Here is a 72,089-nt window from a genome sequence, read left to right on the forward strand (position 1 = left end):
CTTGCTCACACCCGCCTCTTGACAGCGACTGTCCGGGCCAATTGAGTGCGGTGTGTTCATGTTTGCTTGTGCACGCTGGCACCACGTTTGGTAATTCACTTAGCGAATGACTCCATGTTCATTAAGCCAAAGTAACCACTATCGTTACTTCGTAGATGCTCTCTGCTAATTTGTTATCGCAATCGATGCTTCCCCTTTCGGGCGAAACTGCCACTTTTTCTGGAATACTCGTATTGATTGACTTTTTGTGCTCACTTTATTTAGTGCATCTTTGAGGGCAAGAAAGTTCTGTTCACGTACCTCGTGGCGCCTGAGGTAAACCGCATGTTCTACATCTACTGCCTGGCCGTGGAAAGTGGCACTGGCTAATACTTCCACGGGGTTATTTCTAATAGTCAGACATAAATTCCCTCGAATATGGGTGGTAAAGCGGTGCCGCGGTAGCCTAAAATTAAAAAGGGGGGCAGGAGCAAGGAGAGAAGCAGAAGGCAGGGAGGTTAACCAGCCTAAAGAGTAAAAGCATAGTAAGGGTAATGCACTGACTTCGGCGCATATCTCACGTTCCGCCAGTACTTCTTCCATCCACTTTCATTTGCATATATATATCATTTGTGAATTTCAATGACACATTTTAGTTTTTTCTAGCTATGCTGACACAGCATGCGCTTTAGGCTCAAGAAATTTAACCATCATGAAAACGACTATCAGGCGGAAAAGGGCAATGATCAATTTTAGAATGTCCTTCCCTTCACTCCTCACCTCCCAAAAAGATATAAAAAGCCACATCTTTGAGAATAAAACCATGCGTGGGGTGAACAAACGTGCATCTGCTGGCCCACAACGCTTTCAGGTAAAAATATTTCTTCCCTTGCCTATGTTTTGCTTTTAACGCGCAAAAAACGGGACAAAATACTATGTTCCCTTAGGGATTTGTGTGGAGCGGCACCAAAGTGCTAAATAATTGATCCGGGAAAGGGTATGGGTCGTACGTGGGGGGTGCTACAGAATCGCTTAGTATGAAGTAAGTTTTCATAAAAGGGTCTGTTTTATAATATTTACGTGGCACCAATCTCGAACTTCTGTTTTTTGAGTGAAGGCACCAAAGCTCTGAAATGAATATATGATATACCTAACACTGAGTTTAGACGAGATATAATTTATCCTATTTTTCCCAATCATTGGTGATTGTCGAAAATGTATTTTGTCACTAGATTTTACTCATACTTTCATAATAATTAGGCACGTCAACCAGCACGCCCAACATATTCACACGTCTTACAGATTGAAATTCATTAGGCATATTCTTTCACGAAATCACCTATCGCTCTCACTAAGCAGCAGATTTCTTTCCTAGTTTAGGCCTATCAGCACGTCACCTATGCGACAGCTGATTTTGCCAGACATCGCTTAACGCAAGCTTCTTGCGCGGTTTTCGTGACGTGGTGTATTTATTCGATATCTTTTCCCCATAACTTTCCAGTCGAGTGACTGGAAATTTGGAAAAGTTCAATGGCGCATATTCCAAATTCTTAGGTCTTGGGCAACATTGGGTACTTCCGTCATCATGGTTACGGCGCAAATGCGACGTCAGCGATCTTCTTTCAGACTAGGCGATGATCGCCCTGTGGTGATTGGGGACTGTACTGTCGCCTTCTTCCAGCAATTTAGGACCACCGAACATACCAGTGCTTCCAGGAGTCAACCAACCAACCAACCTAATCTATATCCGTCCGCGCGACATTTACAAAAAATGTACTGCTTTGAAAAAGGAAACGTATACGACGAGCCTCTTTTTTTTTCAGTTACCTAAGCCTCTCACGTAAACTGAGTGCCCTGAAAAAATTCCTCATTCGTAGCGAATTTTTCGCGCCATGCCTGTAAAATAATCTAGTATTGCAAAACAATGCCCAAGATTCAATGCATTTTCAATGCATTCTGAATTATTGCGCGGTGCTATTTGTGTCTTGTTCTCTTCATGATTTTTGGTACTTCGGGAAAAATAAAAGTGCATTTGCAATGAGGACCGCATTTGCCTTATCATTAATTTGCCTGCATGCCTGCGTTGCTGCCCTTTTTGCACTTGTGCAGCATCTGTTTTCCGTGACACATGGCCTCCGTGACGACGCGCGCGGACGACATGCGTGGTTATGCGTGGAAAAACTAATATGCAGGTATTCGCGCCGAAAATATTTCAATATGATTAAGAACTGACTTCACAAAAAGACAGATTTTGGCTACTTTAGGGCTACCCAAAAGTTTCGCTTTTGGCAACATTTGGACTACTGCGGAGGCCAATTAGGCTACCTGTAGTTGGAGCGATCTGGCAACCCTGCACGGCATCAGTAACTGTCAGCGTGGCCGCAGAAGACGACTACTGAAGATGGGTGAACGCGTGCGCATTTCACGGGGCTATCGTCCTCAATATTTCCAGCGATGTGGCTTCAGGTGTGGAGGTATCTTGTTTCTTCTAAGCTACGAAGTAAATAAACATTTCAGCGATCCACAACAGCCTTCTACACTGCCGTGAACGAAACTTTGCATCTTTGTTTATGAGCAGGTACGCAATAGAATAAAGAAAGCGGTTACGAAAATTTGCGGCATGACAACATTTGTGAAGACGACACATGCTAATGCTCGATAGCCGATGCGCAAGCTTTTACATGTATTTGGGTTTTGGAGGGCATTTGAAGTTTGTTCTTTGACCTTATGCATGTTCGGGTATGTTTTGAGTAATCCCTGTCCTTCGCTGCGTTCACTTTGCATCTGCAAAACCTTACTAGGGCTAGCATTGATTTTAAATTGAAATGCTCTGTGGTGCTAACACACACGCACACACACACACACACACATATATATATATATATATATATATATATATATATATATATATATATATATATATATATATATATATATATATATCTGTGTGTGTGTGTTTGTGTGTGTAACGCAAGCACGTCGTCCATCTTCCCGTTCGCCGCAGCCACGTCGCCTTTTGGCCCCTGTGGCATTTCGCCGCACCCATTCGCAAAACTATGAAATGCAGCCCTCGGAGGTGGTGCTGCATTACCTACAGCAAAGCCTTTGTCTGTGCCCACAGGGAAACGCGTAATAGATTTTGAAATAGAAGGCATACTTGTCGAAGAATTCATCGACACTTGAGCCCACGTATTTGTTATGTGTGCAAGCCCACGTAGACGTTGAAAGAAGGTCCTCACCCCAGCAGCTGATCGAGCGCTTCGGGTGGCCCACGGCGGCATGCTGGTTGTTCTTGGAATGCGTACTGCGCGTTTAATTATAGCCGACCGCCCTACTTCTTCTCTCTTTGCTGGGATCGACAACTGCCCTCACGACGTTATTCTTGGATTGGACTTTTTATCGTTTCATTGTGCTCTCATCGCCTGCGCGACCGACGTTCTTCTGTTAGAACTGCCTCAACTAAGCGATGCTCCAAGTACCGCCCCACCGCACTTGTTCTCGCTTCACGATGTGAGTCTGTCACCCGAGGCAGTTCTTACGTCGCTTTGACCGCCCAGCCACAGGTTCCTGAAGGTGAATATGTGCTTCGCCCCATCATCGACGAGTTTTTGAACCAGAACGTTGCTGTTCCGCGTACGTTGGTAATGCTTACTAATAATGACGCCGTTCTAGCGTATCTGAATTTCAGCCTGTGCCCTCAAGTGGTTCCGGCCGGCATGTTCTTGGACAGCGTTTCTAGAGTTATTAGTAAGGTTTGCACAACAGCAATATGTTACGCCTAATGAATACCTTCTTCCGCAAACCGGATACCCAAAACTGGACGTGGAGGAGACTGAATGGCGAGGCTAGAAATGAAATAGACTTTTTCTCTGCGTTAAGCGTTGTATCACACAATATGTGGACGTGCTCGGCAAGGAAGGATTGAAGGAAGGAAAAGGTGGAGAAGGAAAGGCAGGGAGGGTAATCAGTTTAGCTCAACCGGTTTGCTACCCTAGACATGGGAGCGGGATGGGGAGATTAAAGATGGGGAAGAGAGAGAGAGAGTGCACATAGCACAACACACACATCGTCAGTTACAGTTCGTCACTCTTGCGTGGTACCTGACAGCACTGTCATAGCCGCCTGTTCAAGCCCGTCTCTTTCGAAAACCGAAGTAGTCTCTTCGTCGCCTTCACCTGCGATGTCTTCTGTCGGCGACAGGTGAAAATCGTTTCAACATACAGTGGTCGATGGTTAAGGTGTGCTAGAGCGTACGCCAGGCACTGTCTCTGACCATTATATTCAGGACAGCCGCACATAATGTGTTTCAGCGTCTCCTCGCAAAGGCAGTCATTGCAGAGAGTGTTGTCGGACATTCAAAAGCGAAATGAGTAAGATTTGGTGAATGTCACCCATAGACATAAGCGATAAAGCAGACTGGCCTCTCTTCGGTGGTGTCCAGCTGGCATACAGAGATGCATCAAAAAGGGCAGTTGGAATTGACGATTAGAACCTTAGAATCTAGTGACTGTTGGTTTTAAATTTTTGAGTTAAGTCGTCAATTTTTTATTAAAAGTTGGCAAAAATAGAAAATTTTCAAAAAACAAAACTATCAAGTTTACAACTCTGTAACTCAACAACTAAAGATGATTACGCACTTCTGTGAATTATATCTAATAGTATATCTAAAGCGGACAAAACTGATATGTTACACATGAATATGAAAAAAATTCATAATAGGGAAATACAACTTTTGCAAAACCCTTGTAATCAACGTAACAAATTCACGTAAGATGTAAAATTACATGTTGAATTTGTCCGCTTTAAATGGTCTAATGGATGCCGTTTACACAACGGCGATATCAGTATCTCGATGCAGAGCTATGAATTTGTAAACTTTGTGCTTTTATTTTTTTTCAAACGGTCAAATATTTGAAAATCGTTTTAAGAATATTCAAGCCGTAAATAGAAATTCCGCTTCCAACAGTCACTAGAATTTAATCTTCTCTTTGAAATGCAGCATATTTCATTAAAATCGGTCCAGGGGTTATCTCATCAAAACGTTTTTCCGTTTTACATGTATTTGAATAGGCCGCGCCGGAGTTGGGCTCGAGCTAAAGCTTCCTCTTGAAGCTTCAAGCTTGGGCAGAGCATAATGACATTTTGGGAGCACTTGAGCATGGCTTCAGAATAGGTAGGCGTTTAGATGATAAGTTCTTTATTCTGAGTGTATTGAAATATCAAAAGTAGAAAGCAGACCGTTATATGTGGCCTTTTTAGACATTACATGAGCCTGTGACAACGTAGACCGCCACATTTTGTGGGATATTCTGAAAGGGGAAGGCTTAGGTGACGATTGTGTACAGCTTTTGAAAGAGAATTACCTGGAAAATACCGCTTGCGTTGAATGAGAAGGTATGAGGAGCGAGGAGAAAGTTCATATCAACAAGGGACTGAGGCAGCGGTGCCCTTTATCCCCGCTGCTGTTTATGATGTAAATGGTGAGGATGGAGAGGGCGCTAAAAGTAAGTAACATGTGGTTTAATCTCATACAAACATGCGGGTACAGTTGTAGAGCAGCAGCTCCCAGGTTTATTTTATGCGGATGACAGTGTTGCTAGCTAACCACCAAAGTGATTTGCAACGTCTGGCTAATATCTGTGGAGAGGAAGGCAATTGAGGGTTTAAATTTAGTGTTAGAAAATCAGGTGTTTTGTTATTCAAGAAAAACAGTGAACAGACAGTGGAGATACAGGGCCAGGAAATACCTCGGGTAACAGAATATAAATACCTAGGTATATGGATACACGAGGGCAATAGATATATGGAAACACAGGAAAAAAACAATAACAGTGAAGCGGAAGAGAAATGCAGCCACAATGAAGCACAGAGCGCTATGGCGATACAATAGGTACGAGGTCCTCCGAGGTATGTGGAAAGTTGTAATGGTTCCAGGACTTACTTTTGGAAGTGCGGTTTTTTGCTTTAAATCTGGGGTACAATCAGGACTCGACGGGAACCAAAGGTCTGTGGGTCGCCTCGCATCGGGCGCTCACGGGAAGACTACAAATAAAGCTGTGCAGGGTGATATGGGCTGGACTAGTTTTGAACTGAGTGAGGCTCAGAGTAAAATTGAGAATGAACAACGGCTGAGGAATATGGAAGAAAGTGACTGAGCTGAGAGAGTGTTGAGGTATCTGTAGAGAAAAAACATTGATTCACAGTGGAGGAAATAACTAGGAAGCTTACCAGCAAGTATGCGACCTGTAGGGTGGGCAACAAAGCAACAAAGAAGGTCACGCGGAAAGAGAATCTTATGGGTGGAGGCCACGTAAACGAAACCTGCCATGAGTAACTACTTAAGAGGAAAAAACGAAATCAGGAAAGAACTCAAAGAGAAGCTCATTACTTCTCGAAGCGAGATCAGGATGCCTTAGAACACGCACCTATAATGCGAGGTATAAGATGGAAGAAGAAGCATGTGCTTGCTGCGGTAAAGCTAGGGAGACTATAGAGCATGTTTTATTATGCTGTGAAGACGTCTACCCAGCGCTCCATTTAGGTGCCACTGGCCTTCTTGAAGCGCTTGGGTTCAGAGAGAGTAGTGGAAAAGTAAACATGTCCGCAATAGGCATTAGTACCATTAGTAAGAGGCGATTAGAGGATTGGTGGAAGAAAAGTAAGGAAATGGCAAAAAATGGAGACGTACAAAAGGACAGGTTGAAATAAGGTATGGGAAAATTAGGGTGGGGTAGTTCATAGTGTTTTTTTTTTCTTTTTTATTGTTTAAACTAGGTAGGACATTAGGCAGTATAATAGCAAGAGTTTGGTGGCGCAACCCACCGCCCCGCGTTCCAAAGGGGACGCTCATAATATCAATTCGTTCATCCATCCGTGGCCCCACTGAGATCGGACCGATCAGAGGTAACGCCAGAACGGAACAAGCGGACCATACAGAGCGCCAGCCGGAGGAGGGCGTATAGGAGCAGGCGTATCGACGACACGCGCCCTTTGGACCAGTGGATTCCAGTCGGTGCGAGTGGCAACGGGAGCTCGCATGAGCTGAAGCAGGGTATGAGGCCTGGTTAGTTGGTATTCCATGCTGAAGTCACTACTGCTGAAGTGATTGCGCTTGTCCTTGTCGGCCTTTTTAGTCTCCCATGTCCAATTCGATCGCTAGTCACCTAAGCTCGCATGAGAGCGGCAGTGCCGACGTCGCGCAAATCCCGAGCTTCGAGAGCAAGAAGCGCAAGCCAAGCGTCAGTGGTAGAAAGCCAACCCCCAACTTCGACATAGTAAGCCGAGCAGAGACATCGACGCAGAAAGATTCCTCTCACTGAGGCTCCCGATGTACGGCTCAAGAGAGAATTCGTCTACCGTGAGTACGGCCACAGCACACTTTTCAGTTCCGTGAGATTGTGATTTCATCACAATCTCACGCAACTGAAAAGTGTGCGCAGTCCGAACCAAAGCTCGAATCTCGAAAATCACAACAACAAGACAAAAGACGTGCATAGAAGTCGCGCTAAAGACGAGCTAAAGCTTTTTTGTCTAAACGGCACGAAGCGCCCCGAAAACAATGCTGAACGCTCGTAGTGACCTTTCTGAGGTAGAAATACGCGGAGAAATAGAAAATTTGAGCATTACAATCAATATTAAACTGTTAATGTAAGATTGTAGCACACCTTGTCCACTTCCAGGAAGTGTAGCATATTTGCATGTTGGAGCTCACTCAGAAGTGGACTTCTATGTTTCTTGGCTTTTACGGCTAAAATTGTATACTGCTACATTATACGTGCATAATACATGCACACTTCATACATACATACATACATACATACATACATACATACATACATACATACATACATACATACATACATACATACATACATACATACATACATACATACATACATACATACATACATACATACATACATACATACTTTTGTATATTTTGAGGGATATATGCTGTGTAGATTCCGTAGCTGCTGTTTGCATATCCTAATAAGAGGGGTCGTGTGCTGGTTAACGCGGTAGGGTTAACGCCCTATTGTCACAGAAAATCCAGTGTCGACGTCAGGCGCCGGCCCCTAGTGAGCGACAATTACCACATATATTTAATTATATATGTATATGTTACGCCTTTCTACGCGACGTGCGGTATATGCAGGTTATTTTGCCACACTATTCCATCACTAAAGTTTCTCGCATCATGTCCTACATTCTTGACAAAGTTATTCTTAGGAATTTTTAGAATGACAGCCCACAAACAAATGTTATTAAACGAAACACCCGCTGGGCAAGGCTTTCATGTGAAGTATTCTCAGACAGAAATATTAAAAGTGCGGAGCATTAACACAAATTTGAATATGATGTCATTGTGTTGGCGACGCTGTGGACAACCTCCGGGATCGGCCCATGCAAGAGACAAAGTTTCAATCAGAAAGCATCTCCTTTGTGCATAGCGTTTTCCGCAAGCCGTTCCCGTTAAAAATTACGGTTACATGAGCTGCAGCTGCCGAGAAGCGTCAGAAGCAGTCAATAATCTTTGAATGCTAGCGCGTTCCACTCTTAAAGGCAAAGGTTAAGCGTCCTCCGACTTTTCTTTTTTTTGATGTCACCACCGCGTCGGCATTCCTACATTTCAATATTGCAACGTGTTCAGTAACTTCAACAGCACAAAAACATCTGAGGCTTTCGCGTTCTGACGCTTGCGTAATCTCCCCGTTCAACTGCCGACAAAAAATGTTATGTGATTGGGCTGATATACATATTTTTCTTGTCTTTTCTGCTTTCCGCATCCATTTTATTCAACTGCCTGAAATAAAGCACTTAGCTATTAGTCAGTGCTGTGTCCTCCTGCTTTCTGTGTTCAGCGTCGCCTTTTTGAAAGTGTGTTCCTTAATAAGAATAAACGTCCCGGGCATCTGTGCACGTGCTTGAGTTAACTTCTATCGGCAACAGCAGCAGGGCATTCGAATTCATACGAGATCCTTTTTCGTCTATTAAAAGTTTCTATAAACACAATTCATTGTAATTAATATAACGTACATAGCAGACACCATATCAAAGCCGTTTAAAGCAATAAATATCTATATCGTCCGAACAGGAGAGCCAAATATGAACAAGACATCAAAAAAAAAAAAAAAGAAGCAAAGGAGAAGAATACCCAACGCAAAAGCTCGCGATCCGGCCAGATAGAGAGGCAGCTAGGATCTGTGTAAATCCATAATAAAGCCCTGCCAAGGCCTGCTTCAGATTTATTTTTTTATTTTTCTTTACAGCATACTGAAGACCCTAAATGGGTCCTAGCAGGAGGGTCAAAACAAAAAGAGAATGAAAATAACAATTGAAAAAGCACAGCAAATTACATTGCACTAAAGACAATACATTTATTTATTTATTTATTGAAGATACCTTACATACCCCTTGAGTGGGCATTGAGTAAGGGGGGTAATAAAAGTGTAAAGTAACTGGTCAGTGCACAATGATAGGATACAGAATAACACGTAGCAGGAACATAAAACAAGAACTCTGCAACTGTCAATAAGTAATTTCGTCAAATACATCAATACCGGTTACTGGATCAGTCGGGAGTAAATTCCATTGAGTTATTGTGTGCGGAAAGAAAGAGTATTTAAAAACATTGACTCTGGCGTTATACTGTGTTAGGGATTCCGCCTCAAGGTTTCTTGTTAATCGTGTTGCGGTGGACTTAATAAATGGACCAGGACTCATGGAGATTTAATTTTTGTATAAGAGAAGTAGCTTCAATCTTTGAATTTTTCGTCGTATTTCCAGTGTCTATGTTATGTTGTGCCATGATAGTGGTGGGGCAGTCAGTAGAGCGGTACTTGTTAAAGATAAATCGAACAGATTTCCGCTGGATCATTTCCAATGCCTCAATGTTATTTTTTGTGTAAGGGTTCCAGACGGTGCATGGCTATTCGAGTTTAGGTCGGATGATTGAGGCGTAGGCTGAGAGCTTTGCGCTTGTAGGGGCAGCTTTTCATTTTTGCCTGAGGAAGCACAATTTCTTGAGAGCTGACGTGCATATGTTTGAGACAAGTTTATTCCAACTAAGATTATTGGTTATAGCAACACGTCGGTAAGTGTATTCATTAACTTCCTCGAGTGGGTGAGATGGAAGGTTATATGAAAATGATAGGCTATAGGCTACTCTTTTTATTGGTAACTGTCATGAAGACTGTTTTGTCATTGTTAAGCTTCATGTCCGACCGCTTGCACCAAGAATGAATGTTTCGAAGATTAGAATAAGAATGACTTGATATTCAGAAGACCTAATATCATTGAACTATACACAGTCATCGGCAAAATCATCATCTGCATTGGGTCACTAATCATATCAACAATGTCATTTATGTTTATTAAGAAGGGTATTGGTTCCAGAACACTTCCCTGCGGTACGCCAGAAGTGACTGCAAGGTTGCTAGAACAACGAGAGTCGATACTGACGAACTGTGTGCGGTTAGAAAGGTAAGTAGATACCGAGTTAATTATGAAAGAAGGAAGCCCAGTCGATTGAAGCTTACATATTAGTTTGTCATGTGCAACAAGGTCAAACGCTTTCTTAAAAATCTGGAAAGATAACGTCAATCTGCGCGGACCCATTTAGTGTATAATCAGCAAAGCTATGAACTACAGATGGTAGTTGGGTGAATCTTGAAAGTCCCTTTCTAAACCCGTCTTGAAATGGAGATAGAATCTCTCTGTCACTTAGAAAGGTAGCTATATAAGTGGCTATAATGTGCTAAAGAAGTTGACAAGAAGAAGATGCGGTACCTTTCTTAAGTATTGGCCCAATCCACGCAACTCTTCAATCCGAAGGAACGCTGCTAGTTGATAGGCTTGCACGGAAAATTATAACAGGAAATTTGGATATAATTTCACTATAACGCTGCAAGAACATATTTTGAATCCCGTCAGGACGAGGAGACACTTCTGTTTTCAAATTTAACAACATGAATAACACGCCTGCAGAAGGTACAATGCTTGGTTCGGGACGACATGATGGAGCTGTTTATCGTATTTGGTTGTTGGATTTCAAAAAAGACTGTAAAAATATGTAATGAAATGTTCAGCAATGCTTGCTTTATTGGTGAGAAGAACGTCAGTGTGCATAACTTTGTCGATAGGCTTGTTTTTCCTTGATAAGTGTCTCCAAAACTTCTGCGGAACGTTTTGAATAAAGCTCGGCAGCGTATGTTCAAAGTAATGACGTTTTGATAAGCTCACAGCTTGACGCAGTGCAAGTCGTGTAGCTGCTATAGCGTTTCAGCAGACACGTGTATGTTTTAATCGCTTTAGTTTTCGTTTTAAATGCAAGAGCGTACGCGTGATTCAGAAATTCCTTTTGTGCGTTTTCTTTATGCTATGGGGAATAAAATGTTTTATGTGGTACGTGCAGATTTCTTTAAACTTATCCCATAGTATACGCACATCATTTCCTTTAATATCGCTCAGGCATAGATCAAGGTAATTAAGCACGCTTTTGTCCCTGGCACGCGAAAAGTCTCTTACACACACAGGCTTTGCAGGTGAAGGGTTGGTGCCTCAGTGGAGGTGCCTCAGAAAACACCAAAATTGCTTCTACAGTTTCCACAGATGAGCTGAATAGTTTATTTTGGTGACCGACATGACATACAAATGTGACATACATCTAAATGTGTACATACTTGTAAAAAATAAGCAAATGAAGTTTTTTTTTTCTTTTGTTTGTCACTGACCTATTCAGTTTTACTCAGGCCCTACATAGGCAGTTCATTGTGACAAATATTTTCTGTTCTGCGAATGACAAGCGGCGTTTCAAAGGTGTTTTTTTCCGGCTAGTGGGAGTCCCAAACCGCAATATATTTACGAGGAATGCGGTATCTCCAGCAGAAAGGTAGTACCTGTAGTTCGCTTTAAAAAAAAAAAAACGTGATACGTAACCAGCAGTTGTAGCGGGAGAGTGACAGAGTGTATAATATAATATCGATAATTGGAGGCATACTTATGCGAATAGCAAACGCGAAGTGTGCGTGGTTTACTTGCAGCTAAGTCTCGATGGTTAGCATAGGAAGCTCCATATTGAGCTAAGTGTCTCACGTTAGCTTGTGGTCAGATCCAGTCCTCGAATAACGTCCCCTACTTAGGCAGGTACTTTTCCCGGAATGGCATTAGTCCTTCGCATATTATAGGAAATGATGAAAACTTCAGAAGAACTCCAGTTTGGCGTAGTTTGTGTTTACTGCATATCTTATTGACCGAAAATAAGGACGGAAACAGCGGTAGTAAACAAAAAATGATCCGGGCTATATACCGCCAGTGTCGTTTTTGTGTTCTCTTCCGCTGTCCCTATCTTTATTTGCGATCGATATGATATGCAATAAAAACTTCGAGTCACTGCGCTTGAACAAGGATGGCGTTTCGTTTGCGTATATAGACATGCGGACACATTAACCATTAATATGTTCAGATGCAAAATGAAACATATCGCTGACAGGACTTTGACGCAATGGCCCATTCTGAACAATCATCATCATCATCATCATCATGAATATGGCTGGCCACGGCATCAGCGACAGTCCGCGTGGCCGCACCAGACGACTGCTGAAGATGGGTAAACGCACGCGCATTTCTCTCAAGTGGTAACGGGGCTATCGTCCTCAATACTTCCAGCGATGTGGCTTCAGGAGTGGAGGTATCTTGTTTCTTCTAAGCTACGAGGTAAACATTTCAGCGATCCACGACAGCCTTCTACACTGCCGTGAAGGAAACTTTGCATCTTTGTTTGTGAGCAGGTAGGCAACGAAAAAAAAAAGCGGTTACGAATATTTACGGCATGACAACACTTGTGAAGACGGCACATTCTAATGCTCGATAGGCGAGGCGTAAGCAAATACATTTATTTAGGTTCTGGCAGGCATGTTGATATTGTGTCTTTGATGCATAACCGGGTAGTTTTTGAGTAATCCCTCCCCTTCGCTGCGTTAAGTTTGCATTTGAAAAATCCTACTATTGCTACCATTGGTGTTAAATGCTCTGTGGTGCAAACATATATATATATATATATATATATATATATATATATATATATATATATATATATATATATATATTGACACGTGTACTTATCGCCACCTAACAAATATAATCGCACAGCGCGGGACGCGCCTGCATTTATCCGTCGTTTCTGGAAAGTTATCGATGCTTCTACCCCGCTGTCTGTTGTCGCCGAACGTTGTGTTATCTGATTTCATCGCGTGACGCGAATGGTGTAGAACTTTGTGGAAGGCACGCGGGTCCCAACGATTAGTCTGGAATATTCGATGACTGCTGTATAAAAGCTGACGCGCTGGACCCGCTGATCAGATTTTCGACGATCGCCGACTGTGTTCGCCGCTCACTGTTGTGCTTTAAGTGTAGCCTGCTTTGTGGGCACAGGTTCGCCCAATAAAAGCTAGTTTTGCCTTTCACAGTATTGCTACTGTGTTCTTTGCCGTCACGACCACGTGACATCTGGTGGAGGTGCTTTTGGTCCATGTACCGGACGCCCCCGACAAGCCGTGATCCAAGCCCGGACCGTAAAGAGAGTCGGAAGATAAAGCGACACTGCCGGAGAGCCCTCGTAGTCACCACGCCTTGAGTGTGCTCGAAGATCAAGTGAGCATCCCGCCGCGCTCCAGCATTATTATTTCCGTCGGCACTGAAACACCCGCTGACGTAGAAGGCGTCATCGAAGGCGACCAACGTTTGCTGTTCGACCGTGAAATTTGCGTCGCAAGAGGGATCGCTCGACTGCACGGAGGAAACACGAAAGTGTTGCTGACAAACTTCAGCCAGGAGTTCAAGCACATCAACAAGGGCACGACGATCGCATACATCGAGGAAATTCAGAAAACCAGCGATGCCTTTGTCCTCTCGGATTCTGTTGCATCTACCCCGACGACCGTAGTTCCCGAGCCAGACTTCGACATAAATCCAAGTCTCCCCGTGATTAAGCAGCAACAGCTCAGAACTCTGCTTCGACGATACAAAGACTGCTTTTCGACGTCATCGAGGATTCGACAAACACCAGTCGCAAAACATCGCATAATAACCGAAGAGTGCGCTCGACCACTACGCCAGAGCCCTTACCGAGTTTCGACGCGAGAACGTGAAGCTATTAGGCAACAAGTCGACGAAATGCTGCGCGACGACATCATCCAGCCGTCGAAAAGCCCGTGGGCCTCTCCTGTAGTCCTGGTAAAGAAAAAAGACGGAACCCTACGCTTCTGCGTCGATTATCGTCGACTGAACAAGATCACGAAGAAGGATGTGTACCCCCTTCCACGGATAGACGACGCATTGGATCGGCTCTGCAACGCTAAATACTTCTCGTCGATGGACCTCAAGTCTGGCTACTGGCAAATAGAAGTCGACGAGAGAGATCGCGAAAAGACTGCCTTCATCACGCCAGACGGCCTCTACGAGTTCAAGGTCATGCCATTCGGACTGTGCTCGGCGCCTGCAACGTTTCAGCGCGTCATGGACACGGTGTTAGCCGGACTGAAGTGGCAGACGTGCCTTGTTTACCTGGATGACGTCGTTGTCTTCGCCGGAAATTTCGACGATCACCTTAGGCGGCTTGCGACAGTGTTAGAAGCCATCAAGTCATCAGGGCTCACTCTGAAGACGGAAAAGTGCCGTTTCGCTTACGATGAACTTTTGTTCCTAGGCCACGTGATCAGCAAATCAGGAGTACGCCCCGACCCACAGAAGACAGCTGCCATCGCAAAGTTCCCGCAGCCAACCGACAAGAAGACAGTGCGCAGATTCCTTGGCATGTGTGCCTACTATAGGCGCTTTGTCAAGGACTTTTCACGCATCGCTGAGCCGCTGACAAAGCTAACTAAATGTGAAGTCGAGTTCAAGTGGGAAACGCCACAGGCCGACGCATTTCAAGAACTCAAACGACGCATGCAGTCGCCGCCCGTACTTGCGCACTTCGACGAGCACGCCGATACCGAAATACACACTGACGCCAGTAGCCTAGGCCTCGGTGCCGTCCTAGTCCAGAGAAAAGATGGACATGAACACGTGATAGCTTACGCTAGCCGGTCGTTGTCAAAAGCGGAAGGCAATTATTCTACAACCGAAAAGGAATGCCTCGCCATCGTTTGGGCTACGGCGAAATTTCGCCCTTATCTCTATGGCAGGCCATTCAAAGTGGTCAGCGGCCATCACGCGTTGTGTTGGCTAGCTAACTTAAAGGACCCTTCAGGACGGCTGGCGCGGTGGAGCCTCAGACTACAAGAATACGACATCACTGTAACATACAAGTCCGGAAGAAAGCACTCAGACGCCGATTGCCTATCACGCGCCCCCATTGACCCACCGCCGCAAGATGACGAGGATGACGACGCCTTCCTTGGCATAATAAGCGCGGAAGACTTCGCCGAACAACAACGAGGGGACCCGGAGCTAAAAGGCCTCGTCGAGTATTTGGAAGGGCACACCGACGTTGTCCCTAGGGCATTTAAGCGTGGATTATCTTCGTTCACGCTTCAAAACAACCTACTCGTGAAGAAGAACTTCTCCCCAGTCCGCGCCAGCTACCTTCTTGTTGTACCGTCAGCGCTGCGTCCAGAGATACTGCACGCCCTACACGACGATCCAACCGCTGGGCACCTCGGATTCTCCCGGACGCTGTCGAGAATACAGGAAAGGTATTACTGGCCGCGTCTGACCGCCGACGTCGCCCGTTACGTCAAGACTTGCCGAGATTGTCAACGACGCAAGACACCACCGACAAGACCAGCAGGATTACTACAGCCGATCGAACCTCCTCGCCGACCATTCCAGCAGATTGGGATGGATTTGTTGGGGCCGTTTCCGATGTCAACATCCGGGAATAAGTGGATCGTCGTGGCGACGGACTATCTCACCCGCTTTGCTGAAACTAAAGCTCTACCAAAAGGCAGCGCAGCCGAAGTGGCGAAATTTTTCGTCGAAAACATCCTGCTGCGACATGGTGCCCCAGAAGTCCTCATCACCGACAGAGGAACGGCTTTTACAGCAGAGCTCACCCAAGCCATTCTGCAGTACAGCCAGACAAGCCACAGGAGGACAACTGCCTACCATCCGCAGACGAATGGTCTCACGGAGCGCCTGAACAAGACCCTCGCCGACATGCTGGCGATGTACGTCGACGTTGAGCACAAGACGTGGGACGCGGTCCTGCCGTATGTAACCTTCGCTTACAACACCGCGGTGCAAGAAACAACACAGATCACGCCATTTAAGCTGGTTTACGGCAGGAACCCGACGACGACGCTTCACGCCATGCTGCCGCACGTAACTGACGAAGAGAATGTTGACGTCGCTAGCTATCTCCAGCGCGCCGAAGAAGCCCGACAGCTCGCCCGCCTGCGAATCAAGAGCCAGCAGAGGACCGACAGCCGACACTACAACCTCCGACGACGCTTCGTCGAGTACCAGCCTGGCGACCGTGTTTGGGTCTGGACCCCGATACGCCGCCGAGGACTCAGTGAGAAACTATTGCGCCGCTATTTAGGACCCTACAAGGTCATTCGACGTATTGGCGCACTGGACTATGAGGTCGTGCCAGACGGAATTTCGCATTCACAGCGGCGCCGCGCACGATCTGAAGTGGTCCACGTGGTGCGTCTGAAACCCTTTTACGGACGCTGACGAACTTCCTTATTTTGTTGTTTTCTTTGCTACGGGTGTTTTTCTTTATTACTTTTGTTTGTATGCAGCATCGGGTCGATGCTTTCTTAAGAGGGGGGTATTGACACGTGTACTTATCGCCACCTAACAAATATAATCGCACAGCGCGGGACGCGCCTGCATTTATCCGAAGTTTCTGGAAAGTTATCGATGCTTCTACCCCGCTGTCTGTTGTCGCCGAACGTTGTGTTATCTGATTTGATCGCGTGACTCGAATGGTGTAGAACTTTGTGGAAGGCACGCGGGTCCCAACGATTAGTCTGGAATATTCGATGACTGCTGTATAAAAGCTGACGCGCTGGACCCGCTGATCAGATTTTCGACGATCGCCGACTGTGTTCGCCGCTCTCTGTTGTGCTTTAAGTGTAGCCTGCTTTGTGGGTACAGGTTCGCCCAATAAAAGCTAGTTTTGCCTTTCACAGTATTGCCACTGTGTTCTTTGCCGTCACGACCACGTGACAATATATATAATATATATATATATATATATATATATATAAACGCAAACACCTCGCCCATCTTCCCGTTCTCCGCAGCCACGTCGCCTTTCGTACCCTGTGGCGGTAGGCAGCACCCATTCGGAAAACTAAGAAATGCAGCCCTCGGAGGTGGTGCTGCATTGCCTACTACGGCAGCAAATTCTCTTTCTGTGCAAAAAAGGAGAAGCGTAATAGACGTTAAAATTGACGGTGTACCTTTAAAAGCGTTCCTCAACACTTGAGCCCACGTATCTGCGATGAGTGCTAACCTACGTAGACGTTTAAAGGAGGTCTCACCCCAGCAGCTGCCCGGGTGCTTCGGTTGGATGACGGAGGCGTGCTGGTTGTTCTTGGAATGTGTACTACGCGTTTAATTATAGCCGGCCGTCCTACTTCTATTCTCTGTGCTGGGATCAACAACTGCCCTCACGACGTTAGCCTTGGATAGGACTTTTTATCTACTCATTATGCTCTCATCGTCTGCGCGACCGGCGTTCTTCAGTTATAACTGCCTCAACTCGTAGATGCTCCGGGCACCGCCCCACTGCACTTGTGCTCGCTTCACAATGTGCGTCTGTCACCCGAGGCAGTTTGTTACGTCGCTTTGGCCCAGCTACAAGTTCCTACGGTGACTATGTGCTTCACGCCATCATCGACGTGCTTTTGAACCGCAACGTTGCTTTCCGCATACGTTGGTAATGGTTACTACGGTGGCATTCAACCGCTTCTGTATTTCAGCCATTGCCCTCAAGTGATTCCCGTCGGCGTGTTCTTGGCCAGCATTTCTAGTCGTTCTGAATTTGACATTGAGAGTGTGAATGCCGAGGGTTGCTTATTAGCGCCAATTGCAGCTCATAGCCCTGGTTCATTAACGGATGGCTTCGCGAAGATGATTGACCTGACCTCGCCTCTACAGAGGCCACGGACATACCTCTCCTGCTTGAATCGTACAATGATATCTTTGATTTCGGCGACAGGTCTTTTGCCCAAACATTTGTTGTTCACCATTGTATAAACACTCGAGACACGAACCCTTTTCGTCGGCGTCCTTATCGTGTATTGCATGCTGAACGTCGACTCATGCAATCAGAAGTGGACAAAATGCTCCACAAAGGGGTCATCAAGCCATCAGCCAGCCCTTGGGCTTCGCATGTCGTCCTTGTGAAAAAGAAAGTTGGTACCTGGTGTTTTTTGCGTAGATTATCGCCAATTAAACAAGATCACGCGAAAAGACGTCTACCCACTACCACGCATCGATGACGCCTTTGACTTCTTGCACGGAGCTAAATACTTCGCGTCCATCGATCGTCGATCCGGCTACTGACGGACTTCAATTGATGAAATAGAGCGCGAGAAGACGGCCTTGATCACGCCGGATGGCTTATATCAGTTCAAAGTCGTGCCCTTTGGCCTATGTAATGCTCCGGCGCCATTTGAACGTATGATGGACTCTCATCTGCGAGGCCACAGATGGACCACCTGTCATTGTTACCTTGACGAGGTTATTGTTTATTCTCCCATGTTCTACAGCCTCTTTGCCCGACTTGCTGCAATTCTTGCGGTCTTCGGAAAAACCGGCCTTCAACTGAACTCGACAAAGTGTTGATTCGGGCGCCCTGAGATTACCATGCTGGCACCATTACCATGCGCGTTGAAGCATCCGGTGTCCAACCTGATCCGGTAAAAGTTCGCGCAGTACGCCGTCTCCCTGTGCGACGTTCTGCTTAGGACGTGCGCTGCTTCATCGGCGTGTGTTCTTACTTACGCCGTTTCGTCAAAAACTTCGCCGACTTTGCTCGGCCTTTGACAGATCTTATAAAAAAGAACACGCCATTCTCATGGGGCTCGGAGCAGTTTCACGCGATTGCCGCTCTCACACAGAGACGTCCATTTCTCCCCTGGATCTCTGCAACTCCTGTGGTCCCCTATTCGTCACTTTGGCCTGTCAGAAAAACTCCTGTCTCGGTACACAGGCCCATATCGCGAGCTGCGGGTTCTGACTCTAGTTACTTACGAAATCGCCCGAGTCAGTACCAGTGCCTCATCTGCCCCAAATTCACCCGACGTAGTGCATGTCGCACGCCTCAAGCCTTATTACTCTCGTGTTATCAGCGATACTTAAACGCCCCGGTACGGTGCTTCTGCCACCGGGGGTAATGAAACATGCATATTGCGTGCTTCTTGTGGCCGAAGCACGTGGGTGCCCCGACGAAGACGACGAACGCTTTATGGCTCTCGAACTGTCGGCTGAACTGGCCAGTGCTACAGTTACCTTTTGTAGTTATATTGTAAATTGTATCCAGTCTTGATCCTTTGTTCGCGTAACAATATGCGACCATCTTCAATGAACAACAGTAAATCCAGAAACCTTAGTTTACCTACTTTCGGTGCCTCTTTTGTTATTGCTAGGTCGAGGAAACTTCGGTGAAACGCGTTGTAAATTGTTATGGAGTCATTGGTTAGTGCCCTGTTGAAGAATGGATATATCGAGCTTTGGAAGGCTCAATGTCCATGGAAAGGGAAAAATCCATGTGGAATATACGATTGTGCCTTGGTCCCGTGCTTAGTGACCTGCTCCTGTCACGGTATGACAGAGATCTCGTGACCCGCGTCCAGTCATCAAGAGTATCGGTCATTGAAATCTTAACCAGGTGCAGTGTTCCTAACGTGAAAAGTCTTTTCAGCGGGCTTGAGCACAGTCTCCTGCCCTGGTCAACAACAATATAAGCAGCACCCAGAGGTCAGCTAAGGTTTCTGCATGTACTCCGCATCTTTGAAGGAAATCACATGTGTTGTAGGTATGCCTCACGATCTCAGAAGTACAAACTTCCTGTTTCCTCGGCACATTCAAAGTTTGTAAAACGACGAATCAAGCACTGCCATAAAATGCGTCCTCCTCCAATCGTGCTCACATCAAGTAAATGTTACCTTAATGAATCAGGTGAAACGCTTGACTTCTGCAGGTTTCCCAAGTTAGCTTCTGAGCAGCTTGGTCGAGCGACTTCTCGTCAATTTTCAAGCAGCCACTACCACGAAACCGAAAGAGCACTCACGCTCTCGCATGGCCGTCATACCTTATATTCCTGGATTTATGCATTGGCTCAACAACAGCGCACGCAGCGAAGTCGCACGCGTTGTCTTTTACAGACTCATTCACCTGGCCACCCTGTGCAAGCAGATCAACGCCGAAAACGCAAGCACCTGCAGGTGCGATAAAAGGCCGCGGAACTTCTTCACAGAATGTAGGAAAAACGCTTTTTATTACACTCAATTACACTGCGGGAAAGGTTTTATTTACACTGCGGAAATTTATTTACAGGAACAACAGGTAGTAACGTGGCCAGTCATTGCAGCTCATGTGATTGTTCGTCTTTGTATGATAATATACGGGTACCTTAGAGCGGCCCTACCCAGCGTATGGGCATTAATTAAAAAGTGAATATCATGCATTATAACGGAGCAGGTTGCATTAGCACAGCATCAGATGCTCTGTTTGATACAGAGTAGATATTTCGGCCCCAAGTTTTGCTTCATGCGCCTTGGTGGCGTGTTTTGCTTTTGGATCTTTTGGTTTTGGGACAGTGACATTGTTCACACGGCTTTACAAATATTTTTTGTTGATTCCCGTTTTAGTCATTTACCCAAACTTATTGCTTATATATTTTTTGTAATCGTTTACTTTTAATGCTATTCTGAGTTTTACACCTGCAAAGACGCGTGTAGCATCAAGTGTGACTTGTTCGTTGATTTCTAATTGCCTTTTGCTGCGAACCCACCGAGGCACTTACAAAGGGCGTTCTGCCCGTTGTGTCCTCTGCTTTATATTAATATGCTGCATCGATTAAAGAACCATTTGAAGGATAATGCATTGCCGCGTCCGTTATTGAGAAGGCCCGTCGTCTGCGCTGCCATGCCATATATTACGTAAACTAACTAGCCCATCTTAGAACCCTGCTCAATCTAGCGTGAACATGTTCACTTAGAGAAGTGGCACATACGCTGTGGCACATAACTGGAGGCCCTAGTCATCGTGAAAACCGCATATATTGCATCTCGCCAACCATTCACTCAGGTTCTTCCAAAACAATATTTTGAACCTTTGTTCCTAAGCACAACAGCCCGATTCACAAGCCGTTTTACTGTGGACAGGGCAGTGACCCTAGTTAGCAGAGAAGAGGTTACCCGTAAACAGACAGGCATACCGCAAACTGAGGGAAATTTCAAATGAATGCTCAAGAAATAAATGTTTTGACAAAGGTTACAATTCCTGTTTTATGCCACCGATTGAAGTAGTCCTGCAGTCAGGTCTTTGCGCAGCTTGTGTTAAAATCACAGATCCCCACCACTCATTTGTGAAATGTGCCGTTTCCAGGCAAGGCTCTTATGACGTTATTCATTATTTGGATTTAAATGCGATTTCCATTGTTTGTCAACTTCAGTCCGTTTGCTGTCTGTGGGTCTGTCTGTCTCTGTCACTTTGTCCGTTCGTCCATGTCTAACGTTTCTTCCTCCCGTTACAGTACACGTCCTGCCTGCTCCTTTCTGTGTCCGTGTTTCACTTCGCGCTAGAAGCCAAAAATCATGTTTCTTCCTCCAACTTGGGCTACTGAATGGTTCATGGTCAATTGAGTTGAGCCCGAGCTTGCTGTTATGATATAATGAGGCTTGAAACAAAGCGTCCGGCCAACATGGCCTATTGCTTCTTTGACAGTAGTTATGTGCCGCTGGTCAGTGAACCTCTTTCACGCTAACATCATTCACTGAGTCAAGGGTACAGGCGCTCTGTTAACACTCGCCTTAAAACCCAGAGGCCTAAGGAAAAGACAAAATCCATGCGTTATGCAATTAGCTGTAAAACGGAAAAGAATAGGCGTAACACCAGAGGGCAAAAATACGGCGGTTTTCATCAGCTGGAAACAGGTGCAGCTGATTTTTCTTAGTTGAGGTTACGAATAAGACCTGCATTTGGCTGTTCCCGTCTTTGATAATAATGGCAAACGCAATATCAGTGTCGGTAAACTTACGGTTGTTTTGTCCTCTTGGTTGCTCTTAAAGAGGCACGGCTTAATAAGGGCAGCAGGAATAGACAGGCGTCATTGATGTCTCCGATGCTACTGATGCATTGCGACAGACTTGTTTTTACCGCATGGAACTAGCATGTATGAGACGCTGCACTGTTATGTTGTTGATGTGAGCAACTTCATCCATTATTGCCTTTCTTTTCAGGCTCATGTAAAAGAATGTCGTGCTCTGCGTAAAGGTGCCGCAGCATGTGTGAATTTTTGGTGATTTATATAGCGTATGGATATAATGTGTCCAGATATAATGTGGCGAAGAGTGGCGAACTTGTCATGCTATAACTTGTACTCCATGTTCTAACAAGTTGTTTCATCCAATCTCTATCAAGAAAATAGCCAGGAAACATCGAAAGACCAGTTTTCAGGTAGCCAAGCCAGAAAACACCAGCCGAAAGTGTGCCCTGCGTTTCCTCTTCGTGTTCGGTCGCATGTCTTCCCCTCTTACAGTAGACATTCGCTCAAATTTACGTTTAACTATTTTGTTGCGCACACCACCACCAAAGTACAACATTCCAGTCAAGGATACGTACAAAAAACAGCAATGGGGGACTCACAATACCGACTGCTATTAGTATTTTTTTCTGGATGTGAATATTTCCAAAAGCTTCCCCTAAACACATGTCGTACCACATCCTGCAGAAACTTGTAATGCCTGGTTTCGCAAAGGCATTTCCAAAGTATAATTATTCTGTTCTTCACTATTGGAACCTAGTGTAACTGTTTCAAGTATATTATGTATATTTTTGCGCAGTGCATTCACCTAAAATATTATCTTAGAACAGGAGGCCGAAATTCAATCTACACCTTTATTGCAACTCATCTGTTGACATCAATTGTCAAGCAGCTTCATGAAAATCATTTATCGCCTTGAAGAGAGCTGGTGTTCGTTGTTGCAGCTCCAGTTTATCCCGCTGTAAAAGTTAATTTGAATTATTTTCTGACATCAAAGGAAGGGGGCTCAAGAACACTGTTACGTTCAAACATTTCAAATCAGTGGTTTTGTACAAGGAATATACATCCTAAGTCAAATAGTATATAATAACATTTCCTGTTTCTATACGCCACTACTTACTCAGACGCAAAAGGAGTTCAGGCGTACTTACCTTATATATCTGCAGCAGTAAATCCCCTGCAAGATAGAAATTTAGGGTTACTTCTTCAAGTCAATATAGTGAAACTCCAAGGGCTTTCATCACCATCTTGTGTCGCGTAACTTACAAAAAAACGTCGAGTGTGAACAAATAAGTCTTTCCATTGCTTGAAGAAACTGTTGCGCGAAGAACGCCTACACTTATCACGTTATATTTCACTCGTAGACTTCCATTAAAATTTGTGAGATCGGTATCACTGAATTTTAGTTTAATAATTAATTGGTAGCAAAAATCTGGTTATCGCATTGTGTCTTCTGCAATACGTGTCATCGTGTCTGTAATATAGTGGAAAGAAAAAGAAGTGATAACGTCCTAATTATATTCACCTGTGGCTATGTATACGTTTCGTACTTCTCAGTCAACGAAAATGCTGTATTTAGTCAATGTTTCGTCTTGTGTGGTCAGCGTACATTTTAGAGCGCAGCTCTTAGGCACCCGTTCCGGCGGCAATGGCCGGTGTCGGCCTCCTACCTCGGAACCGAGTGAACGAGCACAGCCAAAGATGTACAGTGCACAGTGAAGAATAAAAAAATCTGCGAGAAATAGAGAGTGTGAGGAGGATAACTGAGGAGGAGAGTGTGCCGGAAGCGCGAGACGAAGAGCCTAGTGACGCGTACAAGAGGGTTTGCGGTGACGATGGCTGCGAGATGGCACCAGAGTAGCGCGCATCGTCTGTATGGAAACAAAGCGCTGCATGATCGGAAGTTTTCTGCGGGTGCTGGTATGAATCGAATTCACGCGTTACGCACGCGGTTCCTCTCCCGATCTCCCTAGTAGCGAGCCCGTAGCGTCACACTTCGTTCCGTTTTCACCGAGCAAAACCAGGTAGATTGTCGGTTCCACGCACTATATCGCGAAATAAAAAGACGTATACAGCTGCGCTCAGATTTCGCATTAGAAATATTCATCGGTGAATTTTTTCGTAGTTCTCAACATCGCTACACATGTGTGGCGTTAAACAGGAGGATTCGTCATTGTAGTCAATTATACACTTGGACTGCATAATATCAAGGTGTACTAATAAGGCCAGACAATCAAACAACGATGGCAGACCATGAATTCCTGTGTATTCAGAAGGTGAGCAAAACGTAAACAAGGTGAATGCATGAGCCAACGTTTCGACAAGTGGACTTGTCTTCTTCAAGGCGACGTACGCTTTCCTCGCCACTGTATATATAGGTGGGGTTCTTCTAAAGGGGACAGGGCGTGAGGCGGGAGGGTGCGGAAACGAGGGAAGGTGTGTTAGCGTGTCAAATTGAGAGTAAAGGAACGCGGTGCACAAGGTAGGGCCACCCCTGGCTTTGACCATGGGACATGGGATCGTTCGCCACCTGCGGCAAGTTGTTTTTTCCTCCGCTTTCCTTGCCATTATAGTCTGGTTCTTTTAATTGATTTCGCAAGTACAAGTCATTTCTCCTACGTTGTCTTTGGTGTCTTTGGTTGTTGGCTTCTAATGATATGAATAATGTATATATTACTCTACAGAAATAAACACGCTGTAGTTCGCGCACAATTCGTTTGTCAGCAGTATTTGTCGCAGTGTTTGCGTACTGCATAGTGTAACGAGGTATTAGGGGTGAAGGACGACGATACAAAGAAGACGATGGCGTGAGAACTGTAGAATACTCACGAACATATAGCGAAAGCATAATTTTTATAAAATTACGAAGGAATGCCGGCGATGGAATGACACAGACGGTTTGACGACAAAGATACAGCTTCCCCTAATCACACGCCTTTTGAGGGTATAATAAGTACTTTAGTAATAATTTATATTGCATTTGCGTTCCTAGAGTAGTTCACATACTTTCCGGGGGTAAACAATCTGTGTACACTAATATGTATCTATGATTTTATATAATCGTTTTGCCTCTGGAAAGGATCACTGCGTGGTTCGTGGCAGATGGGTAGCACATCGGACTGCGGGGCTAAGAGTACAGGTTTGAAACCCTCTGTCGGAAGAACATCGGTCACTGAGTATGCGGCAGTCTGTGTGGGTCGCTCTTCAACCAAACTATAGCATGCCAACATGGGTCAATATTGATATGAGACTGTGTAGGTACCGCTGTTCAGTGAAACTCTCACGCCACTTTAGAGCCCCAGGTACGTGCCACGCGGTGGGCGCTGGTCATTAATGAACGTCTTTGATGACTCCTTGTGTAACTACATACGTGTCACTGGTCATGTGCCGCTTTAATATGACTTATGGTTCCTTTCAATTTATATGATGCTTGGTGGAATTGAACACATGTCATAGAGGATTCTCAAAGACACCATACCAATGTTTAAGCAGGCTGGCCAACACATGCCCTGAGTATTTACTAATATTCAATTAACGTTTTTTCACGCCAACGCTTTAGTGAGCAGCGCCACGGATGCACCTCGTATGTGCCGCTCTTGAATTAACATCTCGCCAGCTTGGGCCACTGAGTGTGTACCACTTAGTTTGCCATTGGCGAGGGAACTACACTCAGCGTCCCCAGGCACTGGTAGGTCACGCTTGCTGTCTCAGTAGCCAAGGGTGGATTTTCCGGTGCACCAGACGGCGCTGAGTGTAGAGACAATAGCACAAGGGAGGAGCTGGTTGGAGAATTACACGTTCCAGACACCGGCACATGTGCATGTCAGAGGACACGGACAAGCTCTGTGCTGGCGGCGCTACATGGCGCCAAGATTTCTTAGAGAAGCGCGAAAAAAGAGTCCCCCTGCAGCATGCGCCTCATGCATAACTCCTTTCTTCGGTGTCATTGCGTTTTGTCGCTACATAATTCAATGGAGAACACATTTGTGTTGACAGACATCGTGAGTCAGTTTATGATCATTTTTACGTGTAGCCGAAGCACACGAGCAGCAACAAAACCGTTAAATAGTAACCACTAACAAGCACCGCGCTTTTCTTACATCCTAGTAGCCTTTAGCAACATTTCTATGTTTTACAAACTTGTACAAACTTTCTCCAAGCAAATACCCCTCTAAATTTTCTTTCAGCAACCAAAGCCCTTAAACTGTGGGCTCTGAGCAAGGGAAGTTATTTTTCGTAAAGTTTTATGCCACACGCTTAAAGTGCTCAAAACATCAAAATGTAAAAATTCGTCCAAAATTTCAGCAATACCCATGTCCCGATGACAGTCCACCTTAATGCATTTAGCATTGAATCAATGAAGCGACGCAACATATTGTCACCGTGGAAAACTGTTATTTATGAGGCACGTGCTGCAGCTGCAGTCCACTTTCGCGCTTCCTTGGAAACTCACATTACCATTTGTCGCGGCCGCCGGGAAGGCTGCGCATGGCCTCCGAAACCCATGACGGATAAGTGGGCGTGAATGCTTAAAAATGTGTCATGCGATAACTTGAGCACTTTTTTCGCGTCTCGATGCTGCTGCTGATGATGGTTTATTCACGGTTCCTTTAAAACGGGGCGCTAAAAAACAGTCAGCTTACCAGCTTTAGTTAATCAGGTATATTGTACACGCTTTTCGTTTTATCATTTTTTATGCGCCTCCTTACCATTTTTCTCTTCATCAAAACCTTTATGTGTACCTTGTACCGCTACGTATGCCGTTAACGGATCCTGTCGTATAAATTTCTACCCTGCTTTTCCACGAATACTCTAAACCTGTATTGCTTATCTCGACTGCTGACCGGTTGATGCGTCTTTCTCTGCATAACAGTTGAGGCACATTCAATCAAAGAGCTTCTGGAGGATGTAAACTACCTACGTGTCTCCACAGGGTGAATACCTTCGCACTGCATTAGTATCTGTTGAGTGGCTTCCAGCTTTTCTTGCAGCATAGCCATGCACAAACTTGTTACGAATATTTGCTCCAGTATTTCTTTCTGTTTAGGCAACCAACTCTAGCCTAAAATAGCAAGGCCCAGTCCTTTGTGTTATCGTACAGATATTCCTTTCTAATTTATTTCTTCTAATTTTTGTAAATCTTCATGTTCGCCTTAGTTCGCATTCTTTGCATCCAATTAGGCGTCTCTTTTTCTCACGTCTTCTTTTTACTGACTCGTGGTTGTCTGTTTAGACTTTCACGATCCTGACTATACTAACCAATATGTGCACTTGCAATGGTGCTAACGTCGTTTGTAGTGTTTTGATTCTCTAAGCAGTGCATTGAAAGGCTTGATTGGGTCAATCCTGATCAGATTATTACATTAGAGTCGCTCCCGTGTTGCGTGCAGAAATACCTTTTTTTCCCTATTTCTCTAAGTTTAGTGTCACTGCCTCATCAAGTGGACTTAGTGGTAGGGCTTTCGCACAGCTGAAGAAAAAGAAGGGAGAACGCGAAGACAGCTGCAATACATTTGAATTCAATGTCTTATCCATATTTTTGTGAAAGGTGGCTGCCCCCTTCAAGAGACAGGCAATGGGCAGTTCACAGAGTAAAGACAGAGTACATTAGAAAGACGTTACAGAAATGAATCAGATTTCTCGAACACACAACTGAGAGGCACACTTATATGAAATACCCGATTTTAATGGAATGAAAGAAATTATACAAAAATAGATACCGCGGCAATTTAATGTTAACATGAAGAAGTTCTGCAAATAAATGGACAAAACAAAAGAAGTTAGCAAGTTCTAAAATCGCGTAAAAATAAAAACGCGTGTGACAGGAACATGTCACGCACTTCATGCATTAAAATGTTGCGAAAACGACCCCATCTTGTTTTTGGAAGTTATTTAACAGCGAAGGTAACCGGTATCGAATTATTTGATATGCACAGTTTATACAAGAACGTGTTACATTACATACGATAACTCCTGATTACCAGCGTCATCTTGCACTGTGGTTCTTTTAAGATTGCCAAGACTTTGCAATGCAGGTTCTTTCTTCTTTGTGCGTAATATATTGTAGCGAGAAAGCCTACATCGGTAAAATGAAGGGAGTTTAACTGTGCGTAACTTTGGAAATAATTAAGCTGTCTGACATAAATAAGACACTGTGAAAATTAGTGTTATAATTCATTTTTGTCATACCGACACCTTCGTAATAATAACATTTGTAACTGTACCCCACGCAGAGCCCAATAATTACGATTCAGGAAATTAATGAGTTATATAGTGGTAGGCTGGGAACATTGCAAAATTCCTCTGCAAGAAGCCCATGGTGCGTGGAAGCTTGCCGATCAAGAAGTCAACATGTGCATCACATTGCAAAATTGCAGAAAAATAGATGCCGATAGTTTCTAAGGACTGAATCTCATCAAGTAAGGTTCGATTGTTCGATTGATAAATAGAGGTTACATGGGAAGCTCCTTGACGCCGATGTAAGGTTACTGCCTCAGTTTTGCTGACATTCATTTTTAGATGGTTTTGTGTATACCATAGCTGAAAAAATATCTAGAATATTGCTACACGCGTCTTGTATTTGATTGTTTGAACCAGGCGCGTGGGCGCCATCACTCGAGAAAAGCGAAGGAAGAATGCACTGGGCTCGCGCTGTGAATCTAACCGGTCAGCGCTGCATACGCTGTTGTAAATATAACCTGGAAACAGTTGCTCTACTTGCTGACTTGTCCTTCGCGTAACAATATTATTATGGTGATTTGCTAATAATCAGCGAAGCCACCAGAGAGAAAGCTTGCATCGTCAGCGTGAACGACGTACTTCACCGTCTCGTCAATGGTAAAGATATCGATGGTACACAAAAAAAAAAATGAAGCTGTCCTAAAAAACTACTATGTGTGTGTGTGTGTGCGTGTCGATTACGAAACGTAGTGAAAAATTTATGCGTGTTTTCTGTATTTCTTTTGTAAATAACGGAAAGGACAACGTTTATGAAAAGATCGTTTGTGTCACCTGTACCTTCTATTACAGTGGCTCTCGCAGTGGCTCTCGACGTAGATTCAAGATGTGTGTTCGCAAGAGTGCGGGATAATGCCTGGTTGTATGCCTGGCGTATCAACAGACTCGCCGGTATTTAGTTTGATAAAAGACGAAAATACTTCACTTGCACTAACTGAGGGAAAAAACTAGTATGGTGTGCTCATAATGAAATTTTATTGGCCGTATTACTTTATTCACAGAATTGGCATGAAAGAGAAAGGAAGAACGTAATAAATGCATTTGGCAGTTGGAAACCTTTTAAACTAGGCCCAATTCTTCAATAACTCAGCGAGCGATTCATGTATACGAAGAATTACTGATTGTAGTTCTTCTAGAATGCTTAAGATCTACCGTAAGACCGGAGCCGATTAGTGTAAAATATTTTTTTGCTAAGCGTATATCATTGTTCATATTGTTTCTAAGTGCTTCACAAGTGATCAGTTCAATGGTAGATCTTACTTGAAGAAATACTATTTGAAGCTGGTGACGTTTTTTTATTTTAATTCATCTGAGCAGCTGCTAATTTTCTGACCATATTAGCGAGGGTCAGTTTTTTGAAACACATGCGCAGTCGCACAGGTTTATATGTTCTAAATGGTGTTTGTACAATTTTATGTGACACTGAAAGATGCGTATTCACGGCTCGATTTGCCAGTTGGATTTAGATTTTATTTTCAAATGGCAAGCCTTACATTTTCTGCTTCTCAGTATCGACACGCATCTTCATGATCCTACGTGCGCTAACAAATTCATGATGTCATGTTAGCCGCGGTGCCATTGAAGCTTTGCAGGAGTGTTGCATCAACTAATTTCCACAGTGTATAGGACAAAATAATTGCAGATTGTAATACTCAGAAAGGAAGACGTTCTAGATGAATTCAAACGCTTTTCCTATAGAAGTGTCGCTTTACATAGTACGGCCACCTTCGCTATATCCATCACAGCAATTCACTACCTTCTTTTTATAAAAGCCGTCCTATCTCATGTCCTAATATTTATTTATTTATTTACTTGCTTATTCAGTTTACCCTACTGGCTCGGAAGAGCATTGGGTAGGGGGGTTACAGAAAAATTACAAATATTTAAGGCAAGAAAGGGAACTACATAGTAGGAGAAACAAGTAAGTTGGTACATTGAAAAAAAAAGGAACACTGATAAACATTGGAAGTATGCATACAAAGTCAAGGGAGTACAATACAAAACAAAGTCGAAATACGATACAAAGTCGTACAAGAAAGTCAAGCAACATGTGAAATTCCAAAAGTTCACGAAATTTGGCTGCATCTTTTAATGAAACGATATTATTTGGAAGGCTATTCCATAGTGCGATGGCGCGCGGTAATGCACAGTAATTGAATGATTTTGTGCGGCCAAAAATGCGCCTGAAACTGAGACGGTTATGAAGTCGAGTAGATGTGCGAGAATGAATTTCAAGCGACAAACGGCTGGACCATGAGTTATAGTACTATTTATTAAAGAGGCATAGAAGGGCAACAGAGCGGAGAGAATCCAAGTCCGGAAGGGGAACATCTCGTTTGATTTGGGTAATGCTAGATTGACGCTATGTTAATGCTAGATTATGTGTATTGTTTATTTATTACTACTCTTGCCTCTCGTGTGGAGTAATGAGTAATCACTAATCTGTAGTTGTTTCGGTGAAGTGTAGATTTCTTCATGAGCATAAAACAATGTGGATCGAAGTGGAGTCTGGCGTTTGTGGTAAAGTTATTCATGCCCCAGTGAGTCATTGCCAAAAAGAAATGACGATGCGCGGTAGCCTAAGTAGACGCGTGGCACTCAGCTCTTTCACAGCTCATACTGCAGACGATTTAGTGCGCTAGGATAATGATTAAAATAAAAAGAACAGAATTTCGAATAGTAGCCAGTCTAAATTTATATATTTCCGCTTCCGTTTGGAATTCATGCATTTGATTTCAGTTGCACGATACTACTATTGTACAAAAAATCATAGTAAAGCAGCTGCGCATTTCTGAACTGGTTCTAGGCCGCTAGAAAGCAATGATTGTCACTGTTTCTTGTTATTCCTTCCCTGCTTTCGAAAACTTGACGGTGTAAAGGGTAAAGGTACCAAATTTTCTCTTAAGGGTTCAGAAATTATCAAATTGAAAGCGCGATAATTTCTTAAAAATTACGGAAGTGCGCATATGCTTCATTGTCACTTTTATCTTAGTTTCGCAGTGACGCAGACAAACTACCATTTACAGGTAATCTGTAAACAAAATGAATATCACACACACCAATTCGTATTATACTCACCCGCAGTCTCTATAGCAGGATGTTCTTGTATAGAAAGAATTCTCCCCGGGAGATGGGTGAGAATTTCCGCATCTCTCGTACGGACTGCACATGCGCGACGTCATGTTGTAAAAGAATCTTTTCTTGCCTCTGGGATGTGTGCTGTTACAAGGGCTTGTGGGGCCACATGCACAATGTCGTGCTCCTTCCGCTAGAGTTGGAAAGTAAAGCGTTGAACATTTTAAATATTGTCATGACGTAGGGATGGGGAAGAAAGGAGCAAAACGGAATGGCAGAACTTGGGTTTAACTGGGCAAACCTGTGCCCTCAAAAACAAGCGACACTCAAAGAACAACGATAGCGACGAACACAGCCTACGAGTTTCGAAAATCTCATCTACGGGGCAAGCGCGTCGGTTCTTATACGCGAGCCATCAAAGGTTCCAGAAAATTGATGGTACCCCGCGTGTCTTCCGGAAAGTACTACACAATGCGCGTCGTGCATACAATCAGATTGTACAATGTTCGGTTGCAACAGACGGCGAACAGAAAAATCGGTTACATTCGAGAAACTTCCGACACATGCACGCGCGTCCTGCACTGAGAGAGAACATTTGTTACAGTGAAGCGCAGTCGCACGATAAACAAGTGCACGTGCCAATATCATCCGTAAATGGAAACATTTTCCTCGTTTTACAGTAAATTGTTTGCTTGCGAAATGCAACATTATCGAAGTGATGTAAAGTCATTATTTGTATTCTATAATTTTGCAAACGGTACAAAGATATACCGGGCATAAAAACACATTCTACGAGCTCTTAGCAATGAAAATGAATTGCTTCGAAAGAACGTTATTAGCGGATAGAACTGGGCAGTATTCATTGCGAAGTCCAAACACCACATAAAATAAAACTAAGGAAATCAAAATGAAATCATGCGCGAGACCATGTATTACACTTGAGTTATCATAATGGTAGTTGTTTTCAAGTAAAACATATCTCTTCCTTTATTGTACGTACTGCAGTCCTAAAACGGCTTTAGGAGGAGTGGGTATAATAGAGCATTTACAAAGAACGAACCCGAACGCGAATCTTAAAAAACGCTAGGTAAAAAGGCATAATAGAATCAACTGCAGAAATAAAATCGATTTGGGGAAGGGTGAGCACATTACCAGCTAACATTTTCCAAAGGTCAACTCTTCTGGGGTTGGTTTCAGATTAAGCTCGTCGTAGCTTACGGTAGAAGTATTCCTAACGAATATAAAGTGCGCACAGCTTCATAGCCCAGACGAAGAATTAATCATGTTATGCAGAAATTTTATGGAGTCCACATCACGACACACTGTGAGCGGCGTCAAGTTCAAGAAAGGAAGATCCATAGAGGATGGTAAATATCGGTCGTATCTGTGGCATATCAAGCGAAAAAAAAATTGTTTTGCACAGATTCAACTTTTCAAAGGGCACGTTGGCATGGCATGCTCATGCCGACGTCCGCAAACGTGTCGTTGTCCAAGGTCTCACCTATAGGGCATGTTTTTTAATGTGTGTGCCGTAGAGAAAAGTGCTGGCGCGAGATGTGGAGCGCTAGCTCAAACGGAGCACCACTCTCATAGACAGTCGGTGTTCCGCGAATTGTCGAATAATGCATATGGCAGCTGTGTGATCGAATTATTGATCATTTGTAGAGCTAACGCGATGAACAACACTACCAAAGCAGTAAATGTTTCTGCTTATTGAATTATCACGATGCATAATCTACGTGTCCTACGTGTGGGTTAGTTACACATGTGTGGTCGAAGATTCGAGCCAAATCACTGGTGAATGCGTACCATCCAGAGACTACCCCTTACAAAAATGGCTTTAGACTGTCTACAGAAAGTCTATAGACTTTTTATAGACGACCTTGCCTTTCTATAGATTTGGACTTGTTTTTATACAAAGTCTATAGACTGTCTATAGACGAAAGTCGATAAAGTTTCTATTCATTTTGGTCTATTCGCAGTCTATAGACGGTTTATAGAAAAACGTCGATAAGGTGTTCATTTCCTTTTTATCTACTTCCCCTCTATAGACTGCCTACAGACGAAAGTCGATGCCGCTTCTATTTATTTTTGGCTATTATTTGTCTATAGACTTTCTATAGACGAAAATCGATAGGATTTCTACTTCTTTTTGTCTATTAGCAGTCTATGACGGTCTATAGAAAAATGTCGATAAGGTGTTTGTTTCCTTTTTTGTCTACTTCCCCTCTATAGACTACCTATAGACAAAAGTCCAAACAGTCTCTATTTATTGTTCATTCTTCGTCTTCAGACTGTCTTTAGACGAACGTCGATAAGGTGTATATTTCTTGTCAATACCCACTCTACGTAGTTCGTGACACACACACGCGCGCACGCACACACACACACACACACACACACACACACACACACACACACACACACACACACACACACACACACACACACACACACACACACGCGCGCGCGCGCGCACACACACGCACACACACACACACACACACACACACACGGGCACACACACATATCTGCGCGACCGGCCGCTCGAGTCACATTGCGTATAATCGCGGGCTTCTTCACGCTCGGAAAAACACTTCTATGGAGCACGCGTTGAGCAACAGAAAGCTGTATCAGGAGTTTATACTGTTGTTCTTCAATTTGATCATTGAGAATTTACATTTATTCAATTTAATTGAGAAATCGATTACCACAAGTTATCTAATCAGGGGAATGCAAAAAAAATAATCTGAGCATCTTCAAGCGATGACAAACAGCCTTACGTTGGTTCTCTCCAGCTACGTAGCATTTCGATATGTTAAAGTCTGGCTCAAATTAGGTGAAACACACCGTCTACTTCTTTGCAATTCGAATTATTTTCCACGGTTTCCTATATCACCGCCGGTACCCGCCGCGGTTGCTCAGTGGCTATGGTGTTGGGCTTCTGAGCACGAGGTTGCGGGATTGAATCTCGGCCACGGCGGCTGCATTTCGGTGGGGGCGAAATGCGAAAACACGCGTGTACTTAGATTTCATTATCATCATCATCAGCCTAATTACGCCCACTACAGGGCAAAGGCCTCTCCCATACTTCTCCAACTACCCCGGTCATGTACTAAATGTGGCCATGTTGTCCCTGCAAACGTCTTAATGTCATCCGCCCACCTAACTTTCTGCCGCCCCCTACTACGCTTCCTTTCCCTTGGAATCCAGTCCGTAACCCTTAATGACCATCGGTTATCTTCCCTCCTCATTACATGTCCGGCCCATGCCCATTTCTTTTTCTTGATTTCAACTAAGATGTCATTTACCCGCGTTTGTTCCCTCACCCAATCTGCTCTTTTCTTATCCCTTAACGTTACACCTATCATTCTTCTTTCCATGGCGCGTTGCGTCGTCCTCAATTTCAGCAGAACCCTTTTCGTAAGTCTCCAGGTTTCTGCCCCGTAGGTGAGTACTGGTAAGACACAGCTGTTATACACTTTCCCCTTGAGGGATAGTGGAATCCTGCTGTTCATGATTTGAGAATGCCTGCCAAACGCATCCCAGCCTGTTCTTATTCTTCTGGTTATTTCAGTCTCATGATCCGGAACCGTGCTCAGTACCTGCCCTAAGTAGATGTATTCGCTTACCACTTCCAGTGCATCGCTGCCTATCGTAAACTGCTGTTCTCTTCCGAGACTGTTAAACATTACTTTAATTTTCTGCAGCCTAATTTTTAGACACACTCTTCTGCTTTGCCTCTCCAGGTCAGTGAGCATGCATTGCAATTGGTCCCCCGAGTTACTAAGCAAGTCAATATCATCAGCGAATTGCAAGTTGCTAAGGTATTCTCCATCAACTTTTATCCCCAATTCTTCCCACTCCAGGTCTCTGAATACCTCCTGTAAACATGCTGTGAATAGCATTGGAGATATCGTATCTCCCTGTCTGACGCCTTTATTTATTGGGATTTTGTTGCTTCCTTTGTGGAGGATTACGGTGGCTGTGGAACCGCTATAGATAGCTTCAAGTATCTTTACATATGGCTCATCTACACCCTGATTCCGTAGTGCCTTCATGACTGCTGAGGTTTCGACTGAATCAAATGCTTTTTCGTAATCAATGAAGGCTATATATAAGGGTTGGTTATATTCCGCACATTTCTCTATCACCTGATTGATAGTGTGAATATGGTCTATTGTTGAGTAGCCTTTACGGAATCCTGCCTGGTCCTTTGGTTGACAGAAGTCTAAGGTATTCCTCATTCTATTTGCGATTACCTTAGTAAATACTTTGTAGGCGACGAACAGTAAGCTGATCGGTCTATAATTTTTCAAGTCTTTGGCGTCCCCTTTCTTATTGGATTAGGATTATGTTAGCATTCTTCCAAGATACCGGTACGTTCGAGGTCATGAGGCATTGTGTATATAGGGCGGCCAACCTTTCTAGGACAGTGTTCCCACCATCCTTCAACAAATCTGCTGTTACCTGATCCTCCCCAGCTGCCTTCCCCCTTTGCATAGCTCCCAAGGCGTTCTTTACCTCTTCCGGTGTTACTTGTGGGATTTCAAGTTCCTCTGGACTATTCTCTCTCACCTTATCGTCGTGGGTGTTACTGGTACTGTATAAATCTCTATAAAACTCTTCAGCCACTTGAACTATCTCATCCATATTAGTAACGATATTGCCGGCTTTGTCTCTTAACGCACACATCTGATTTTTGCCTATTCCTAGTTTCTTCTTCACTGCTTTTAGGCTTCCCCCGTTCCTGAGAGCCTGTCCAATTCTATCCATATTATAGTTCCTTAAGTCGGCTGTCTTACGCTTGTTGAATAACTTAGAAAATTCTGCCAGTTCTATTCTAGCTGTAGGGTTAGAGGCTTTCATACATTGGCGTTTCTTGATCAGATTTTTCGTCTCCTGCGATAGCTTACTGGTTTCCTGTTTAACGGCGTTACCACCGACTTCTATTGCGCACTCCTTAATGATGCCCATAAGATTGTCGTTCATTGCTTCAACACTATGGTCCTCTTCCTGGGTTAAAGCCGAATACCTGTTCTGTAGCTTGATCCGGAATTCCTCTAGTTTCCCTCTTACCGCTAATCATTGATTGGTTTCTTATGTACCAGTTTCTTCCGTTCCCTCCTCAAGTCAAGGCTAATTCGAGTTCTTACCATCCTATGGTCACTGCAGTGCACCTTGCCGAGCACGTCTACATCTTGTATGATGCCAGGGTTAGCGCAGAGTATAAAGTCGATTTCATTTCTAGTCTCACCATTCGGGCTCCTCCACGTCCACTTTCGGCTAACCCGCTTGCGGAAAAAGGTATTCATTATCCGCATATTATTCTGTTCTGCAAACTCTACTAATAACTCTCCTCTGCTATTCCTAGAGCCTATGCCATATTCCCCCACTGACTTGTCTTCGGCCTACTTCTTGCCTACCCTGGCATTGAAGTCGCCCATCAGTATAGTGTGTTTTGTTTTGACTTTACCCATCGCCGATTCCACGTCTTCATAGAAGCTTTCGACTTCCTGGTCATCATTACTAGATGTAGGGGCGTAGACCTGTACAACCTTCATTTTGTACCTCTTATTAAGTTTCACAACAAGACATGCCACCCTGTCGTTAATGGCTTAGAATTCCTGTATGTCACCAGCTATGTTCTTATTAATCAGGAATCCGACTCCTAGTTCTCGTCTCTCTGCTAAGCCCCGGTAGCACAGGACGTGCCCGCTTTTTAGCACTGTATATGCTTCTTTTGGCCTCCTAACTTCACTGAGCCCTATTATATCCCATTTACTGCCCTCTAATTCCTCCAATAGCACTGCTAGACTCGCCTCACTAGATAACGTTCTAGCGTTAAACGTTGCCACGTTCATATTCCAATGGCGGCCTGTCCGGAGCCAGGGATTCTTAGCACCCTCTGCAGCGTCGCAGGTCTGACCGCCGCCGTGGTCAGTTGCTTCGCAGCTGCTGGGGACTGAGGGCCGGGGTTTGATTGTTGTGTTCATATAGGAGGTTGTGGCCAAGTACTGCACTAGGGTGGCCAATGCTGCTCTGGTGAGAGAGTGCGTTACCGGTTCTGGTCACCGGGATCAGGCCGCACTCCAGGCCTGTTTGTGCAATTTTCTCAACACACGGTTGTTTTTTTTTTCTGGTATTTTCCGGTGGAGAATTGTGCGGCCCGGGATTTGAATCACGGTCCTCTTGCACGGGAGGCGGATACTCTACCGTCCCCGCAGGAGTTAAATTTAAAAATTTAATTGTGGGATTTTACGTGACAAAACCACTTTCTGACTATGAGGCACGCCGTAGTGGAGGACTCCGGAAATTTCGACCACCTGGGGTTCTTTAACGTGCACTAAATTTAAGTACACGGGTGTTTTCGCATTTCGCCCCCATCGAAATGCGGCCGCCGTGGCCGGGATCCGATCCCGCGACCTCGTGCTCAGCAGTCTAACACCATAGCCACTGAGTAACCACGGAATACTTAGATTTAGGCGCACGTTAAAGAACCCCAGGTGGTCGAAATTTCGGGAGTCTCCCACTACGGCGTTGCTCATAATCAGGAAGTGGTTTTAGCACATAAAACCCAATATTCTAATTTATACCACCGCCAGTGAAGGCCATATGGTGGGACGTCACCAAAGGTCATGTCTACTTGTGCGAACAGCCCTTATGCCGATTATGGTAAGGCGTGAGATGAAGTAGAAAACAGCCGATAGTGTAAAATTTTCATTGATGCAGGTTTATATGCCGCCTATAGATTGGCAATAGACAAAAATCGTTAATCTGGGCTGTACGCTGTAACCAAGCGCACGTACCGGTGTATAATACGGAGCTGCGTTTGATATAAGCCACTGAAGTTGTATACTTCTGAGATTGCTGTAGAGCCTTTTGTAAACATTAGTATACACATAGTGTACACCTCCGCATTTGTTGACCACATGATATCATCTACGTAGTCGCACTCGGCAACCCCAAGACCGCCTTCACAGCTGTCATAGCATGACTTTTGCGGCAGTAGAATAAAGAAAGCAAAACGCCTATCCAATTGTGATAATAGATGTTATGAACGCCAACTTTAGCTACAAGTGGATTCCAAACAGGCATCAAGCTAACAGCACAAAGACTTGTAATGTTTGTAGCTGACAACGCGGACTTAGTGAGTGTGCGATGAACCGATGTCGCGCACGTGATGTGCGCGTTGTGTGTCGTCCGATTCTCAGATACTTTTCACATTGTCTTCATATCTCGGCTGCATCACTAACATCGGGCGGTTTTTCGTTGACTGATATCCTGCACTATGAACTCCTCAAACTGTGTCATTCACTTAAAATATGTGCCAAATTCTCTGAGCCCACCCAGTATTTCGCAGGTGGTATGCGTGCGTGGCCACGCATGTGAGTACATCATTGCTGTACTGATTGCTTTGACCTATCATCGGTTACGTGCGGCAATCACATTTGGCGGTACGCTGGAAGATATGCTAAAAATGGGCTGTATTAGTAATCGTGGCTGGCGATAATGCAAGCGCATGAAGGGCCCTGTTACGGCTTTCACATACAGCGCATTCATCCATGTGTGCGTTGCGGTCTCATACGATAGCCCACACCATTTGTAATAGAACCTGCCAGCACATTTCCTTCGTTCGTGAAAAAAGGATGAAAAACGGAAATGAAAAGCAACCCGTTCCGGCGCGCATGGAGCGCAGAGAGAGAGAGAAAGAGACAAAAAAGAAAGAAAGAGGCGCACAGACTTCTCGGAGCGCGCGCGCCCTGGCGCGCGGAGCTCCTGCGCCTGCTCAATGAGCGCCATCTGTCCGCGTCAATTTGAATTCTCAACGAATGCGCCAGGCACGTAAACGCTTGTAGCGTTGTGCGGCGTCTGCCTGAACGTTGGTGTCTGTGTATGCGTGTCTTCTTTGTGGCAGCACACGCCAACTAGACTGAACGGTAAGCTTTAGCAAAGATGTTTTGCGGCAATAGCTCATGATTAGGTGAGGGCATTTTGTAGCGCGAACAGGCTGCATGGAGCGCAGGCGACTCGGTCATAGTATTGGTTTCACCTTTTCATGATTTGATAACGCGCTCTTCTTCTCACCTCCCCCCCCCCCCCCCCCCCCCCCACTATACGGAATTTATTACGGCAAGCGATCGCTCACGCTTGTTTATTTTAGCGTCATAGTTGATGTGCGTAACAAAGGAAGTACACGATGTTTTAGTTGATACTGAGCTGCCACTAAGCGGATTGTGTGTGTTGAGCAGCCAGTGTGGCAAATCTCATTTCGTGGCACTCGATCCGGCCGCGATGAATGCTGCGTCGCATGTGCAGTGAAATTCTTATGACACCCTTTACATATATATCTCAAAATTGTATTAGCATGAATAATTTTCAAACAGAGACGTATAGTTGAATAACTGCTAGCGTACCCGGATGAAAGGGCATGTTTGCGGGGCATGCATCAGCAGTGTGTGCGCTGCCGTTGTCGAATAGTTTAAAAGTAACAGTATTTTTAAGGTGCCTGGCAACCAATCTAAATGATTTAGGGTACTTAGCGCAAACAATATACCGGACTTCAAGAAATATCTAGATTCACCCAATCTAAATATGTGCAACCACAAACGCCTTTGGAGCATAAAACCTGCGATAAGCTCAGGCACTCGCAGCTTCGCCACATAGGCGAACAGATTAGAGAACAATGAATTAGTCGCTCCGGGAAGCACCGTTTCAAACTGAAGGCATTGCGTTTGACGCTAGTTGGAAGCTTTTTTTTGGTCTCTTTCATAAACACTTTAGCAGCAGAGGTTATCTTTCGGGCTATTTGTAAAGCGTTAAGCACCTTTCGATGCTACGGCGTTATGCAGTTTACGTGCTGTTAGTCACTAGGTAGCTGCTGGCGTAGATTCGCATTGTGCCAATCCTGCATGGTATGAAGCCCTTGTCGCGCGTAAGAAGTGTTCCGGTTTTCATTACTGTTGCATTTAGTGCCGTCTTCTTGGACAGAATATATATTATGCGCTGTACAAAAAAAAAGAGCCAGATTATCCATTTGGTGGCCTTTTCTTAGCAGATAACGCGCAGGTTATTCAAATAATTGAGTGGACAATACACTTGTTCTACCCTTGTCAACACACCTAAGTGATCGTGACGTGTTTTAGTTGGTAAGTAACCTGATCAATACGCCCCCATTCATGTGCGTTCTACTGAAAGTGTGGCAAATGTATTCATATTGAAGTATGAGAAAAAAGAGATTGCAGACTGTTCTAAGCAGAAATAAATTGCAATTCTTAACGTAATTGTTCAAAACTGAAGTTACTACGCTGAGCATGTTCGTTCGGCACGGACATATTGCATTAAAACCTGAAGAATGTGCACAGTCCAGCCGGGTATCTTTGTTTCAGCAATTATTATTATAGGAATCGTTTGAGATTGTCGCATTTCTTTTATTTTTATAAGTACATTTTGTGTCACATGAACCTGCCATGAAACGAAACGCATCGTTGCTGGCAACGGCGACCATTACGGTCGTCTAACTGCTAATCATACTGTAACATAACAAAAGATCATAATGGCACTGATTCATATTGCGATGTAGTTTTTAGTCAGAGGTAAACAAAGTTAACTAGAGGCATAAGTGATAAGAGCGAATTATATAGAAAACTACTATTTAACCCTAAAAATAACTAATTGAATAATTTTCCCTCACACTGTTGGATTTGCTTTACGTGTGTGTCTCTGTGTCCTTGTCTTCCCTGGTGTACTCGTGTGGCCATCAATTACGATCTTGCCCGAACCCTCGTCAGGTTTATTAAACAAGGGATTCAAGTCAGTTGAATCTTATAGTGCATGTCAACTGACTGACGTGTTCTTCGTTTTATCTAAATATTATGGACTGGCAGTACTTGGCAAGCATTAAACCACAATATTTTTGTTGCACTTAAGATGCGGATGTAATAGACTGCCAGAAAAGTTTCATGAAAACAGCAAAAGATCGGGGAATTTTGAAATGACCACATAGGTATGCTGTCTTGTTATATGTCAAACAAAGTTTCCAGAGAATCTCTCTGTTAAAGATATTTTTAAAACGTGTCAGCTCATAAAAAGTTGAGGGAAAGTGGTCCCATTTATTGAAAAAAGAAAGTCCAGCATACTGACACAGCATTTCTTACTCAATGTTTTTTTGCGTTAACTAAAGGTCTTGAACCTCGAAGCCCTACAAAAAATTTTCAACTTTGAGAGCACCTTAAATAAGTTACTGTGATAGCATTCATTGGAACTATAGTATCAATTTTGTTTCCTAGGAGGTGCATATCTGTCGTCCCATGACAAAAAGTGCTCGCGTGGTATTTCGACTGCTCATGTGGTATCCCTAACTTGGAAACCTGTTAGCATGCCCAAGAGGCCTCATTACCTGTAAACAACTAAGTGACTATATTGTCACGTGGTGGTGACGTTCAATAACACAGTAGCAATACTGTGAACGACAAAACTAACTTTTATTGGGCGAACCTGTGCCCACAAAACAGGCTACACTTATAGCACAACGATAGTGGTGAACACGCTCGGCGATCGTCGAAAATCTGATCAGCGGGTCAAGAGCGTCGGCTTTTATAGAGCAGTCGTCGAATGTTCCAGACTAATCGTTCGGACCCGCGTGCCTTCCACAAAGTTCTACACCATTCGCGTCAGGCGATGAAATCAGATAACACAAGGTTCGGCGACAACAGAGAGCGGATAGAAGCACCGATAACTTTCCAGAAACTTCGGATACATGCAGGTGCGTCCCGCGCTGTGCGATAACATTTGTTAGGCGGCGAAACGTGGTGGCCCGATAAATATAAGTACACGTGTCAATATCAATACAATCAATCCATCTGCCTTCTGTTGATGTTATGGCCAATGACCCATTCAATTAAGAGTATGAGAAAGACATTTTAATGTGTACTAAGCAAAATAAATTACAATCTTTAGCATGATACTGTGAATACTCCAGTCACGTCTTCTGACCATATCCGTTGGCACGGGCATATTTAACTACCAGCCAGAAAATGTACAGACAATTTGGGATAAGTACATTAATGCATCATATATGTACTTGTCGTAGAAGGGAACACACTGTTGCTGGGACGAGCAGCAATTGTGACTGTTTAACTGTTCACCATACCATAAAATAAAACATTGTATAATGGTACTCATTTGTATTGACGAGCAGCCATTAGTCATGGATAAACCGCTTTAAGTATTGACTTAGATGGTTTAAGCAAATATACTAAGCTGCTTAATGAACATACAAAGAATACACACATGTTATTTTTGCCTCATATTGCTGCATCTACTTATTTGCAGCATACACCTGCACTACTTTTGGGTATAATGAAACAAAGGTCAAGGCCAGCCTGGCGACCATGCTTGCCTAGGGTAACTAGTGTAAATATTTAGTCTCTGTCCATAATAGCATAAGACATGTATTTTCAGAAATTCGTTTATTATATCGTGCAATAAGAACAGGTAATTCATTGCCGGTGCATTATTTTTTGCACTGCATGATTCAGCACTTCAATTCTTTCTGTTTATGCAACATATATGAGAGTACAGCTGGTTCAGCAGCATTATTAATCTACTAACACTAATGCATAAGTGCAGATGAAAAGCAACATGAGCACATGCATAAATACATATAAAATTGTTTGCTACCACATGTAAAGAAAAATGTAAACTAACTTGTAGATAGCAGATAGCTATGGACTTATGGCCTTATACACTCTTTGTAGACTGGTCTATAATATGTCTGTGTCTATAGAATGTCTATCGATTAATGAAAATTCATGTTTGTTGACAAATGTCTGCAGATGTCATAGAAAAAAGTGTATATGAATATATACTTCTGTTTTTGTAGACTGAAGTCTATAGAATGTCTACGAACAAATGTCTATAGGTAGTCTATAGACATTTGTTTATAGACATTTTATAGACTTCAGTCTATAAAAGCAGAACAGTACATAGTTATATTTCTGTAGACTGAACCTTATGGAATGTCTATAGACAAATGTCTATAGACTATCTATAAACATTTTTCTATAGACATCTTATAGGCAATGCATGCTCACTGACCTGGAGAGGCAAACCGAAGGGTGGGTCTAAAAGTTAATCTGCAGAAAACTAAACTAATGTTTAACAGTCTCGGAAGAGAACAGCAGTTTACGATAGCTAGTGAGGCACTGGAAGTGGTAAGGGAATACATCTACTTAGGACAGGTAGCGACTGCGGATCCGGATATTGGGACTGAAATAATCCGAAGAATAAGAATGGGCTGGGGTGCGTTTTGCAGGCGTTCTCAGATCATGAACAGCAGGTTGCCATTATCCCTCAACAGAAAAGCTTATAACAGCTGTGTCTTACCAGTACTCACGTGCGGGGCAGCAACTTGGAGGCTTACGAGAAGGGTTCTACTTAAATTGAGGACGACGCAACGAGCTATGGAAAGAAGAATGATAGGTGTAACGTTAATGGATAAGAAAAGAGCAGATTGGGTGAGGGAACAAACGCGAGTTAATGATATCTTAGTGGAAATCAAGAAAAAAGAAATGCGCATGGGCAGGACACGTAATGAGGAGGGAAGATAAGCGATGGTCATTAAGAGTTACTGAATTGATTCCAAGGGAAGGGAAGCGTAGCAGAGGGCGGCAGAACGTTAGGTGGGCGGATGAGATTAAGAAGTTTGCAGGGACAACATGGCCACAATTAGTACTTGGCCGGGGTAGTTGGAGGAGTATGGGAGAGGCATTTGCCCTGCAGTGGGCGTAACCAGGCTGATGATGATGATGATGATGATGATGATGATGATGATGATTTTATACACTTCAGTCTACAAAAGTGGAACTTATAGACTTATGGTCTTAGACTTATGACTTATAGACTTATGGCCATAAATCTATAGAATGTCTATAGACTGGTCTATAGGAATAGTCTATAGATTGTCTATAGACATTCTATAGACTTCATTGTACAAATGTAGAGCTACAAGCCTATACACTTGTCTATAGATATTGTGTAGACAATTGTCTACAAATATGAATTTTCATTACTCTACACACAGTCTATAGAAAGTATATAAACACTCAAAAAGTGTACAGCCATAAGTCTATAGACTGTCTATAGACAGTCTATAGGAAGTCTATAGGCTTGTAATCTTTATAGACTAGTCTATAAAAAGTCTAAGGCTATAAGTCTATGGACTGTCTGGACTACTCTATGGACTAGTCTAAATAAATGCCTATAGACTTAATAGACAATTGTGTATAGACTGTCTATAGACGTTCTATAAACAATTTTGCACGGGACGACAGTATTCACGTCGCGCGCATGGTTGTCTACACAATGTTCGTTGACAACATAGGCAACTGATATAATTGGCCACAATATCCATGGATGCTGTTGCACACACGCCTATCTGGCGCCGAATGATAACTTCTAACATTTGTTAGCCGGTGACAGGAAAACGCATAGACGCGTCTCAATATTTCCTTCTGAGATAACGGTGTTAAATTTATTGACAGCGTCAAATTTTTGCCGGTGGGTTCAACTCAGTTAATATATGTGCTTAAAAATCAGGCTTTATTATTATGATGACGCCACCGGCGCCGGCAAGATAATACAACACAACAATTGGTTTTCCAGAACACTTCTGAGGGGGTCTGAGATGTCTATCACGAAATTTGTAATGAGTCTACTCACTTCGTTTTCTATTTCAAACCACATTGTGTTGTGGACACAGCGTCGTTTTTACCCAAACAGACAGCTGACGCTGTGATAAGCAGTTACCAGGCAGACGAACAGGAAGTAGTCAGTTGCACCTGCGCATAGTGCCGCAGGTGCAAGCGCAACTCTCCAATCGAGTCAGTTTGCGCGCCACGGGCGTTTGCCCAAATGGACTACGATGATGATGACAGCGGGCTCAGTGCACTCCGCAAGGTATCCATAGTCCTGTGAGTTGAATATTTGGCAGGGGTTAATTGTGGCCATGTCGTCCCTGCAAACTTTTTAATCTCATCCACCCACCTAACTTTCTGTCGCCCCTTGCTACGCTTCCCTTCCCTCGGAACCCAGTCCGTAACACTTAATGACCATCGGTTAGCTTCCCTCCTCATTACATGTCCTGCCAATGCCCATTTCTTTTTCTTGATTTCAACTAAGATGTCATTAACTCGCGTTTGTTCCCTCACCCAATCTGTTCTTTTCTTATCCCTTAACGTTACACCCATCATTCTTCTTTCCATAGTTCGTTGCGTCGTCCTAAATTTAAGTAGAACCCTCTTCGTAAGCCTCCAGGTTTCTGCCCCGTAGGTGAGTACTTGTAGGACACAGCTATTATTCACTTTTCTCTTGGGGGATAATGGCAACCTGCTGTTCATGATCTGAGAATGCCTGCCAAACGCACCCCAGCCCATTCAACTTCTTCTGATTATTTCCGTTTGATGATCCGAATCCGCCGTTACTACGTGCCATAAGTAGATGTATTCCCTTACCACTTCCAGTGCCTCGCTACTTATCGTAAATTGCTGTTCTCTTCCGAGACTGTTAAACATTACTTTAATTTTCTGCTGCCTAATTTTTACACCCACTCTTCTGCTTTGCCTCTCCAGCTCAGTGAGCATGCATTGCAATTGGTCCCCCGAGTTACTAAGCAAGTCAATATCATCAGCGAATCGCAAATTACTAAGGTATTCTGCATTAACTTTTATCCCCAATTCTTCCCAATCCAGGTCTCTGAATACCTCCTGTAACCACGCTGTGAATAGCATTGGAGAGATCGTATCTCCCTGCCTGACGCCTTTCTTTATGGGGATTTTGTTGCTTTCTTTATGGAGGACTACGGTGGCTGTGGAGTCGCTATAGATATCTTTCAGTATTATTACATACGGCTCGTCTACACCCTGATTAAGTAATGCCCCCATGACTACTGAGGTTTCGACAGAATCAAACGCTTTCTCGTAATCAATGAAAGCTATATATAAGGGTTGCTTATATTCCGCATATTTCTCTATCACCTGATTGATAGTGTGAATATGGTTTATCGTTGAATAGCCTTTACGGAATACTGCCTGGTCCTTTCTTGACAGAAGTCTAAGGTGTTCCTGATTCTAGTTGCGATTACCTTAGTAAATAGTTTGTAGGCAACTGACAGTAGGCTGATCGGTCTATAATTTTTCAAGTCTTTGGTGTCCCCTTTCTTATGGTTTAGGATTATGTTAGCGTTCCCCCAAGATTCCGGTACGCTCGAGGTCATGAGGCATTGCGTATACTGGGTAGGCAGTTTCTCTAGAAAAAACTGCCCACCATCCTTCAACAAATCTGCTGTTACCTGATCCTCCCCAGCTGCCTTCCCCCTTTGCATAGCTGCCAAGGCTTCCTTTAGTTCTTCCGGCGTTACCTGTGGGATTTCGAATTCCTCTAGACTATTCTCTCTTCCATTATCGTCGTGGGTGGCACTGGTACTGTGTAAATCTCTATAGAACTCCTCAGCCACTTGAGCTATCTCATCCATATTAGTAATGATATTGCCGGCTTTGTCTCTTAGCGCATATATCTGATTCTTGCCAATGCCTAGTTTCTTCTTCAATGCTTTTAGGCTTCCTCCGTTCCTGAGAGCATGTTCAATTTTTTCCATATTCTACTTCTTTATGTCAGCTGTCTTACGCTTCTTGATTACCTTCGAAAATTCTGTCAGTTCTATTCTAGCTGTAGGGTTAGAGGCTTTCATACATTGGCGCTTCTTGATCAGATCTTTCGTCTCCTGCGATAGCTTACTGGTATCCTGTCTAACGGAGTTATCACCGACTTCTATGGCACACTCCTTAATGATGCCCACAATATTGTCGTTCAGTGCTTCAACACTAAGGTCCTATTCCTGAGTTAAAGCCTACCTGCTCTCTAGCTTGATCTGGAATTCCTCTATTTTCCCTCTTACCGCTAACTCTTTCACAGCTTCTTATGTACTAGTTTCTTGCGTTCCCTCCTCAGTTCTAGGGTAATTCGAGTTCTTACCATCCTATGGTCACTGTAGCGCACCTTGCTAAGCACGTCCACATCTTGTATGATGCCAGGGTTAGCGCAGAGTATGAAGTCTATTTCATTTCTAGTCTCGCCGTTCGGGCTCCTCCACGTCCACTTTCGGCTATCCCGCTTGCGGAAGAAGGTATTCATTATCCGCATATTATTCTGTTCCGGAAACTCTGCTAATAACTCTCCCCTGCTATTCCTACTGCCTATGCCATATTCCACCACTGCACTGTCTCCAGCCTGCTTCTTGCCTACCTTAGCATTGAAGTCGCCCATCAGTATAGTAAATTTTGTTTGCACTCTACCCATCGCTGATTCCACGCCTTCATAGGAGCTTTCGACTTCCTGGTCATTATGACTGGATGTAGGGGCGTAGACCTGTACAACCTTCATTTTGTACCTCTTATTAAGTTTCATGACAAGACCTGCCACACTCTCGTTAATGCTATAGAGTTCCTGTATGTTACCAGCTATATTCTTATTAATCAAAAATCCGACTACTACTTCTCATCTCTCCGCTAAGCCCCGGTAGCACAGGACGTGTCCGCTTTTTAGCACTGTATATGCTTCTTTTGGCCTCCTAACTTCACTGAGCTCTATTATATCCCATTTACTGCTCTCTAATTCCTCCAATAGCACTGCTAGACTCGCCTCACTAGATAATGTTCTAGCATGAAACGTTGCCAGGTTCATATTCCAACCCCGGCCTGACCGGGGTTATTGGAGAAGTATGGGAGAGGCCTCTGCACTGCAGTGGGCGTAACCAGGCTGATGATGATGATGATGACGACGGCGACGACGTCTGGCTAATTAGACTGGGAAAGAACATCGTCCTAAAAGGCTCTCTGCCGCTCGCATTTCAATGCTGATTCTGCTGTAAGATAAACCGCCGATATTGAATACATTGCAGTCAACTAGATGCTATAAATGCCTTGTTGATGACAGAGACACAGTATGAAACAGGTGACGACGTATTAAGGCTGCAAGATTGAATAATTTTAGAGCGAAGCTTTTTTTGTGAAACTGCCTGCGCCTCTCTTGCTGACCGTGCCTTCCGCATGCTGCTGCTACTGCTGCTCGCGCGTTCTCGCCGAGTGACTCACATCCGGCTACGGGTGGTGGCTCCATCCTTGAGCGATGGCTCACGCTACTTCACCCTGCAGCAGTGGAAGGTGGAAGGGCGAAGTAGGCCTGCGCACGCGCGTCACTGACCGCATCTGGAAAGGGTGATGGAAAGCATGACGCGGACAGGTGCGATTAGGCGGGAATAAGGGCACGGGAGGAGATGGCCTCAAGTGGTGCAAGCTGCCCCTTCCGCATCTGCCCCTTCAAAGGAGGTCGGCTACCCTGAACAGATAGAGCAGAAAGACAGCTTGCGCCTTTCAACCCGTACAAAGCTGATTGCGTTCAAAGTTGGCTGGTATTCTTCGACAACATCTATAAAAAGCGTTCGGTTTCACTGTGCACACGCGTTGAATGAACACAAACACGTGTTTCAGCACTCCTTATGCATTTAGAGAAGGATTCGCTGTATTTACGTTCGAACGGGGCACGTTTGATCGGCTGCAATATCTGCAAGAAGGCTGTTCAGCCTCAATGGGGTTTCTGTTTGTTATAGTATAAAGCTAACATTGTGAAGTAATACACGAGTATTTATGTTACAATTTCTACAAATACTTCGGAATTACTTATTTAACTGTGTTACCGCGCTCCTGAAGGCGGTGTTGCCGACATTTTATTTTTTCTTTCATCGATGATTATTTGCTCATCTAAATGCAAATATATTCCGGTTGTTGGACTCTATACTTACACCAACCTCCTGCAGGAGAGTAGCACAATGCTAGAGATTTTCTCGTGTTAATCGAACCAAATCGGTGGATTTATTCTCTTACTTTGCTTACTAGAGTTACTAACGCTACAGAGCCCTCAATTGATCTGTTAATTACCAGAACCACTGCCACGCCAGTGTTCTAAAAGATAAATGGCCTTAGGGGCTATGTTTCATTATTATCACAAATACGCCGTAGAGAAAAAGTGGAATTGCCCCCTTATTTACCAAGCGATTACTGAAGCTAGCTTTGCGTTTTTGCAATTGGAACTTGCGAGTACTAGTTGCGCTAATGTTGTTTGCCTCACGGACATAAACAGCTCGCAGTATACATTTTTTATAAATGAGAACATTTCATTCCAAGTGCTTCCAATATGACATCCCTTTATGCTCGGATGGTGCAAGCAATAGATGACGCCACTTTTGCTTCGCAAAATCCAGCACAGAGAATAATTGTACCGCATGCTTATCATGACATTTACTTTTGTGCTTCTATGACATACATATTGTCACGAGGTGGTGACGTTCAAGAACACAGAAGCCATACTGTGTAAGACAAACTAACTTTTATTGGGCGAAGCTGTGCCCACAAAAACAGGCTACACTTATAGCACAACGATAGCGGCGAACACGGTCGGCGATCGTCGAAAATCTGATCAGCAGGCCAAGCGCGTCGGCTTTTATAGAGCAGTCGTCGAATGCTCCAGACTAATCGTTGGGACCCGCGTGCCTTCCACAAAGTTCTACACCATTCGCGTCACGCGATGAAATCTGATAACACAAGGTTCGGCGACAACAGACAGCCGGATAGAAGCATCGATAACTTTCCAGAAACTTCGGATACATGCAGGCGCGTCCCGCACTGTGCGATAACATATTTTAGGCGGCGAAACGTGGTCGCCCGATAAAGATAAGTACACGTGTCAATATCTTATGTGGACAAATTACCTGGACAAATTATGTGGCATATTATTTCTTTTATGCCAACACTTTGAATATTGTCGTGATAGAAATTGTGGGTCAGATTCGAAACTACCGCACAGTCAACACACCAAAGTGACACTCCAGATAAGGTCAGGCTAATGGCGCAAATCTATTAGGAGCATCGCTTTCAGACGCTTTTATTGCACATTTTCTGAGAAGAAATATTGAGAGCACTGATCAGCCGGCTGTGATTCGTCCCTTTCTTTAGCAATCTGAACTTAGTATCCACGAATGTAGTAACACGGTTCTGAGGTGCTCGCGGTATTTGCGAACTTAAAAAATGAGCAAGAGATGTGACGCGCATATATTGCAATATAGGCCAATAGAATAAATATGCAGACCCTATGTACTGCAGGAATTGATGCAAGCGAAGCTGCGTGTGCTGTTTGCGTTCACTTACTATATTCGGTGATGATCTTGACGGCTTACGACAGTGGGTATGTGATACTAAATGTTACCATATGTGCGCCATATGTGTTTGTCTACGTACTACAGAGAACCCACATCGAGGCGATGTTGCGCACCATTGTTCGTAGTCTACAAGAAAGTGATTTGTGTCGTTCCTTCACACGGGCGCACTTCGTCGTGGTTGAAGCGTTGAGTTTCTTGTGCTGTCGTATTGACGCTGCTGTGGTTTAGTCCAGCTCAGCCTCCGCCCATCCTGCGTTAGTCGTTCGCATGTACCAAGGTGCACGGTGCCTATTTTTCAGAAAGAGCGGAAACATGCCATGTCATTTCTAGGATTAAAATTGTTAGCTTGTCTGTACCTGTTGCCTTGTCTAGTGGTAGCTTTTCTTCTATCGAAGAGACCTCAAACGAAGCATGCTTTATGGAGGCAAATTTTCCTTCGCCCGCCATCATCCAATGTATGCAAACTGCCACTGGCTAAGACTGGCATTATTCACCCGTTTCTCTAGGGTACTGACTTAATGCATTTTCTCTTTGCTATTTCTACCGCACTGAAGCTTCTTCAATGCTTTCGCGGCAGGCTAACGTGTAATTATAGCCGTCAAGAGGACATTGCGTGGATGGGCAAGGAGTTGCAGAGCGCATAGTGGCAACCTCCGCGAAGTTCTTGCTCGAAAGGGCTCATAGACGCGCCTCCCCCACACGTAACATGTGTCTTATAGTCGTTCTAAAGCCTCCTAAATGCTGCGTGCAACACAGCAACAGCCGCAGCAGCACTGAAAAAAATCAAGGAAAAAGTCACAGAAAGCTGAGTTTAATATCATTGGGCACAATGTCATGGATGGCATACATCTTTAATGTAAGCCTTGAGTCGGTATTGCTCCCTCGCTGCATGCAAATCGCTAGAGTTTCTACCCTGTATGAATATGGTAATAAGAAATATGTGTCAAATACAAACCAGCTTTGGTGCAACGTATAAGTTCTAAAGATTTAGGAAATGTAACTAGTCCTTGCAGGAATAAAGTTTGCGAAACGCACAACATAATTTTCGAAGTACGGTTTGGCTTCACAAAAATAAAATCGACAGAAATTGCGTTACCTGTGTTAAGAAACCAGTATACTTTGTTTTGTCCTTAGGAAAGCATATATGAGGATACTGACAGACTTGTGCCAATTTGTTTACTATATCAATCGCAAATCGTGTTTGCTAAAACTTGACAGACATTGTTGTCGGGTTCCTGTGCATTTACCTCTCTCGTCATGCCTTGAACGCCGCCTACCGAATGCCTATGTAAACTATAAATCATCCGTTGAACATATAATAGCTATTGTTCTACAGGGAGGTATTTCTGACATTTGTTTCTTCAACATTTATGTAATTGAATAATTTATGCAACATTTATGCAACATGTCTACGAGCGCAAACTATCTTAGCCATGCAGATTGCGTATCTTTTCTGTTTCCCTCATATGCACTAGGCAACATGATTGAACTTACAATTTATGCGCGCAATGTTTTGAAGTGCTGAAAATAGGCAGAAAGAATATGTGTCCAAAAACAAAGCAATAGTAATCGCCGCTAAAAGTAAACAAGTTACAATGTTGTCTAATTTATATTCTGTATTCGAAAGAAAAAAAGTCGGGAGATCCCACGCCCTGTGGGAATCGATGCTATACGAAGCAATGTGCGGGGAGCCTACCAACCTAACGGAACGACAGTTAGAGTACCAAGACCTAGGCGGCTATTTCATGACGAACATGACACGCATGTCATCACATTCATGTCAAAGACCTACCCTTTATATTTTTCATAGATTCTTATCATACTATGCCAATTTGAGTACATACTCAGATGTAGGCGGCTGTTTCATGACCTGCATGACATGCATGTCGTGAGACACATGTCATGACCTATCATTTAAATTTGCCATACATTTTTGTCATATTGTGCCACTTGTGGTACATACCAAGGTAACGAAACGACCACGAGAGCACCAAAATGTAGTCGGCTGTTTCATGACCTGCATGGCACACATCTCATGATATTCATGTCACAACCTATCGTTTACATTCGTAATACCCTCTCGTCATACTATGCCAATTTTGTTACATACCAAGTTAACAAAGCAACTATGAAAGCACCAAGACCTAGGCGGCTAGATAGTTAGATACTGCTAAAGTAGCAAAGTGTGTAATGTGTAATTTTTTTTAATTACTTTCGTTGGGATAACCACAGGGGCCGACAATGGGATGCTCCGGCGCCCGGGCCCCTTCCGAAGTATTCCGGGGGGGGGGGGGGGGGTCCCGCCCCCTCCGCAGATGCCCAATTCAATCCACTCTTCGCTACCCACACCTTAGGCGTCGTTACCACAGTTCTGTGTTAATTTATTTATTTTATTTTATTTTTATTTATTGATACTGCAATCACCACCGGGATTTCAGCAGGGTGGGTTACAATACACGAGGGAAATTACAACATAATGGCAAACAAAATATATGTCCATGCCTAGGTCACAGTCAAGAAAGAACAAAAACAAATTAAGCAACAGGTTTGTCAAATGTGCAAATGAAACAGAGGAACACTCAACGCATATATCATATAGACAGTCACTATAAAATAACCAATTATATTTCAGCCATCAAGAAGGGATGCGAAAGCTGACAAAGAGTCTACTTGAACGATACAGCTGCTGAGGCTATTCCAGTCTCTGACTGTTCATGGAAAAAATGAATACTTGAAAAAGTCATTATGAGAACAAAAAGGTGTTCTTGTTAGTTCATGTCTTTGACGTGTTGAATAACCGGAAGAAAATGTAATCCGTTCACTAACGTGGACTTTATAGTGCCTCTTAACTAATTGATATAAAAATTTTAGTCGTGATGAGCGGTTTCTATCGGATAACGGGATTAGGTTAGCCCGAGCTTGTAGTTCAGTGACTCAGCTGCGTCGAAAGTTGTTATAAATGAACTGTACGGCTTTTTTTTTTGACATTCTCTAGTTTCGGAATATTACCTTTTGTATAGGGGTCCCATATTATAGCAGCATAGTCTAAGACTGGGAGGACAATAGATGTGTATGCTAATCTTCGTACAGCAGGGATAGCCAAAGTTAACGTTCTTCTTAAAAAGAATAACTTTTTATAAGCATTCGCTGTAACGTAGTGAATATGTTTGTTCAACCTAAGATTGTTTGTAATCCATAGCCAAAGATACTTCTATTCAGACACTTCAGACAAAAGCACATTGTTAAAATTATACGGAAACGATAAGGGCCTCTTCTTTCGAGTGATCCGCATGAAAACGGTCTTTTCGATATTTATACACATTTGCCACCGCTTGAATCAAGAAGCAGCACGCTGAAAATCATTGTTTAACAATGCCTGATCAGATTGATCATTAACCTCCGTGTATAGAACACAGTAGTCCGCGTACAATTTTATTTTAAGAGAGAGGTCTTCTACCATGTCGTTTATATACATAAGAAAAAGGAGGGGCCCTAGGACCGAGCCCTGCGGGACACCTGTTTTCACTGGTAACTGGTTAGATTGAGGGCCTTTGAATGCAACAAACTGGTGGCGATTGTTCAAATACGCTGATATCCAATTGACAAGTTGAGCATTTTTAAGCAGACTATTTAATTTAAATAACTACTTACTGTGTGATATTTTATCTAAAGCTTTTGAGAAGTGCATAAAAATTGCATCAATTTGTTTTACGTTATTTACAGATACGGCAAAATCATGGATGGTAGCAACTAGCTGTGTACAAGTTGAGTACCCGTTCCGAAATTCATGCTGGCATTTTGTTAAGATGTTATGTGTACCTAAGAAATCCACAATATGTTTATGTATTATGTGCTCTAATAATTTGCAAGTGTTAGAGGTTAAAGAAACCGGACGGTAATTCTTTACAGGCAGGCGCCGTGTTTATGAAGTGGCATTACTCGGGTTGGTCTCCAGTCATTCGGGAGTTGACCTTCTTCTAAGGAACGTAAAAACGCAATGTACAATTATTTAGAAAACCATTCGGCATGCCTTTTTAGGAAAGTGTTGGGTATATTGTCTGGGCCTGAACTTTTCTTTTCATGAAGTTTAAAAAGCATGTGGAATCTACCCTGTTCGCTTATTGATACATCAGAAATAGGGGCAAACAATTCTCAGACATAGGAACGACACCATCATCACAAGTAAAAATGGAGTGGAAATGCTCATTAAATATGTTAATATGTTAGCAATTCTTTCTTCATCATTCAAGTGAATATCATCAACTTCAAGTACATCGCATTGGTAATGTTTCGGTGACACCTCCCGCCAAAATCTATCTGGAGACGCTGTGATGACACCTACGCCCCTGCTACCTCTGTCTTTTCTGAATGCGCTATACCCAAGTGAAATGAACTCGCTATCATATATTTTTTCATTTAACCATGTCTCCGTCAAGACAACGGTATCTGGGTTATACGACAAAAGAATTCCCTCTAACTCTGTACGCTTGTTTGTAATGCTCCTACAATTTACGTTAAGTATTCCTAAAGAGCCACGCTTGTTCTTAGTCTGTCAATTTTGAGGACTTGGTTTCTTCAGCTTATAACGGCATTTTTTTTCAGCATCCCAACCAAACAAAGTCCCGTTGATGCTCAACTTATCGTAATGCAGCTTTACTTTCATGCTTTTCTGCCTTTATTCCTTAGGACTCTCCCATAAAAGCCTCCGAGTGTCACGTACTCGCTTAGAACAGCCTTCAGATAGTGACAGTTCACTACCCTTTAGTTTAAGCGATGCTCTAAGCAGGGCATTCTTTTCTCGGTAGTCAAGAAATTTTAGAATCACTGGACGGGTTTTATTTTCGCCTTTTCTTCCGAGTCTGTGACACCTTTCGATGCCTGTTACGTTAATGCCTAGTTTTTTATTAAAGACTTCATCTCTTACATATCGTTCTAAGTCTTCTGAAGTTTCATCTCTAGGTTCATGTAAGCCATAAATTATTAAGTTATTTCTCCTGCTTCTGTTTTCTAGATCATCAACTTGTTCACTAATGTTGGCGAGTTGTTCCTCGAGGTTCGTTATTGTTGTTTCGATACTTTCTACATTAGAGTTCAGTGCACTTAAACCACCCAATCGCCGCTCGATGTCATCAGTTCTTTCTGTTGATTTTGAGAGGTTCCTTTGCCATGAATACTTTGTTTAGCGCAAAACAACAGACACAAGAAAGACAACAGGACAAGGCGCTACTCTCAATTGACATCATTTTATTGCGTCACTCCTTGCATTAGGGTGCCTTCCTTAACCTTGTACAGCGCTGAATTTGGTTTTTTTTTTATTCTGTCGCATGAGTGCACTCTTGGGATCGGATGTTGGTGGTTCCACCGCATGGTGCTCACTGCGCATGTTCCTCTAATTTGAGCTGTCTATAAAAGAGTGACGCAATAAAATGATGTCACTTGAGAGTAGCGCCTTGTCCTGTAGTCTTTCTTGTGTCTGTTGTCTTGCGCTAAAACAAAGTATTCATGGATTCGCACCAACTAGCCCGCCAGCGCATTGTGCTGACCTAGGTTCCTTTGCATTTCATTCTGTGTTGCTTGCAAGTCCTGTATAGTAGAAAGAATTTTACTTTGCCCATTTAACAGTTCTAGCAAGAGATCTTTTTCTGTTGGACCTGGATTTTCTTCTACGTCTCCACAAACTAGAAGATCTGTAATTAACGGGCTAATTACACTAGACAAAATATAACTAACATAATATCACTCCATCCACATCATTTTAGGTTACCATTGAGTTGCCTCTACCATTTCACTTAAAAGTATGTTGTGATAAAAAGCTTACTGCATCATTGTTTGTACGGACGTGCACCTGTTTAAATTCGTAATATTGCTTTCATTGTGCAAATACTCACAATAGAAGGACGAGCCCATTAGAAGCACCAGCGCTCGCTACATCATCCATAATTTTTCAGTTAAGTATCTTTTTTTGTACTTTTGACTGTGAACACCACGCACATACAGAATAGATTTAAATATATACAAAGATCAAAGTTCATTATATTTTTTAAAAGGGAAAGGGGTAGACAACTAACAATTATTTTTTTAATGTATGGACAGCCTATGCCTAGAAAATGAGTATGTTGCTGTATATTCCTGTGGCTTCAAATTGCTTTCCTTGCTTTTATGACCATGAAAAAAAAAAGCTGCAGACATCATCGAACCCTTCGGCAGTGTCTTTTATCAAAGACGTGTGAAATGCACGTGAATGATATGTGTCTTAGTATTACTTCTCTTTTCAGTAGGCAATGCTAGAGACTCATAAGAAAGAATGAAAAAGAAATCTTCTCATATTATACAATATTTATTAGGGATGAAAACATTGGAACGTGCATGCACATGTCATAAATATAGATAATTCACTCAGTAACCGAACTGAGGCCAAGCTGGATTCACTCGAAATCAGAATCAATAACAGTCATGCGCAGGAATGGTTATAGTCGGAGTTATAGGGGGGAAAAGCGTATAGTTTTGCTGGGAAAGGCGAAGCGGTATTATTGATTAGCCAAGTATAAGACAATTGCACAAAGGAAGATTCTTACAATATAAATCCATGTAAGAAAAAAATTGGAGGCTTATCAAGGTTAATCCCAGTGGATGCTTCGCATCCACTGGGCTTAATCTTAGCGTATCCTTAGCGTTTGGAGGCATCTTGACCGCATACACGCCCGGCGCAAAGACGCTGGCGCGGTTGCGGGCACAGAGACTGACGCGACGGCGGGCGCGCGCCGCTTCATCCCTGGCGTGACGTCACATATCACGTGATGCAGCGATGGTGGCGCCGCCGCCGCGTCGCGCGCGACGGCGCGAACCGAAGCGTGGAGGCCTCCGCCGGGCGACGTCCGACGGCGCGATATGAGGCCCCATCTGCAGCCGGTGTGACGTCATCACGTGATGTCACATCAGGTGATCTCACTTCAGGGTCAATGGTGGCCACCGCCGGGAGGCGACCGATGGCGCGATATGAGGCCCCATCTGCAGCCGGTGTGACGTCATCACGTGACGTCATGTCACGTGACCCCACTTCAGGGTCAACGGTGGCCACCGCCGGGCGTCGCGCGAAGGCCCGAAACCTACGTTAATATGCTTCGCATAAAACGCCCAACTTCACAGCAATTAGTTTTGAAAACATGCAGCCGAGAAGCAATCGCGCTTCGTGCACGGATGGACGTCGCGCTCGACAAGGAATTTGCAGGCACAGCGTACTTTCGCGAGTCGCTACGGGACGGAAAGAGGAGGCGATCGCGGAGGCTTACGGCGGATTTCAAACTCCTAGTATGAAATGCGCGTTGGAATTCCTCGAGTCGACGGGGCTGTCGGCGAGACTTCAGTGTTGATTAACCAATTGGTTCACCGCACCCTCCCCAGGCCTTAAAAACTATGCGGTCCTCCCTTGGCTGCCCCCGACTGATCTGCCACCGGCTGACAAGGCCTTCCACCCGGCCGGCCCCACTCAGCTCCAGTCTACCGGTATGCTTCGCCCCCGCCTTAGTGACCACTTCCACTGCCCCTCCCAGTTAGCGCTGAATGGTCCTCCATCATGGGCTCCTGAAGGCAATGATAACTTTTCCTTATTTATAAAGAACCAATTCTTTGTGTCATACTCGTATTGGAAAAACCAGACCAGTTGGCCCGCTACCATACAAGTCTTGTCAAAATCGCCACAGAAACTGCAGCCTTTAGCAAGTCCATACGTTAGTTATAGGCTATGCATGTTCCAGTAAACATCACTTACTAATTGAAATAACAAGCATAGCGTCATGCACGGACCATGTAAACATGTAAATATATCACTGGATGACCGGGAGCACTCACTATAACAACGCTGGTATTATGAAGAACGCCGGCAGCGGGGGCAAAGGTTTGTGCATTCACGTGATTCACCGCGACTCCGAAAATTAGATTCATCATCATGTGCCTATTCTTATGTCCATCATAGGACGGCCTCTGTCCGGGATCCCCAATCACATTTGTCTCTTAAGTTACTGCGCGATTTGCAACTCTAGACATGCGGAAAGACGGCCCGGGAAGGAAGACAGAGCGCACGAAGTTAACAGCCATCCCTGTTCGCCCTTTATATTTCTGCCCACCAATGATTACTAACAATTAGATAAGGCACGCGGACCGCGAAAGCATCCGCCTCGCACCATCATTCGCAGCAACGGCCGGACTAGAGGGGGAGACACGCGCTATCCTTCCGATGCGGGCGTTGGATCATGTTACCTCTAACTAACATGAATATTGAGCGCGAGGGAGGATAATGTCTATCAATACGTCATGCTTTCCGGCTCATTGTTACGTGCTTTTTCTCCCAGCTACAGTTTATGGGCTGGTAATTCACAGGGCTTTTGGACTTTACACGAAACATCATGTCGACGACAACAGCGGAAATTTGCTAGGGCACGCTGCCGGGCTAGTTGGTTCGGATTCATAATAGAGACGGAGAAGTGAAATACGACAGGGGCCAAGAATAAGAAGCCAGATAAACAGCGCTAACTTTCAACTAGACGATTTATTTCGTTGCACGTGTTACGTGTGCAATGACAGCCAGTCGATAATAAAATCAAAGAGAAAAACGTATAATGATACAGCGCAGAACCCTGACGAGGCATCAATGTAATCAGACCGCATCTGGAGCGCTATAATGCAAAAGTATTCCAATCTTTTCTATCCAAATTCTGGAATCAGGCATCTACGCTTCGTCAAAAACTTATTTCAAACAACCCCATTTTGCCTGTCTGTCGTGCGACGTCACGAAAACCGCGATAGCTCCCCATCTGATATGGCGCGTGCACACTGATTATGCATGATTGGACCGAACAAAAAAAATTATTTCAGATTCGAAGTCTTTTCGCCGTTAGACTTCGGCCATTGGTCAAATGTTTTAGGGTTGGACCCACTTTTCGAGCCTGTCATGCGACGTCACAAAACCGCGAAAACTCACCGCATCAAAGGGACATATACGTGTTAAAGATGCATTAATATGCTGAACAAAACTGAATTTCCTTCTGAATACCCGCAGGCTGTCCCTTTCCAAAAGGAATAAAAGATGGCTGCCGCCAATCGTTCAAGCTCTAGATACTCGCACCTGCGGAGAGCATGAATTTTATTTTGCGTATAATAAAGCTTCTTGCGTGGCCATGTAACGTTTTCGAGCAATTCCGGCACGTTTACGACCTCTTTCTGCCAACTATTCTTTGATTAGGATCCGTTTTAGCGTCATTCGTAAGCTTCCGTTGCATGGCGCCGCAATTTTCGACCAGCGACCGCAAGCTAAGTAAGAGAAAGCGGACCAATCGCAGACGCCGACACCACCCTCTTGATCCGCTTATCGATTTTTAGTGCAGTGGCTCGGCCCCGTCGAATTTCTCTCCACTTGAGCGTGCTCCTCACCTCTTGTCAGGCAATTAGATAAGACAAGCCGCTCAGTGTAGGCAATGTTATTCGTTTTTCAAGGAAACAAAAGTGAGCTCCTTTGAACGAGGAGTGCGTTTGATTGGTCTACTCAGAGAACCCTGCAGGTGACCGCCCGACGCTTGCGTCGGCGGTTACGCAAATATTGACGAAAAGAGAATGCAATAAAATATATTGGGATAGTTTTACGTTATAGGGCCCCTGGTCATTTAAAGGCGATGATTCTTGAAACATCTGTTCTTTCTCCATAAGGCCCAAAACGGAAAGCTGATGCCTTTTTTTCATTTTCTCGATTTCATATGCTTTAATTATTTCTCGTGTCGTTCTGCCTTCGGCCCTACCTGGTGTTCTTTAGATCTCTAGTTAAGGCACCTGCTTGCTTGACCTATATGCAGTTGCTTACATGAAAAGATATAGAATATAAAACACCATGAATGCACTTAACGCATTTTTCACAGTCATTTGTGACACAATCGGGCTTCACTCACTTACCTGCAATAATGTTTTTGTGAAGCTCTCGAGAATTTTTAGGAGCAGGAATAACTACGCCCACGGTAGTCTTCCTTGCTATCCTTCGCAAATTATGCGAAATGGTGTGCATGTCATGAAGTACGTATATCTTGTTTGCTTTAGTAATGTTGGTTCGGTCACTGATGTTTGACGCTACACTTCCTACTCATAAGTGCAGCTACGGCAGTCAACAGACTTACAAGATGTGCCTTGAGTGTCGACATAGTGCAACTGTCTCCTGGTATGACGTCTTGTAAATATGCATGTAAGGCGGTCACTTCAGCGAATAAATCTAGGACATCACACGACGTATCAAGTGAAGCAGCTATTAAAGAATATATATATATATATATATATATATATATATATATATATATATAGAAAACGTTCTTTAGGTCCAGTGCATAGTTATATGAAGAAACAAAGAAGCACACTTACGAAAATGGCATTTTTATTGTTTTAACGTTTCGGCCGTGGCACGAAGGCCGCGCAATGACCGAAACCTGTTACACCGTGTTATTATGTTAAAATCTTCATAACATCAGTTGTCAATTCAATCGTTCCATGCCTCGTTTAAAGCTTTTGACATAGGCGCTCATCTTTTGTATCATTATTATCGTACTGTGTGATTATTCTGTTTGATTGCTAATATATTGAACACTTTAGTGCCTTACTCGTTTTGCTACATACTTCACAATCAAACCTTAAATACTACAATGTTGTTAATTCTGTTCATTCCTGTGTTATTGGGGCAATATCTAGATTATTTCTGTTTGTGTTTCATCAGGTACACTGTGTGCCGACTGCGGCCACGCACCGTAAGGTGTCGAAGAGTTTCCTTTCCTTGGCTCTGCCAAGGAAAGTGTTTGGGGAAATAAACAAAATTAATTCAATTAAATGCAAAATCGGAAGTCGTATTACAAGTTGGGGCGCAAACGCCATTCCATCACTCCGATCCCCTGGTGTGCCCATACCATCAGATGCCCGCAATTCATCTTTCTGCGCACAACCCGGAACTGGAGCAGCTTTCTGGACAAAAAGCACGCACTGAAGCTCGCCCGGCCTTAAATACTGGTATGAAGGAAGCAAACTCTCCTGTGCTGTAAATATGACCGCCATCCACTCCACTCTCTTTATCCCCATCCTTTTTCTTCAATAAGCAGCGTTACCAAGTGCGTCAGATTTTTTTTTCGAGACCAGCGCTTGAGAATCGATAGTCAGAGGGATATGTGTGAACCTTCAACATAGGCAACAAAAGCGCTGCAACAACGTGGTGACGTCTTCAAGGAATATTACCTACAAGTTTCTAATTAAAGCATACATTAGCGTATATTTTTACCAAATAGGGAATTATTTTTAGCTATGAGATTGCGTTTTCTATAAATTAGTAAAAGGATCATCCGTTGTAGATACTACTGCTTACATAACGCAGATATTTCATTCATTGAATTGATGCGCACCTATTGGGAGCCCCACCTACGTGACAAGTGTCTTGAAATCTCCTATCCAGTTAGCATTAGAGCATCGCTGATATGCAAGGATAACAACACAAGTTTCCCACTTTTATAGGCTATGGTAGTAGCATTTTCTATGGCAATGAATTTACCGCAATGAAATTTGCACAAAAGTACAGTTTCTTCATGTTTCCACATGCACTTTTGAATGTTGTAAGGTTTCAAGTGCAACAATGAAGTTATGACAAAGGAAGTATTTTAGGGGGCAGGGCATGATTGCGAGCAATGGCTTTTACATTGAGAAGATAATAATACTTTTTCGTACATACTCGAGTTGCACCCGGTGACGCAGTCCTTGCGCGTAGAATACAGCGTTTGATTGCCGCAAGCAGTGTCTGTAAATTCAACACAACCTTTTCTTGTGTCGTTGAAGAAGTAGCCAGCGTCGGTGCCATTGCAGTCTTTCCAGTAAGTAAAGTTAGGAGTTTTGCACATTTCCTTTGTATAGGCCGCATTGTTGTCGCCTGCAGATATGTGAGATAGGCGGGGAGAAATATAAAAGTAACGTCTTACACCATCAGCACTGTAAGACAGAAGCCTCTCCCGGTGATCTCCATTACATCTGCAACTACTTGGCAGCTGTTTTAGTCTAATTTTATGTTTAGATATAGCAGCCTGATGCACTACTGGACAACAATGTGTTAAATATGATTATTTATATTTGAATAATATGATTAAGGAATTACTTCACTGATTAAGATGGCAACACTCCCCGTCAGTTAATACAAAGAACTTATATATAACTGCCGAACTCATAAAAACTATCATAACTGCACTTGAAAGCAGGCGCACTCGAGTAGCCCCGTTGCAGGACCTAACATGCACAGAGCTGTTGCGTCAATGGGCGAAAATCCTTGCTTATGTCGCTGTGGGACGTTTATTGCCGCACATTTTTCCAGGAGACCCGCAGTGGTTGCTTAGTGGTTATGGCGTTGGGCTGTTGAGCACGAGGTCGCGGGATCAAATCCCGGCTACGTCGGCCACATTTCGATGGCGGCGAAAGGCGAAAACGCCCGTGTACTTAAATTTAGGAGCACGTCACAGAACCCCAGGTGGTCTAAATTTCCGTAGTCCCCCACTACGGCGTGCTTCATAATCAGAAAGCGGTTTCGGTACGTAAAACCCCACATTTGAAAAACATATATTTCTCTAGGAGAACACAGTCTTTAACTTAGGACTCGATAAAATAGCGGAAATCGGCATGTCTGGCGTGGCCATCAGCCTGGCGCTATTGCGTTTGCATTTGTTCTTACGTGTGAGGAAGAGGTCCCCCACTCAGTCATGTATACAGCGCGTGTGCCCCGTAACTTGAGCCAAACATTAAAAATATGCAAATACACGCAGCTGGACAGAACCAAGGTAATGTTGTTTGCCGTCACATGGAGGCACTCGGATTATTTTATTTTCATTCCACTAATTTAGATAATTATTCTCAATTAATTTATCAGCTCCTCAAATATTATGATTAGATGAAAAGTGTCAACGAGAGAATTGTAGAGCAACATGAAAAACTCCCGATACAGCTTTCTCTTGCTCCATAAGATCCCAGTATTCCCGCGAATACACGCAAAGTGCGTCGAGCGGCCAGTCGCACGGCCATATTGCGTGTATTCGGAGGCTTCTTTCACGCTCGCAAAACCACTTTTATTTAGCTCGTGTTGAGCAAAAGAAAGGTGCATTGGGAGTTTTTTATGTCACTCTAGAATTTTTCCATTGACACCTTTAATATAATTATAATACTTGAGAGGTTGATTCAATACTTAAAACTAATTAGTTAACTAGGTGGAATGAAAAAAAATTGAGTATCTCCACGCGACGGCAAACAACACTACGTTTGTTCTGTCCAGCTACGTGGCATTCGCATATCTTTAAACTCATGCTATAGTAAGCAATGACACCATGAATAGTACCATCGAACGAGAGGTTTCCAATTGATTTCCCTGGAATCAATCCTGTATTGGATTGGTGCGCTGTTGGTGCGCTGATTTTAGTCTCAAATCGTTTGCTTGAAAGTATCGTAAAATGAAAGCACATATCAAAGTGCGCTCAATTTTGGCATTAGGGATTATCGTACCTGTCGGACACTTTTTGTCTTGGCAAGCAAATTCTGTTTTAGGGGACCGTCTTCTACGGCTTTTAGCTGTTGTGGTTTCATTTAGGTATCGCGTACGATTTATTCCCAACGGCACAAGAAACACATTTTTACATAAACAGCGAAAATAGCGGGCAGTGCAAGTTGTCTTCTGTCGTGTAAACGCTGAACAGGTGCATACATTAAGGACAAATGTCAACAATATTAGAGCGTGACATTTAAGGCGTAATGCCTAAATTTTTCAAGAACCCCTCACGAAGATTAGCCGTTTTATACGTACAAGCGCTGCGCGTGCATCACGCGCTGATGAACGGGACTGCAATATTGCTGCGTGCCCGCGAAAACGGCAGAAAATTCTAGGCGAACCCAGCCTGCCCTCCCTCTCGAGAGTGAAATGCGCAACTGCCGCTACGTAAAACGCACTCCTGAAGCGTCGCTTGGCTTGACAACTGACTTCGGTAATCCGATCCTGTGCAAAATACGAAATGTGGCCGCGGCAAGTGATCCGAGTAGCAAGAAAGGAAGAGTAGGGAAAGGATACGGGACTTGTCACGTGAACCCGACGCGTAAACTTGGCTACAGGAAGGCCAGGAAGCAACGTCGCTTGCGTACACCAGTCGAGGCAAAGGGGAAGGGTGACTCTGTTGGCAGTCGCGCACGTCTGTTGCCGCTATGGTACCAGGCTGATTGAATTACTCATACCTATTTCCAAATATTGAATCGATTCGAAATATTTCGTGACAAGGCTGCATAAACGCCGTTCAAGAGCTGCCAGTAATAAAAGGAATTGCAAATGAGCCAAGCGAAACGTATTTTAATAGATACCATCGTGCGGAGCTCATTATGTAAGTAGCAACATTTTATCAAGCCTCCGTTTACCTATAAGTACTCTATCGAAGACTGCAAATGTGACTACAGCACACACACACAATCGTCGCAGATCTAGTTTTATCACTTTTAGTGTACTCAGTGTCACATCATTTTTTCTCTGGTCACCCTGAATCCTTATCACAATAAAAAAAGAAAAGAAAGATGCTTTGTTATTGTGATATATAATAACCTTTATTCCGTTGGAGTATTTATAATACTGGCAGCACGAAAATTATTGAATGCGTTCTGCGGCACTTCTGGTGCCCATATTTTATTGCGGTATGATGTATGCAAACCCTCGAAGCGCGTTTGGCGTCTGTAGCTGTCATCGTTGGAGCCGCCGTGCAGACACGGCTTCCTCCGCCCCATAATGCGACGACGTGAATTAGCAGTGACTAGTGGCATAAATATCAGACGATGACTGTGAGCAATTAGCACCGCGCTTTTGCAGGTCAAAAGAGACAGCGTGTGAGGCTATCGAAAATGTGCAGCGGATGGGAGCACGTAGCAACTGAAAGCCTGTTCTAATAATTATGTCGTGTTGCAGTACTCACTCCAAGGTGAACGCGTTTAGTTTTACGCTTGGTTGGCCACGCAGCGCTACGCTAGGGGTAAAGGGAGGAGGTATGGTGGTTTCAATGGTGTTCTGCCAAGATACCTTGAAGGTTGAGACAAGCTTTCAGATGGCCACACATACGGATAGTAGAAACCATGGCAGGAATGCGGCTAAGGGCTAAGTAATGCGCCAAGTAGAGCGCTTGCACGTCCTGTTGTTGGCGAAGCCGAGGTGGGTGGCAGTAGGAGCACCGGGAAAATGAAACCAAGCTGCTCGGTGTAAGTGGACGTACTCGTTGGGCTTAAGCTCGAACTACGTTAGTCGTGAGGCCATGTGCCTCGGAGCAGCGCGTGAAGGGAAAACCGATCATTTGCCGTACCGCTCCAGAAGAGAGAGAATTACTAGACCCGGTACAACACTAGCATAGTGGAACAAACCTCAAAAAAGGGCCGCGAGCTGTTCAAAAGTGCGATGAAAGTAAAAAAAAAATGTTCGGCAGGGAAGGTATGAAAAAGATTAGCGTGCTTCAAATATTGAGTCGAGATGCTGTACAGCTGGGCAAATCTGCCTCTGCGGACCGACAAAATGAGAGGAAATAGCTGAAGCAATCGTCGAACGCTGTTGTAACTGTGCTGCATGTCGGAAGGCGAAATGCCCGAGTGTATCACAATTTGACAACTCCACAACGACCGACGTGGCATTCTCGAAGAAATAGGTGGTGGCCTCCAAGCCATACAGAACGAAACCACGTTCTTTTGTTGATGGCTCGCTAGCCGTTCTACCGAGCTTCGCAGCGGTGATTAGAGCACGTGACGGTGGACCGGGGTAGTCATGAATACTGGAATCTTCCAGGCAAAATGAGCATAAGGCGTACAATCAGTTTTCCTGTAGCCCATTCAATATCTATAATAGGGGCCAACAAATAGTTTTGGTTTATATGTGCGATGATATGAAAAAAAAAATTTCTTGCCCAGGGGGCCGAGGAGCACAGTAGTACCTCACATGGGCTCCTGCTTTTCTCGCTATTTTGTGTGTAACATTGCTTGGAAACATAGCGAATTTGGTAACCTCGGATTCCTGAAGTTGCAAGGCATCGTTTGACACCAGCCACGACGCAGTGAGTAGACCATTACTCGAATAATCGAACCCTGAACATTCGGTGACCGTGCGCTCCAAGATAAGCATAACGCCAGGGCACCCGTGGCTCGAGCGCGAGACCAGCGGCTCGCGCCTGCAGGCCCGCGGTGCACGCGCACGGTGCTCTCGCAGTAGGAGTGAATCACGCAGAACCAGCATCTGAGGCGAAGCAAGCCCGCTTTTCTGGAAACACAGATGGCGAATGCTTTACAAGAACAGTCGACAACGGCGCGAATGGAGGTGACCGGGGCTAACTCCGATACCATACCACAGTAGACCTACGGTGCGAATAGCGGCAAAACGACGGGTAAAGCCCACATCGAGTGGCAACAAATTGGTCGTAAAGGCAGATCAGCAAAAGAAGACAATAAATCCACCGAGGAAAGAGCCATGGAAGTCCTGAAACCAGACCCGGACTTCAAGCACAACCACTGCCGCAGCGTCAACGCATTCTGAAGATGCGCCCCTTCACTACTGACGACTTCAATATCGTCTTCCGCCCTCAAGCAGGTATTGACCTCTCGAAGCACACACTCATCGTAGTGACACATGCCATCGGAAGATCTAGTGGTTTGGTCCACCAAAACTTTCACGATAATGTCCGTGTACAAGTGCAGAAACTAGAGAATGTGATCATCGCGAGCTCGGCAACTACGGAACGAGCTTCCAACTGCAGCATATCAACGCCATACAACTCGGCGGAACCGTCTATCAAGTAAATCACCAAATTCGACTCCCAGACAATGTGTGCCGTGGAGTGATATAGGGCATCGAACGGGTGCAAGTCCCGCGGAGATTGTTGCTGGCCTTTGAGTGGACTCAAGAAGCCCGGTTCTCGGTGCGTGCATGCTAGGATCTTCAACAGCCGCGGTTATCACCTTCGACGGACAGCACGTCCATTATTACGTAACGTACCGGAGCGGTGACTACAGATGCAAGCCCTACCGAAAATCCGTCCAATACTGCAGAACCTGCACCGCCATCGGACACCGACAGGATATATGTCCTCAGCCGAGAGCCAACTTCTGCTACACATACGGGCGCGATGGAGTGACAGAAGAACACGATTGCCACCTGAAGTGCAAAACTTGTGGCGGAGACCACGAAACGGCAGGCAAGGAATGTAAGAAGAAACTCCGTAACAACCCGCCTCCCTACCAAGTAAGAAGACAGCAACTTGACAACGGTCCCGCCCGAGATAATCACTGGAGCTCGAGCACCGAAGACTTCCACGCGCTGGTTACCACCTCAGACAGCTCACGGGGGCCCTCGCCTCGACAAAGACCTGGTCGTAGATGCTCTCGTTCTATCCTAAGATCGCGCTCTACATCCCGCTCTCGGTCACGGTCTCGCCCCGTTAGACGAATCACGTCAACGCGGAGAACGGAAGCAGCGCCTCGAATTCCTCACGCAACCCGAGCAGTTCGAGCGAGACAGCGACGATACGGACACTCGAACATAAAGTACAGGATCTACAGAGGACGATACAACAACAACCGGTAGCCGAGTGCAACATGTCAGAACTCGAGGAAAGAGTAGTGAAGAGAGTAGAAGAAAGCATACTAAAACATGTAGAAACCAGAATAATGAAGCGGGTAGACGAATGGCTGCAAGCCCATGAAGTGAAGATTCTCGACCTTGTTGAACGACGCCTTCAAGTCTTCTTGGAAACTCTCACTACAAAACTTCTCGCACCAGCAAACAGAACCATACAAACAGTGATAACTAAAATCATGGAAAAGGTAGAGCCACTGACCCGTGCGGTCACCACACTCGACGCCAAACTGGATGGCTTCATGGCACAACAACACAACTTCATGACCTATGCTTACAAGAATTTCGTGACTCGTGAACACGCGGCGGAGCAGTTAGGAACCAAACGCAAAGGACGAAGGACAGTACGAGGGGAACCCGCGGAGAATTCTAGCTCGACAACGCCAAACCACCTCCTCCAGGTGGAGGACAACCACCAACATGGTGGCTCCCAAACGTAGACATACCGAGCCGCTTCCCACCCTCTTCATTTGGCACTGGAATTGCAGATCCTATAGACCCCGCTCGGCCAACGTGCAAGAATATCTGAAAGGAAACAATCCTGACATAATCGCGTTGCAGGACACCAACACCAAGAAAATAAAGCTCCCCAGCTACAACACTATGGCACACACTGCCCGAACCGCAATTCTTGTCAAGAAGACACTAACCGCACAGCCTCACAAAATTGAAGACACTGAAATCGAACACACCATAGTGGAGGTGTTGCCGACTCGCAAGAATCAACAGAGCCTATACCTGGCCAATCTCTACAGCCCGCCGTGGGAGCAGCTACTCCACTAAGACCACTTCGTCCGGGACCTTCGCAAGAAAAAACATTTTACTTACAAAGCTTTTAAGAGACCGAGGCGGGCTCGCAAACCTTGGATTTCTTCAGCAATACTTGATACGACAAAAGAAAAAAAATAGGTTATATCAAGCGTTTCTGATAAAGCGAGACCCGGATAAATTCAAAGCTTTCAAGGCATACAGAAACAAACTCACTAACATACAGAAACAAGCTAAACGTGATTATTACTTCATGATCTTTGATGGTGTCATTGATTCCAAACAAATGTGGAACAAACTAAATTCTATCATGTCTGCTAGACAAGTTACTGACGATATTCGTGAGCTCTCTATCAACAATGAATTATATAAAGAAGCCGTTCTAGCAAACAAGTTCAATGAGTATTTCACCTCATTGGTTGACAGTACTCCAAATAGTGATTCATTAGATTAGTTGCCTCCCCCACTGACGGATTCTTTGTTTGCGAATCCCACAGACGTGCAGGAAGTCATCAATGTTTTTCGCAACTTCAAAATGAGTAAAAGCGAGGATATAGATGGCCTCAAATTGGAACCTATAATATTTGTCCTTGATCTTATATGTGCCTGCTTAGTTCACATTTATAATCTCGTGCTTACCACAGGAGTGTTTCCGCAGAGAATGAAAACCGCTAAGGTAACAGTTATATATAAAGGCGGAGACAAGGGCATTTTCGATAATTATAGACCCATATCAATTTTGCCGGTTTTTTCTAGGGGCTGCAAAAACTTATTTTCATCCGACTGTCTAAGTTTTTAATAGACATAAGGTTATTACGTCGTCACAGTTCGGCTTTCAGCCAGGCCTGTCTACCGAAAGTGCCTTACTTTACCAAAGGAATTGATTCTAAGGAATATGGAAGCAAAGAAACTTACCCTAGGAATACTCCTAGATTTCTCCAAGGCATTTGACAGGATAAATCATGCTACTTTGTTAGAAAAACTGCAATGTTATGCAGTTCAAGGTGTCATTTTAACTTTAATCAAAAGCTATTTATCTAATCGGCAACAGTGCGTCTCAGTCAACCGAGAGCTATCATCACCCATGAAAGTTAAAAATGGGGTACCTCAAGGAAGCATAGTGGGACCCCTGTTATTTAATATTTTTATTAACGATATTGTACGAATTGACAGCTCTGTAGATTATGTAATCTACGCGGATGATACTAGTCTATTTTTTCTGGTGAAATGGCTGTCGACCTCATCGTGTCTGCAAATGAAGTGCTAAATAAAATATATGCATGGAGTATAGCAAATTCACTACATATTAACTGCTCTAAAACCAAGGCTCTGCTGTTCCGTGCGAAATCCAAATCATACGAAACGTCTCTTAAGCTAACTCTTAATAATAACGAAATTGAATTTTCCCAAACTGTTAAAACTCTCAGTGTTCTCTTCCATGAACATATGGCATGGAATCACCATACGGAATACATTAGCCATAAACTTTGCAGAATTTTAGGCGTGTTGCGTCGGCGTCACAATATATTACCTGTAAAACAAAAACTATTATTATATAACGCTCTTTTTTCTTCGCATTTACACTATTGTCATCTGGTTTGGTCCACAGGCTCTAAGGCATCATTAAATAATCTGGTCGTGCTGCAAAAAAAATGCCCTAGGGTGTATTGAAGGTGTATCGTATAACGCACACACCGCTTCATTATTTATAAAGTATAGAATTTTTTCTGTGAGCAGTTATTACGAATACAAGCTCTTGACAACCTTTAAATCAGATATACGCAGAGGAGGTACCCTCTTAGATACGTTAACCGATTTGCAACCAAATCCGGCCACTCGCCTCACCCGACATACAGAGAATTGGTATGTACCCTCTCGTCGTACTAATTATGGACTGCAAACATAACATTTTTGCCTTCCGAGTTTACTGAACAAATGGAAATTACCAATTGAAAGTTTACGTAATTTGTCTAATACTGATATACTACATAGAATGTCCTGAATGTCCTATTCATGTAATATCAGGTCAATATTGTGATGGTTAATTAATGTCATGCAATTATGTCTTGCGTTGTTGTTGAATGTTTTTTATATATTTCAGAGTTTTATTTCGCTTTTGCCGTGACGGGCCACATGTATGTTCCTTTTGTATTGTCGCTCTCCGCTGCCTGTAATTTTGTAATGAAATGTTGTTTTCCGGGTGATGGGGCCAGTCAAGCTGTTAAATGCAGCTTTTTTCCCATCACACCTAACCACGTCCATGTGCACTTTCATGTACCTGCCATGTGGTTGAATAAACTCAAACTCAAACTCAAACGTTAACGGCAACCGACTTGTTGTAGTAGGGGACTTCAACGCCCCACATGCGACCTATGGCTATCCCAATACCACCAAGAAAGGGGCACGGGTTCACGACGCCGCACATCAGCATCGTCTTACGTTATGGAATGACCTGCTCCAACCCACCCGAGTGGGCAACAGCGTGTCGAGGGACACCAAACCTGATCTCACGTTCACTCGAGACGTGCGAAAGGCCACGTGGACCCGACTGCCGGACACGCTAGGGAGCAATAACCACATAATTTAAATCGAGGTTGAACAATCTCACCCCGCGCATAAGACAGGAAAGGCGCGACTCACTGATTGGAACGCCTATAGGAATGAGCTTGACAACGATTCGGACATCGAAGGCGTTGAAGCTTGGTTAAACGGTATCGTAGGCGCGGCTGACGGCCACCCCACGACGATTCAACTAGACGAGGACAATCCGGTGGTCGATAGCCACCTACTGCACTTATGGGAGGCTCGGCAATCGCTCCTCAAACGATGGCGACGCCAAAAGCTCAACCGCA

The 72,089-nt window shown here is 44.0% G+C and overlaps 1 long non-coding RNA gene across 1 annotated transcript; it reads right to left on the bottom strand.

The window, feature by feature from the left end:
* Positions 1 to 23,047: 23,047 nt before the first annotated feature.
* Positions 23,048 to 31,706, bottom strand: LOC129385781 (uncharacterized). The gene is made up of 3 exons (XR_011895398.1): positions 31,523 to 31,706; positions 23,359 to 23,384; positions 23,048 to 23,166 (listed from the first exon to the last, which is right to left on the bottom strand). It is a non-coding gene; the product is annotated as an uncharacterized lncRNA (long non-coding RNA).
* Positions 31,707 to 72,089: the final 40,383 nt, after the last annotated feature.

The sequence above is a fragment of the Dermacentor andersoni genome, chromosome 7, assembly GCF_023375885.2.
Source record: "Dermacentor andersoni chromosome 7, qqDerAnde1_hic_scaffold, whole genome shotgun sequence".
NCBI classification, from domain to species: domain Eukaryota; kingdom Metazoa; phylum Arthropoda; class Arachnida; order Ixodida; family Ixodidae; genus Dermacentor; species Dermacentor andersoni.